Genomic DNA, 50,984 nt, shown 5'->3' with positions numbered 1-50,984 from the left:
GGAGAAGAAATAATTATAATCAAAGTAGCTAATGTAAATTTGGGTTAGTACAAACAAATAAATAATATATTGTTACCTGATCCGCTAAATTTTCCCCACTTCGAGGATTACTACTAGCTTATGCCAAGCCGTCTCTCCACATACTAAAAGATTGGCTAAGTATTTTCCAACGACTGGACATCAATTCTTTGTTTCTTTTCCCACCAATTTTCTCAAGATAATTGGTATGAATAAGACTCCACATTTCTTGCAACTGCATCTCATTACCCGTAATCGGATCATGAGTAACTTCAACCCAACTAGTATACAACGCAACATCTTCAATAAGCGTCCAATTCGTACCTGCATCATTAGTCATTTTGTCGGAAAAAAATTGGATTGAAACTTTGAGAGAAAGATAGGAATGTGGTTGAAAGTAGTTGAGAAAATATGAAATTGTGGTGTAAAGTAGAAGATAATGAGAAGGTATTTATAGAAAAGTAAAATCATTTTTTTTTTTCGGATTTTTATTAATATTTTACATTTTTTTTTAATTTTTATTCACATAATTAATCTCTGCCGTTGGATTAAAAAAAATTGAATTCCAACACTCTAGATTGTGCCATGTGGCACAACGGTAAGATTTTCAGAATCTTAAACTATTTTTTTTTATAAAGGCTCTTAACGTGGACCATTGATCTCAGATCCAGCAGCTGCAATTAAATAAGGTTTTAAATATATTATTACCGTGGGAAATCCAACGGTATAGAAAAAATTATCGTTGAAATCCAACGGACGCGGAGGCGCCACGTGGCCTCCCAACGGTAACATTTTCAGTAATGCGCTGCAGGCCCCATTTCTGCAATCATGTCGGACGACGAGCGCCAACGTGCGCTTGAACCTCATGCGCCTAACGCAAATCAGTTTCAAAACGTGGCTAACGTCAGCCTTGCCATCGGGCTCTAAGGCCGTCTACAATCGCCAGGCCTCTTGCTCAGGCCCCCTAGGGCTCAATCGCCCAGATGGGTTGAATGTGGTTGCTCGGGCTACTGCCCATTGTTTTGGGGCCTGTCGCTGGGGCTACTCCACACGGTGGAGTTACTCTTAAGGAAAATTCGTTAGATATGTGCAATTGTGCAAACATCATATTTTTGTTTGCTCGATTCACGGAAAAGTAATTGTGCAACATATGTATTGCAATCGCTCTGAGGTTTGAACTCAAGATGATCTCATTCAAAATTACAAACTTAGAAAAAGAAAAAAAAACCTATATAAAAAAGGCTAAACTATAAGGAAATGAACCAACAAAAAAAGTGGCGTTTTTCCTTTTTTCAATAAGAAACTGAGCGTGTTTATTTTTTCTATTTGTTACATTGAAAAGAGATGGCGTCGGGGCAAGCTATTAACTTTGAGAAATGTTGTGTGGCTTTTAGCAACAATCTTACGGCTTTTGACCAACAACTTTTGGCTGACTGTTTGGGTGTCTATAGAGTGGATTATCATGATACATACCTCCGGCTGCCGAGCTTTATTTGAAAGTCAAAGAAATAGACGTTTGCATATGTGAAATATCGATTTTGGAAAAATTGCAAGTGGAAGGCTGGATTACTAAGCAGTGAGCACTGCTAGGAGGAAAATTTTATTCAAAGCCGTGGCTCAATCCTTGTCTATGTACATATGCAAACTTTTCTTTTGCCTAAAACCCTTTGTGATGAATTAAACATAATGATTGCCAAGTTTTGGTGGAGTGGGGAGCCGGGGAAGAAGAAGGTACACTGGATTAATTGGCACATTTTATGTAAGGCTAAAAGGATGAAGGTTTGGGTTTTCGGGATTTATATGCTTTTAACCAACGTTCTAAAAATCGGCCTAGGTGCTGGACGGAGATTAACCACCACGATTAACTTGTAATCGGAGTCAAGCAGGCCTAGGTGGGCGTATGTTAAGTCGTCGGAGTCAAGAAAAATTTGTGAATCTAGAAATTATGTTGCAGGTTGTGAGGAAGAAGAAGATGGACAAGTGAGGACCACCATCTTCTTTTTCAAGTTAAATGGACGGGATGAGTTCTTTTGGTCCCACCATCCCTGTTTTGGTTACACACAATACACGGTTTCCTATCACTATTTTATATTCTTTTATTTCTTTTCTTTTGTCTCACCTAAATCAATCATTGTTTTTCATTTTCTTATCTATTTTTTGTATTATTTTATACTCTTTTACCTTTTTAAGACCACTTATATTAAAGGGAAATACCCCAAAATGGGACAATTTCTTAATCTTAAGATAGAAATAGGACAAACCAGCCATGCACACCATGCACACCATTCACAAAATCAAAATTACTAAAATACCCACATATAAATACTAAAAATCAGCAGCCCATTGCATCACTTTTCTCATTTGGAAGAGAGGGATGCCAAGAGAGCTCTGTGAGCTTTGGGTTTCTGGGTTGAGCTCCGATTTCGAAGAGAGGGAAGTCTAAAGAGAGGTGAGGATAGTGAGCAGGGTTCCGGGTTGACCTCATACATATTATTTCAAACAAAGGGATGGGAGAGAAATGTGAGAAAAGTGAGATGGGTTTTGTACCATATTTTTTGTTTAGGCCAAAAAGTTCCATTTTTTCTGGCGACTGAAGCTTCGGCAAGCATAGTAAGATAGGGTGTTTAATTCCAAGTTCCTTCATCGATGATTTATGGAATAAATGAGTTGTTTGTAAGATGAATTAATACTTAGAAGTTAAATTAAGGTTGGTGTTTCGTGTTGGGGCCTATGGGTTATGGAATAAATTTCAGGTTTTGACGTGCTACAAAAATGAGATGGAACAATTTCTGGTTCAAATGTTCAATTGCAGAAATTTGTGAAATTTTTTCTCTAATGTGCATATGGTGTGCATGGCTACATCTTAATATAAGAAGCTGGAATGTTCGCTAGTTATGATGCACGTAAGTTATGTCCCGAAATTAGCGAGTATGACCACAACCTAGTTGGCCTCGGCGAAAAACTAAATCAAGAAAAAGCTTAGAAGACGTTAAGGATCATGCTTGTCCATGAAATAACGACAACGAGTATCATGTTTTCCACCTGCACGGTTAAGCGGTGATTGATATATGTAACAAGACTTTTCAAACTGCTACTGTAACCTTATATACGTAACAATTATGTTTTAATTGTATCCACTATACCAATAGGTTACCGTTAAAGTTTCTTATTAATGCGAAAAGTAGCTCGTTACTCGATTTCCAGTTCTGTGCATCTCATGTGCATGTACTATACATAGGATGTGCATATGGTGTATATGGACAACTGATGATGTCATTTTTTTGATTTCGAAGAGAGAGCTATGCGTTCTGGGTTTTTGGGTTGGCTCAGATCTGTGAGCATATCATGTGCATGTTGTGTACATACAGTAAGCAAATCCTGAAAAATACATCCAACAAAACACCAGCATTTAATGATTGGGCTTTGTTCCCACCCTCGATGTGAGTCCAGTGGTGGTGGTCTCGAGCCTCAAATGTTTTCCATGTTGCCAGAAAATGGTCAGAAAACTCGTGGCCTGCTTGAGTTTCTATCCCAACAATTGGGGATGAGATTTGTGACAAGGCTAGGTGTTTTGGACCCGTGAGGACAAGATGAAATTGGTGGTGACTTCGAGTTGGACAGTGGTTGTCGGTACGACTGTGCATTGTGTGTGCACAGTGAGAATGGGAGAGAGAGTGTGTGAGAGAGAAAGTGAGAGAAAAGAGAGAAGGAGGGAGAGAGATAAATAAGAAAATGGGAGGAAATAACCCATTTATATACGAGGGTAATTAAGTCATTTCAAGGTGTAGAAAAAAAAATCCTATTTATGTCCCAAGATTAAGGAATTGTCCTATTTTTGGGTATTTCCCTATATTAAATACACTAACATAATAACATTATATATATATATATATATATTATTTTAAAAGAAAAACTTCTCATTTATATATTATAAAGTAAATTTAATCAATCCGCCTAGTCTGCCTGCCTAGGTCTTGCCTAACCACCTAGGCGCTAGGCCCTATCTCGCTGCCTGACTAGGTCAGCTCTATGTTAAGAGTCTATACTTGTTTTCAATGGAAAATTGAGGTCGTCTCTCTGTTAAGAGTCATGGCTTGTTTCCTTCTTGGTGACAAGCTAGTTGGCTTGCATGGGCCCAAACCTGGCCTGATATCATGTTGGATTTTTTGATCGGGCTTGTTTCCTTCTTGGTGACAAGCTTGTTGGCTTGCACGGGCCCGAACCTGGCTCTGATACCATGTTGTTTCCTTCTTGGTGACAAGCTCGTTGGCTTGCACGGGCCAGAACCTGGCTCTGATACCATGTTGGATTTTTGGATCGGGCTTGTTTCCTTCTTGGTGACAAGCTCATTGGCTTGCACAGGCCCGAACCTGACTCTGATACCATGTTGGATTTTTGGATAGGCGGGCTCACAGGGCCCCACTTTAACAACATCAATACTGTCTCCAACTTTATCACATGCCCAATCCGTCAGGTATGAGGTTTAGTGGGGTAATAATATTTAAACCCTATTGTTTTCTTTTCACCCACCGATGTGGGATTCCAACAGATATGTGTCTGGTATGTTCAGGGAGACCCGAAACAATTTAAAATATATTAAGGGATTGTCCCCTAGCTAATGCTGTGTGGTTTTCACAGCTGGGGTTGCGGGTTTTAGATTGCAGCAATGTTTGTACGAAGGATTGGGTGGCTCAGCTAGCCCAGGTTTCATCGAAGCAGACCTTTGAAATGGTACTCATGTTAATGTGGAGTATTTGGAGAGCATGGAACGATTTGTTGTGGAGTGGAACTCGGACGACACCAAGGGAGATAACTGTTAGGGATGAGGAGTGGTTGTCAGTGTATCATCGGTGGCATCTACCTTGTAAGGAGCCTCGGAACTTGATGAAACAACGTTGGTCAAAGCCTCCTGAGGGGTGGATTAAATGTAATTTTGATGAAGCTTGGGAGGATAGAACAACGAGTGGCGGTGTTGGGGTTATCATTCGCAGCAGCAATGGTGAATTTCTGGCTGCTTTGTCAGGGAAGGATGGGGTGGCAACCTCGCCATTACATGCTGAAATGGCTGCGGCGCGAAGAGCTGTGATGTTTGTAAAAGAACGATTTGCAGAAGGTATAAAGGTTCTTTTTGAAAGCAATTATTCAATAACTATGGCTGCTATGAAACACCAAGGGGAGGACACACATCACTGTTGGGGCCTATTATTAAAGATGTGCTATTTTTTTCTACACGAGTTCTCCTATTCTCAACTCAACCATGTTCGACGGGAAGCCAACCATGCTGCGCACAGACTTGCTCGAGCTGGGTTGGGTTGTCAAATGGAGATACAGTGGTGCGTGGTACCACCGGAGCTGATCAATAATATTTTAGTGGAGGATAGCTCCTCTTGATTATTTGCAGTTGATGTAATCTTGTTTTGAGGGTAGCCAACTTTCAAAGTTGTTTATGCAGGACACTCTTTTTTTGTTGGACCGGGTTGAAATTTTCGGCAAAGTTTTTATCAAGGCCCATTTATGGACCATATCCTCATTTTGTACGAATTCCTCTATTTTCAATGAATATCGTACTTGCTCTCTCAAAAAAAAAAAAAAAAACATCTTAATTTTACCGTTATAAGTTTTTGACAAAATAATAAGATTTATTTTTAGCTATGCTCTTTGAAACTCGATTTTAATTTTCTTTTACTTTTTGAAACTCAAAAGTCGTCACTTTACTCTCTGTAATTCGATTTTGATTCCACTTTACGCCATGAAACTTAAAAGTTGCCACTTTACTTCCTATAACTCGATTTTGATCCTACTTTACTCTTGGAAACTCAAAAGTCGTCATTTTACTCAAAAAAATCGAATATTCACTTCATTTTGACTTCTTTTTATCTATTCTGTTAAATTTACTTATGTGGTATATTTAGAGCTCACTTATGACTGACGTGGCACAAATATAAAGTTCACATATCCAATCAAATGATGCCACATAGATGAAACAAAAAAAAAAAATCAACAATTGTAAGGTATATAAAAAATAGTAAGAAAAATATCAAAAATATTTTAAGGGTTTCATCTCTCCGACCTGTCTACCCTTTCTTTTTCTAATCGTTGTCCATAGTTTCATCCTTTCTCCCTTCATCTCCAGTCACCTTATCATTAGTTCCATTGATTTCAATATTTCTTATGTTCTTAATGGATGTGGCCGGTGTAGAGAGAATATGGTTATTTTTGTTCTTTTTACTATTCATTAATTTCAGGGGAACTTTTGCATATTACCAATTATAAATTTTGAATGGATGAAATTATTCTTAAAATAGAAACAAGGCAATGTAAAGCGAATTTTGAATTTCAATAAGTAAAGTGGCCAATTTTGAGTTTCAAGGAGCAAAGTAAGATTAAAATCGAGTTTCAGAGAGTAAAGTTGTGACTTTTGAATTTCAAGGAGCAAAGTGGGATGAAAATCGAGTTTCAAAGAATATAGCTAAAAATTCATGTCTTTAGAAGTAAAATAATTTGACAAAGCTGTCAGATATTGTGTTTGTGTCTTTTTTTTTATTGGGCACAATATGTGATGCCCTTTATTGAATGGACACAGTTTCACTTTATCGGTGTTCAAAGAGACACAAACTCCTCATTTGTGTCTTAATATTATACCCAACGGCATTTTTTGGTAGTGAATTAAACTAGATAATACGATGGATTAATAGGAACTATATAATGATCAACGAATACCAACTAATTTAATTTATTATGCATGAATGTTAAGTCAGTGTTTAGGTAGCACTGTAATTTGTATAAATTTCCATTTTCTAGAAATCTGGTCACTTTCGACTTTGCCACTCCAATTCGCAGATGGTGAACTTCAGTTCTGTTTCACAAAAATTGCTTTCTCGTTAATATGATAGGATTCTCAGGAAAATTGTTGCTCTCTTAAGTAAGATGGAGATTAGTGCAGACAACAACTTGATTAATTTTTTGATAAGCTTTAATTTCAATCAGATAAGATAATCTACTAGTTCTTTCCCTCCATTAAATGCCCATCATACCCTCCATTTCTCCTTCCTCTCAGCTCTGGTCTCCATCATGTTGGATTTCTAGACTTCGTCGAATTTCTGGGTTGCAATGCAGTGATGCAAATCTGAGCCTCATCGGATTTCCGGGACATCAATGGCGGTATTTCAGGCAATGGTGGTAGTTCGTCAAATATGGGCTTCGCTGACCAGTGATCCTAAAAACCTTGGTCACAAAAGTAAGGCCTCCAGTGGCGCGATTGCCCTCGGCAATTCACTGAAGCAGACTCTTGATCTCATGTGGCGAGTACCCGATAGAACCTCTCGCTCCGATCAAGTAAAATCGCTGGAATTGGAAGCGCCAAATAGAGAAGAATGAAGAATTGAAAATTGGTGAGAGAGGGGGAAAATTGAGTACTTGTGCAGCCTCGTAGAGCTTGAATTTTTCGAGGAAGTAGGAGTTGGGGTCAGCGTCGAAGTCGATGGATGGGTGGACTTCGATGGTGGAACAAACGTATTCGGAAGAGCAATTAGGAAGATCAAATTTCTAATCCAAATTTTTAAACCAAATTTAGTAAATTAAATGATTTGGGCGTTGATAATTAGAATATTACATAAATATTGATTAACGTGTTTATTTTTTTTATTATTGACACATCATTTAATTTGTAAATTTAGTTTAAAAATAATCTCTCTAACATTATCCATTCGACAAAATTGGGATTTCACTTGTCAGGTTTTGACATTGGCAAAGAAAATGAGGGAGAGGAGAGAAAGTTTGGAAAGTGAGATCACAAATAAAAAATAAAACAGAATATTACATTACATCCAACTTCGCATTTTTAGTTTTTCAATATAGTCACAACATTTTTATATAAAAATTTATCAAACACCGAACACCTTTTTTTTTTTTGTTAAAGCACTTGTACAAAAAAGTTCACAAAACACCAGCTGCTTTATTTTACAAATGTTTATCTCACAGTATAACACAAGCATTTTAAAAACAAAGGCATAGCAATATCAAACTAGCCAAAGTTTTCCAACCCTTCTCAAATTTTCCCAGAAAAGACATTGATAACTTGCCATTGAATAATAGAGAATGACAGTCAAGCGGGATCCTATAACGGATGGAGAAGTTCAGAAGTCTCAGACGCACACGGACCAGATAAGACATGCGACACTACTCACAAACACAGCTGGATCCCCAGAATACGGTTCCTGCGAAGTTGGTTCCACTCGGGCGTGTCTGATGCCGTATGCAGCCTCCGCATGGAGCTCTAGCAGAACAAAGTTGAACTATTCTGTCCTACCAAAACCTACCAACATATATATACACCTTACCATACAAGCAACGAAATACTAACGAAGCCAAGCATTTGCATTTTGCTCTAATTTTCATTAGCAACATGAAGTAGAGAAACCATTAATACAAAAAACCAGACCCCTGAACCACACAGAAAAAGGAGTTGTGTTGTTAACGTTCTTCTGCGAGAAGGTTTTACCGTATTACCACAAATGACCTGAAAAAACATGAAAAATATGGATAAGATTTTTCTTTTAACTTGCTGAGTGAGTAAATAACAAACTTAACCCTAACATGGATCAACTTCATTTTATAAAAACGCCAACTAGTAGTTCAGCCATAAAGCCAACTAGTATATGCATGTATATTAGTGTACAACACGGAAGAAAAGAATATTCAAATACGAAAGGAAATAGTACCTCTGCCCAGTTTGTCGATCATCCTTTCTATCGCAATTCTCAAAGAAGTTCAATCAAGCATACTCTACAAGACTCCTAAGCTGGCACCCAACAAGAAGAAGCATACACTATTCGGCCCTTCCATCCTTGGAGCATCCAATCACTATCTTGATCAATTACAAAGTCTTTGTGGTACCATGCCTTCACCTTATCCTTGAAAATCTTCACTAGACCTTGGTCCAATGGCAGCAGCTGCAACCCAGCCCTCATGCATCGAACCTCCCACTGCTTGTATGTCTCAGGCCTCTCAACCCTCTCTACGCCCTCACATGCTATTACATTCATAGCTTCCCTGCCATAGAACTCACTCTCAAACATCAACCTCTCTTCATTGTCACGGGGTATATTAATATCAAATGCATCATACAAGGCAGAGTAGTGGAAGAGAGCCTCCCGAAATCGACTGACAAAGAAAGGGGCAGTGTAGGAACCATTGATAATAGAGTGCACAAAAATATCGGGCTTCATCCTTCTTATTAGTTTTAGAACAGCATCCCTTGGACAGTTCACTTCAACTGTCTCGTCAAGTAGGTTCTTGAACCGTAACATACAATTCACAGCAAGCACCTCGTTCCTTTCAGTCTTGAGGTCCTCCAGTTGGATGGATTCCCAGTTTTGTGAAGCTATCGCATTGTACTCAAAAGGCACATTAAAACGCTCACAATATCTTGCCAAGCGACGTCCAGTCTCACCAATCCACTCTGCTGGACGAAACCCAGGTTGGGGAACCTCTATCCCTGTAATGCGTAGCTTCGGAGGTCCACCAGCTCTCTTTGAAAGATGCTGGATGAGGATGGGCCACTGGAAACCATACAGGATACCAAAATCGACAATATGAAGGGTTGTTGCTTTCTCAGCCATCTTCAAAATCATCTTGTTTTTGAAGAAAATTGACATTCTCTTGAAGGGGCAAGCAGAAAGATGAACTTGGTAAGCTTTCAACATCTCAACAGCTGGTGTCCTTTTGGAAGCAAGGGATGTAAAAAATATTTGGGTTCCAGTGCCAGTACCAGCCATACGAGCCTCAAGACCATTTGCAAAGAAGTGAGCCAATCTTTGAGATCCATCACCGTTGGGAGAAGAGTGCTGCCTAACCTGCTTTAACAGTTCACTGATGCTTTTAAAATCATTGGTTGACACGGCTTGTGCGCATAAAATCAGGAGATTCCGCAAATCCACAGCTTCCTTCTTATCTCCTTGTTTCTTACCATGAGCCTTCCCACCATTACCATTAGATCCTTGTGCCAGTCCATTTGGCTGCAAGGTCTTGCTTGCTTCATTCTTGAAAGCAACATTGTCACACTGAGATTCATTATTTCCGCCAGTACAAAGCAACACCTTGTCAAACATCTCAGATAATTCACTCTCTTGAGTCCCTTCTAAATAAACTGCGGACTGCTTGCTACTCCTCCCTTCTTCGAGATCAACATCTTCCCGCTTGTGATTCTTTCTTCCCTTTGACCCATTAAGTGAGTTCTTCCTCTCACTCTTTTCTTTCTTGACAGTAACTATCGGCACATGTGCTTTCACTTCTGGAGACACTGTGTTGCTTTCCAGATCAACAAGCAACTGAGTGCTTTTCGGAAGGAATTTACTAGCTTCCTCTAACCCTCTCTGAAACTGAAAGATAGAATCACTATCTGTAAATATATTCTGAGCCACAAACTCTTCTACAGAAGAACCCTGCAGCACATCATCAACATGCTGCTCATCACCAACACGCAGCCCGTCGCCAACCCTAGTCACGCCATTTTCCAGAGGAACAGACAACTGCGAACTGGAATTTGAATTAAACTGGAAAGGGTAGTCATTGGGAAGGGAAGTTTGTGGAAAAGATGATTTTTGGTCTCCTAGATCGCCAACCCATTGAGGATCAATGGAATTGCTAGTACCAGAATTAGTACTACTACCACTACAATCAGTACAATTCCCAGAAATATTACCATCGGGACTCTCAACATTCGGATTGATATAAGGGGGCTGATTGGGTGAAAAGGGGTACTGTTGACCAAGAACATCGTAGAACGATTTCTCAGTCATACGAAGACCCAATGGATCATAGAACATGCAAGGCTTTTTATCTATATTCTCTTCCATAAGAATCTGGTTTACGTATTTGAAAACAGATTCGGAGAAATCATTGTCGTCGGAGGATGTGTCTCCTCCTCCAGGGCTCAAAGTATTAGGCAGTGAAAATGAGCCTTCATCTGGTGGACTCAAACTATTAGATGGAACAAAGGACTCTCCAATTGTGGTCACACTAACTTTAGGAACAACATTACCCTGTTCGAAATCGGGTGGAGTGAAAAAATGATTATCCACAAAGTTAAGATCCGGAGAGAGCTGGTTAAATTGGTATTCATTTATGAGATTTGGGAATTGAGTTGAATTGGGTGAGAAGGCTAGGTCATCAATACTAAAACCATTCATGTAATCAGGAACTCCATTGAAAGTTGGATGATCCATAACAATCACAGAAAAACACAATATCTGGGACAATTGTACTCTCTAAAACCCCTCTAAAACTTAGAGATCCAACACACAAAATGATGAAATTCAAAGATTTAATCTCACCGACAAATTCAGAAGGAACCCATCAAGGAATAGAGCATACTAACAAGAACAAATCAGAAGCAAAATAGAAAACCCTCAAAAACCCATCAGGGAAATTGAAAAACATCGATAACCCATCAGAGTTTTTGCAGATTTATTGCAGAGGAAGCAAAGGTTATCAAGTGGAAGGCTCTATGAACAAGCAAAGATCGAACCTTTACCGAATAGGACGACAGAGAACAAGATGAACAGAAAAGGACTGGCGTACCTTGAAGAAAAGCGTTGAGATTTGAGACAAGAAGCGGCGGTCAACCAAACTAAACATGTTTTTCTGATATTTATAAGCTGGTGGGCATGACCGGCGTCACGAACGTTCTTGGAACGCCGCTTTTATCTTAATGGGAGTCAGAGAGTCCTGAACTCTTTCCTGCGACGCACATCAGCACATATTTGACTCTGCAACCATGGATTTGGTCCCACTCGTCCCTTGTTTTCTCTCGATAATCTGTCTTTTTCTTTTGCTTTTCAATGTCACATAATTTGGAAATGGGACATGGAAAATGGAAGATTCTAAAATAATGTAGTAGTTTTTTATTTTTTTAATTTTTTTATTATATAAAAAATATTCATTATTAAGAGGAAGAGAAGGGTGAAGTTTCAAACTCGGAAAGCATAGTAGAAATTCAAGACTCTATTCATTAGGATATCGAATCACGTGAAACTATTACTTGATAGTTTATACTATAGAAGGTTACTTTCGACATAATCGGATTGTATTAATTTTACTTCAAAATTACTATCGAACTAATTACAATAAAATGATTCGGTTTAGTTTGCTTCAACTTTATATTTACAACAAAAAAAAAATTTAACTTAAACGTTTTTCATTTTTTAGGACCTCAAACTTTAAAATTTATTTGCAAAAAACAATAGGCTTTTCAACGCAACTGCAAAAAATATCCAACAAAAAGAATACATGATGCAAATAAGAGTAAACCTTCTCTAAGAACTAAGCATGCATAACCTTTTAGATGAATTTGAACACAAAGTTGACTTGAATTGGTGAGAATATGCACAACCAACAAATTAAAGATAAAAATCCTTACTTCGACACTAACATAACAATTATCACCTATATAGATCGTCAACAAATCAGAATAACATGACAGATCTATGCTAAAGGCACACATAATAAATTATGGTATAAACAATAGAACAATAGCCCTAGCCATAAGGCCAAGAACACCACTTGTTTTCATAAGGAGCAACCATCATTGTTAACAACGGGAGAGACATTTCCATTAAGGTAGAAATCACGACCAAGGTCAAAAGTAGCATCCTAGATACCACAATAACAGCCAAGTCGAATGTAAACTTGAAAGATTTGGAGGAAAGGGAATAGGGAAGGAATATGAGGGTTGCATGACTCATAAGACTTAAACTCATTCAAATGATAAAAACTTGCATGTAATATGTCTCGCATGTCCAAAATTCTATGAATAGTACACAACCACGATAGATGATACATTCAACGATTACGTACATATAAGTTTTTCTCTGATTGTGTTAACATTGGTTGACTTTTAATGAATATCGTGTATTATTATAAATCTAAGAGAATCTCCAAAAGACTACAAAACTAATAGAAAGCTAGTTTAAAGAACGAATCCATAAAAATCATCTCCAAGAGGCTATAAAAGACTATATAATGAATTAACATTTGCAATCCCCCTCTTGGGAGGATGATTTCATTCTCCCACTTGTCAATAATGTATGTGTACAATAGAAATTTCACAATCAAAATTGTTCAATATCTTAATCTTCATTTGAAGATCATTCTTACAAAATATCATCCAAATCTGAAATTGTTTAATTATTCAAATGTATTAATAAATGTACGATTCATCATTAATCTATTACTATATAAACTTAACGAGCTACTGTTCATTTTGCGATTATGAAGCCACTGCTCAAGGTTAAATGTTAAAAAAATAAATAAAATTCAAGAGTGGACCCGTGAGTTAAGAGGAAAGGAAGAGAGAGAAAGTGGTTTGTACTTCTAGAGAATGAATGAGTTGAATTTTTTTCGTTTTGAAATGATTATAATTTTTTTAGATATAATGAATTGTTAATAATAAAAACTTAAAGGTTTGTGAGAATAAAGAGTATAATTCAAGATGAAAAGATGAAAAATTAGCTAAAGTAGTCTTTTTAACACTATTCACGTGTTAAATTAGTAAAAATTTAACATAAATGTTGGAAAATTTAACAGATTATATATATTGTTGATACTCAATTTCACCTAAAGTCAACCAATATGAGTAATGGCACCAAAATTTTATTTTTCTATATATGTAACTTTGTTTTTGTGGACAAATTTTATGTAATTTTGTTGATACTCACACTTCCACCATATATAGCCGACAGAATGAGTTATTCCAGATACCTTCTCGAGAACCAAAGGCCAAAAAAAAGACAAATAAAAGGTTGATAAGCGCAAAACAAAGGGATCCAATCAAGCTCAATAAGCTTAGGCAAGTAACTACATCAATCACTTTTCTTTTTTTTGGTCAAATATGAAGCACTTTTCTTAGAGCAAAGTAAAAGTTCAACAACATATATAGGAAACGGCTCAAAATACAACCAAGAACTATTATATCGTACTCGGTTGTTCTAATACAAATCGATCAGAATGCGAGATGAGTTGAACACACATCCCACGAGTCCATATAAACACTTGTGGAATTTGAACATGATGTCACGTACAGTACAACATGATCAACTTATCCTACATTGATGAGAGGCAAAGGAGGAAAAAAAAAAAAAAAAAAAAAAAAGATGACTGTAGATACATTTCTATACTTTGCTTCCAACTTACTCAAATTCTTGTGCTTAAACTTTGTATTCATTACTCATTTGCAATGGTGAAGCTAGAATTTTAGATCAGGAGGGGTCTAAAAATCTCACATTAAAACACTATCCTAATTTAAAAAAAAAATAAGGATCTGCCTAAGTTACCGACCCTCATCTTTGTCCTCAACTCAAGCCCATGCCCAGTATGTATCATGACTCAGATTTAAAATAAAAGTCCTTTAAAAAAATAAGGATCTGCCTAAGCTACCGACCCTCTTTTGATCACCTTTGTCCCTCAAAACTCACAGTAACTGCATAAGAGCCACCAACCTCAAATCGAACAACAGTGAAGAAAAAAGGGAAAATATTCCAGTTGGGGACCCAATCCCCTAATATATATATATATATATATATATATATATATATATATATATATATATTGTTGGAAATCAAAGGTATAACTCTAGGTTTTTTTTTGTGTGAAAATAATATCAAGGTAGCCTTGAGCTGACTTGGTACGACTGGACTAAGTTTGTGTATCTAATTCACTCACTATCATGTGGTGTAAAAACAACTAGCGTGAAAGCAAGGGCGAAACCATGATTTTTTTCTTGCGTGGGCTAGCTAAAATTAGTACCATAAAATCATATGTTTATTTTTTTTTCTTATATAAAATTATAATCAATATCAAAAAAACAACAATAGAATATAAACAATTCTTGAAATCATAACCCTAACTGACAACTTCAAGGACCATATAAATAATTAACCTACTAAATAAATCAACGATAAGTAAATAGAGCAATTAAGAACATACCAAGGTTACATTTATTGGAAAATCGCAACGAAAAGTAAGGATTTGCAGATATAGGGATTTAATGTGAACTAAAAGAAAATTCTTTTTTTTTTTCTTGAGTAAAAAGTATAGAGGCTAAATCGCATAGGGTAAATGATATTTTTCTTTAACGAATAGGATAGAAGGGGGAGGGGAGATAGAACTAATTTATTAATTAATTATTGGGGAAACTTGCTATAAGTCCAATTTTTTGAGCCAATAGTAGGAATAGTCCAGTTTATTAAAATAAGTCCAATTTATTATATTTAATTATTTAATTATCAATAGTTATATGTTCAATGATAAGATTTATTATAAAAATCAAATTTCTGCCCAATTATCTCTTTGCTTATTTCTTTTTATTTATCTTTTTGTTATTTCTCGTTCTTCCTCCTACTTTAAACCCCATTTATAGATTTTATTTTTAATTTTTATAATCAACCTATATCACAGGTTAATTATATTTATCTACCTATATGACAGATTCTTTTTTTATAATCAACCTGTCACAGATTAATGTGTCTTACTTGTAGGTATGTTATGTTTTTTCTACATTTTAATTAGATTTCATATCTCACGTATAGGTATTATATACATTCATATATTTGTTACTTGAGTTAGGGTAGAATGTTTTATAGATAAATTTATGTTAGTATATTAGTATTTTTGTTATAAGATATTAAATATATTCTTTTGGAGTTGGAAAATGCATAATATTAGAAGATTTTAATTGATTTTTCATATTTTTAGAAAATATAAAATGAGTATAAAAGAAATAAAAACATATAATTAGATAACTGGACTCACTCCTAAAAACACTCTACATTTTTGGACCTGGATCTAAAAGCCCCTTTATTATTTTTAACATAAAAAGTATTATTTATTACCTATCCTCTACTAAATATGCATGAAATAATAACCTGTATTGGAATTGAGTTGACTATATAGGCTACATGCATTAACATAAGCCATTAAAGCACAAGTTTAAAAAAGAATAGTGTTATTCACACACCCTTATTGATTTTTTGTCATTCATCTTCATCAATTCATTCGATTTTAATGCCAAAAACTAAAAAGGATATGTGAGAAATAAAAATGGTTGTGTAGATAGCACTACACTTACAAAAAAAAAACCTCCCTGGGCTACAACCCACCTTAGCCTTGTGGGTGGCTCCGCCCGTGCGTGAAAGAGCTTGACTTTTAAAACTGTTGAAATCGAAAGTTATTAGTGATATGCCCCTTAGTTTCGGATTAGCCCAAGACAATTATGGCCCTTTGATGGTTGTGTAGATAGCATTATACTTACAAAAAAAAAAAACCTCCTTGGGCTACAACCCACCTTAGCCTTGTGGGTGGCTCCGCCAATGTGTGAAAGAGCTTGACTTTTAAAACTATTGAAATTGAAAGTTATTAATGATATGCCCCTCCCTTAGTTTCGGATTAGCCCAAGACCATTATGGCCCTTTCATGGCTTCGCCTCTGCTCATTTGAATAAAGTTTAGACTTGGGTATAAAAGAGTGAATGTCTGGTACAACTTTTAAACAATCCCCTTTATGTCGAAATTATCCTGTTAATAATGCTTAAATGGTCCTATTATTGGCAGGGAGTCTCGTCTAGTATTTCTTTTTTTAGACAACTTTGGTACTACTTAGGGGAAAAGAAAATGACATGTAATTTGTTTTGGTGCCTTAAGAGATGTGAAGTGATTTGGACCTCCATAGAGATTAGAGAGCCGACAGGCAATTTGCAATACTTGTAGTCTTCTAGACGTTCTAGTTTCTTCCACTCTCACTCTCTCGTCGCTCTCCTCCTCTCGTGTAAACGTGTTCATGCAGGCACATAACGATGTGAGGACGTGACAGAACCTCAACCACACAAACCATGATCGTGGATTAAGGCCTGATTTGGTACTGAAGTGATTCTGAAAAAAGCTGGTATCAAAAAAAGCTGGGAGCTATTTAGAGGGTGTCCTTCTAAACAAGGCCAATTCTAATGTTTGTAGAACCTAAACTCCCTAAACAACAACCCACAATTGAAAGGACCAAAATTAGGGACTAAAAATTGAATTGGGGTGTGGGTTTTGCAATTTGCACAATAAAATTTGATGGGTTTGTGGTGAAAATTCGAATGGAGGTGTAGAAAATGGGAAAAATTACAAATTTTAAAGGGGTTTGCATGTGAAACACAATATATACCTATTAAAATTTGGACCAAGAAAAACAAATAATGGATAATAGTGTTCAAATTTGAACAACTTAAAAAAATAAAAAAATAAAAAAAAAGAGTCATGTCCCGTTCCGCCCATAAAATTGTACCAAACAACAGCGGAACATGGGTATTTTAGTCATTTTAATCTTTTAGTTCCGTTCCGTCCATGTGCTACCAAACGCAGGACGGAACAACCGTCTTGTTCCGTCCTGCGCGTACCAAACATAACACAGAACATCTGTTCCGTCCCGTCCCGTCCCGTCTGCGTACCAAACGCTACCTAAGAGATGTGAAGTGATTTGGACCTCCATAGAGATTAGAGAGCCGACAGGCAATTTGCAATACTTGTAGTCTTCTAGACGTTCTAGTTTCTTCCACTCTCACTCTCTCGTCGCTCTCCTCCTCTCGAGTAAACGTGTTCATGCAGGCACATAACGATGTGAGGACGTGACAGAACCTCAACCACACAAACCATGATCGTAGATTAAGGCCTAGTTTGGTACTGAAGTGATTCTGAAAAAAGCTGGTATCAAAAAAAGTTGGGAGCTATTTTGGTAAACAATCAGTTTCAGCTTTTTTTCACAGTTTTGGGTGAAAAAAAACCAAAAACAAGAAGCTGCAAAACCCAGCTTTGAAAAACTGGTTTTTTTTCACATCTGATTTACATAAAAGTTTACCAAACACTATAATACTACTTCTTTTTTTTTCAAAAGCACTTTTACAAAAAAGTTTACCCAACACTCTGCTGCTTTATTTTACAGCTACTTATTCTCACAGCATATCAAAAGTAGCTTTTTTTTCAAAGCACAACAATACCAAACCAGCCCTAAAGCAACCTTTCGCCATCGTTATCTCCTCCCTTTTATTCTCAAATCAAAACCACAATGGCAAATACAATTAATGAACACCATCCAAAGTCGAAGCATTGTTTTTGTGGTTGACGAAAATTTAAGTCACCTTTTGAAAAATAAATATCACTCTCTGACCTGCCAACTTAGGCACTTCCGCGCGCGTCCAACTGACCTAGTTCGTTCAAGCGCATGTCTAATAAACTTTTTAATTTTTTAAATGGTTATGGACTAATGGAGGCAATGGTTAGCCATTTAGGTCGATTTTTAGAACACTGAATGTTGTATAGGGAGTCATTAAATTTACTCACCAATGCACCGGAGAAAAAATGATATCACATCAAGTGCGCATGGGATTCAACGGAATATAACCTTTAATGTGTGAGTTCCACAACCATCAAGAGTAGAGATATAATTCACGTGCTGGTATGCAACTAACGGTAACACAACTTATGCATGAAATGTACTGATATAGTATTTGATAGACAAATTGAATGACCCATATTTGGTGAGTTCCATGAATATAGAAACAAAAATAAAAAAGTTTACAAGGTACTAATTGTCGGCATGTTGCAAATTTTGCAGACGTATGGCGCATTGGAGAACATAGAGATATTTGTAGTGTCCTTATTTGAGATCCGTAAGATCTTACAAAGGATGGTCTGCTGATTGTTGACACGACCCGTCGTTGTGTATTGCTCAGTTTAGCTGTTCTGTTGTATTCACTATTCAGTGTGTCATCAGCTGCGTTCTTGTGTTGTATCTATTTTGTTTAATTACGCGCCCCTTTGATAGCCGCACAAGTTTTTAGTTTGCAGTTTTTCAAAGTAAAAGAGAAAAATCGAAGATAAAAAACGAAATGATCATCAAACAAACCTATACACCTGAATTCTGTGGTGCATGAACGGCCACGGTCACGCATGCGAGCGACTCACATGCTAGCTAGCATAACTCTTTAGGATATTATGATAAGGTGACCTAGTGAGATTGATCTCATCATTTTAGCTTTACTCACGTTGCAATCCAGAACAAGCATATTTTCTGCTCTATTGTTCACGTATCAGTCGGCTTCCTTGGAAACTACAAAGGGTTGCGTTCCTCATAAATTATCTATGCGTCTGAAACACGACCAATTTTACATCCCTTATCGTTTCAGTTCGAAAATTTTGAAGTACACCAATGAGTAGTATAAATTACTAAATTTAACAGCTAAATGTACGCTTAAGAATTCAAGAAAAGCTTAACAAAGCCAATTTTAACAAATGCATGGCACTGTTGTATAGCAGGACTCCTTTTTGTCTTTCCATCGTTCCTTTTTCCCTCTCTCTCTAGGTGTTACTTTTCAAGTTGATGAAGCTGAAATGGTACCTACTACTCTTACCTTTGCCACTTCGCATACGGGCTTCACTCTCTCTACGGTGTCAGCCATAAGTTTGATTACATCGCGCTTGGTTTGAGCTCGGCGATCAAAAGTTTGGATGAATGTGAAAGCGGTAACCAATCCTTCCCCGGCATTCCAAAAAAGTAAAAGTTGCTTTCATTTGGCAATTAGATTCAACTTAGACATACAAAAAGAAAACTACAATGTTCAACATTACAATAGTTCATCGTAAATCAACTTTCTAATACAAACTTAAGCAGTGCTAGCATGATATATATACAAGGGAAGGATTCAGAGTCCGGGCAAGTTCGAACAAAGCAGACTAGAATACTGATAAGCAACCAGTACAAAGTCACCAAGACAGGTTGGTGATGGCAAAATACAGCACTATCTATATATATGTAGAACTACAGAAGTTAATTTCAATGGTTAACTGCCTATTTGTGCAAGTCAATTCAGTTCTAACAAGCATGCATTTCAGGACCTAGACGGAACCCAACAGGAGGAACTATAGATAATCCTGCCCTTCCATCCATTGCAGCATCCAGTTTCCATCTTCATCAACCACGAAATCACGGTGGTACCCCAGTTTCACCTTAGACCTTAATTTGTTCATGAGTTCACGGTCCAATGGCAGCTGTTTGAACCCAGCCCTCGTGTTCCGAACCTGCCACTGCTTATATGTCTCAGGCCTCACAACTCTCTCAGAGCCCTCACAAGCTACTGTGTTCACAATCTCTCGCCCAAGGAACTCTTCCTCAAACATCAATCTCGTCGGATCCTCACGAGGTAAATTGGTATCACACATATCAAAAAATGCAGAGAAGTGGAGTAGAGCCTCCCTGAAGCGAGTGACGAAGAAGGGAGCATTGTAAGATCCATTAATAATACTGAGGATAAAAATTTCAGGATTCATACCCCTAATTAAATTTAGAACAGCATCCCTCGGGCTGTTTACCGTAACTGTCTCGTCAAGTAGGTTATAAAACCGGAACAGATTATTCACCGCAAGCACTTCATCTCTCTTGACTTTGAGTTCCTCGTATTGGATAGTTTCCCATTTCTTTACTATGCCATTGTACTCGAAAGGAACATTATACCGCTCACAATACTTTGCCAAACGATGACCCGTCTCTTGGACTCTTTCTTCAGGTCGAAAACCACTTCGGGGAAGCTCTATTCCCGTAATGCGTAGTTTTGGAGGCCCGCCAGGTCTTCTTGACAGGCAATGGATGAGAGCAGGCCATTGAAAACCATAAAGGATTCCAAAATCTATAATATGCAGTGTTTCTGCTTTCTCAGCTAATTTTGAAATTGTGTGGTTTGCAATGACTATCACGGCCTTCATGAATGGGCAGGCTTTAATATAAGTCTGATAAGCCTTCAGCATATCAGCATCTAACGTTCTTTTAGAAGATAGAGCAGTATATAACTGGGTTCCAGTGCCAGCCAACCGTGCTTCAAGGGCATATGCAAAGCAATGAGCCAACCTCTGAGAACCATCGCCAAATGGGGAAGAGTGCTGCCTAATCTGCTTTAGTAGCTCATTAGCAGTCCTACGATCATCAGCAGAAACAGCTTGTGCACATAAAATCAAGAGAGCTCTCAAATCAACCACTTCTTTCTTATCGCCATTTTTCTTGGCACGAGTCTTTCCGTTACTAGTTCCAACAGATTGCTCATTCTGCTGCATAGCCTTGTTTGCTTCATTCTGACAGAAGGAACCCATAAAGTTTGGATCCGGAGAGAGCTGGTTAAATTGGTATTCATTTATGAGATTTGGGAATTGAGTTGAATTGGGTGAGAAGGCTAGGTCACCAATACTAAAACCATTCATGTAATCAGGAACTCCATTGAAAGTTGGATGATCCATAACAATCACAGAAAAACACAATATCTGGGACAATTGTAATCTCTAAGACCCCTCTAAAACTTAGAGATCCAACACACGAAATGATGAAATTCAAAGATTTAATCTCACCGACAAATTTAGAAGGAACCCATCAAGGAATAAAGCATACTAACAAGAACAAATCAGAAGCAAAATAGAAAACCCTCAAAAACCCATCAGGGAAATTGAAAAACATCGATAACCCATCAGAGTTTTTGCAGATTTATTGCACAGGAAGCAAAGGGTATCAAGTGGAAGGCTTTATGAACAAGCAAAGATCGAACCTTTACCGAATAGGACGACAGAGAACAAGATGAACAGAAAAGGACTGGCGTACCTTGAAGAAAAGCATTGAGATTTGAGACAAGAAGCGGCGGTCAACCAAACCAAACATGTTTTTCTGATATTTATAAGCTGGTGGGCGTGACCGGCGTCAAGAACGTTCTTGGAACGCCGCTTTTATCTTAATGGGAGTCAGAGAGTCCTGAACTCTTTCCTGCGACGCACATCAGCACATATTTGACTCTGCAACCATGGATTTGGTCCCCACTCGTCCCTTGTTTTTCTCTCGATAATCTGTCTTTTTCTTTTGCTTTTCAATGTAACATAATTTGGAAATGGGACATGGAAAATGGAAGATTCTAAAATAATGTAGTAGTTTTTTTTTTTTTTATTATTATATAAAAAATATTCATTATTAAGAGGATGAGAAGGATGATGTTTCAAACTCAGAAAGCATAGTAGAAATTCAAGACCCTATTTATTAGGATATCAAATCACCTGAAATTATTACTTGATAGTTTATACTATAGAAGGTTACTTTCGACATAATTGGATTGTATTAATTTTACTTCAAAATTACTATTGAACTAATTACAATAAAATGATTCAGTTTAGTTCATTTCAACTTTATATTTACAACAAAAAAAAAATTAACTTAAATGTTTTTCATTTTTTAGGACATCAAACTTTAAAATTTATTTGCAAAAACATCAACTTAAATGCTTTTCAACGCAACTGCAAAAAAATATCCAACAAAAAGAATACATGATGCCAAATAAGAGTAAACCTTCTCTAAGAACTAAGCATGCATAACCTTTTAGATGAATTTGAACACAAAGTTGACTTGAATTGGTGAGAATATGCACAACCAACAAATTAAAGATAAAAATCATTACTTCGACACTAACATAACACTTATCACTTATATAGATCGTCAACAAATCAGAATAACATGACAGATCTACGCTAAAGGCACACATAATAAATTATGGTTGAAACAATAGAACAATAGCCCTAGCCATAAGGCCAAGAACACCACTTGTTTTCATAAGGAGCAACCATCATTGTTAACAACGGGAGAGACATTCCATGAAGGTAGAAATCACGACCAAGGTCAAAAGTAGCATCCTAGATACCGCAATAACAGCCAAGTCGAATGTAAACTTAAAAGATTTGGAGGAAAGGGAATAGGGAAGGAAGATGAGGGTTGCACTACTCATAAGACTTAAACTCATTCAAACGATAAAAACTTGCATGTAATATGTCTCGCATGTCCAAAATTCTATGAATAGTGCACAACCACGATAGATGATACATTCAACGATTACGTACATTTAAGTTTTTCTCTGATTGTGTTAACATTGGTTGACTTTTAATGAAGGTCGTGTATTATTATAAATCTAAAAGAATCTCCAAAAGACTATAAAACTAATAGAAAGCTAGTTTAAAGAACGAATCCATAAAAATCATCTCCAAGAGGCTATAAAAGACTCTATCTAATGAATAACATTTGCAATCCCCCTCTTGGGAGGATGATATCATTCCTCCACTTGCAAATAATATATCTGTACAATAGAAATTTCACAATCAAAATTGTTCAATGTCTCAATCTTTATTTGAGGATCATTCCTACAAAATATCATCCAAATCTGAAATCATTTAGTTATTCAAATGTATTAATAAATGTACGGTTGATATTAATCTGATACTATATAAACTTAACGAGCTACTGTTCATTTTGCGATTATGAAGCCACTTCTCAAGGTTAAATGTTAAAAAAATAAATAAAATTCAAGAGTGGACCCGTGAGTTAAGAGGAAAGGAAGAGAGAGAAAGTGGTTCTACTTCTAGAGAATGAATGAGTCGAATTTTTTTTCGTTTTGAAATGATTAATAATTTTTTAGATATAATGAATTGTTAATAATAAAAACTTAAAGGTTTGTGAGAATAAAGAGTATTATTCAAGATGAAAGAATGAAAAATTAGCTAAAGTAGTCTTTTTAACACTATTCACCTGTTAAATTAGTAAAAATTTAACAAAAATGTTGGAAAATTTAACAGATTATATATATATATATATATATATATATATATTGTTGATACTCAATTTCACCTAAAGTCAACCAATATGAGTAATGGCACCAAAATTTTATTTTTCTATATATGTAACTTTGTTTTTTTGGACAAATTTTATGTAACTTTGTTGATACTCACACTTCCACCATATATAGCCGACAGAATGAATTATTCCAAAGACCCTCTCGAGAACCAAAGGCCAACAAGAAGACACATAAAAGGTTGATAAGCGCAAAACAAAGGGATCCAATCAAGCTCAATAAGCTTAGGCAAGTAACTACATCAATCACTTTTCTTTTTTTCGGTCAAATATGAAGCACTTTTCTTAGAGCAAAGTAAAAGTTCAACAACATATATAGGAAACTGCTCAAAATACAACCAGAAACTATTATATCATACTCGGTCGTTCTACTACAAATCGATCAGAACGCGAGATAAGTTGAACACACATCCCACAAGTCCATATAAACACTTGTGGAATTTGGACATGATGTCACGTACAGTACAACATGATCAACTTATCCCACATTGATGAGAGGCAAAGGAGAAAAAAAAGAAAAAAAAAAAAAGAAAAAGAAAAGATGACTATAGATACATTTCTATACGTTTGCTTCCAACTTACTCAAATTCTTGTGCTTAAACTTTGTATTCATTACTCATTTGCAATGGCGAAGCTAGAATTTTAGATCAGAAGGGGTCCAAAAAGCTCACGTTAAAACGTTCTCCTAATTTAAAAAAAATAAGGATCTGCCTAAGCTAGCGACCCTCATCTTCGTCCTCAACTCAACCCCATGCCCAGTATGTATCATGACTCAGATTTAAAATAAAAGTCCTTTTAAAAAAAATAAGGATCTGCCTAAGCTACCGACCCTCTTTTGATCACCATTGTCCCTCAAAACTCACAGTAACTACATAAGAGCCAACCTCAAATCGAACAATAGTGAAGAAAAAAGGGAAAATGTTCTAGTTGGGGACCTAATCCCCTAATTTATATATATATATATATATATATATTTTTTTTTTTGGTTGGAAATAAAAGGTATAATTATAGGTTTTTTTGTGTGAAAATAATATCAGGGTAGCCTTGAGCTGATTTGGTACGACTGGACTAAGTTTGTGTATCTAATTCACTCACTATCATGTGGTGTAAAAACAGCTAGCGTGAAAGCAAGGGCGAAGCCATGATTTTTTTTCTTGGGTGGGCTAGCTGAAATTAGTATCATAAAATCATAAGTTTTTTTTTTTTTTTTGTTATATAAAATTATAATCAATATAAAAAAAACAACAATAGAATATAAACAATTCTTGAAATCATAACCCTAACTGACAACTTCAAGGACCATATACATAACTAACCTACTAAATAAATCAAAGATAAGTAAATAAAGCAATTAAGAACATACCAAGGTTACATTTATTGGAAAATCGCAATGAAAAGTAAGGATATGCAGAGATAGGGATTTAATTGTGAACTAAAATAAAATTCTTTTTCTTTTCTTGAGAAAGAAGTACAGAGGCTAAATCACATAGGGTAAATGATATTTTTCTTTAACGAATAGGATAGAAGGTGGACGGGAGATAAAACTAATTTATTATTTTTAACATAAAAAGTATTATTTATTACCTATCCTCTACTAAATATGCATGAAATAATAACCTGTATTGGAATATAGGCTACATGCATTAACATAAGCCATTAAAGCACAAGTTTAAAAAAGAATAGTGTTATTCACAAACCCTTATTGATTTTTTTTCATTCATCTTCATCAATTCATTCGATCTGAATGCCAAAAACTAAAAGGGATATGTGAGAAATAAAAATGGTTGTGTAGATAATACTACACTTACAAAAAAAAACCTCCCTGGGCTACAACCCACCTTAGCCTTGTGGGTGGCACCGCCCATGCGTGAATGAGCTTGACTTTTAAAACCGTTGAAATCGAAAGTTATTAGTGATATGCCCCTCCCTTAGTTTCGGATTAGCCCAAGACCATTATGGCCCTTTCATGGTTGTGTAGATAGCACTATACTTCCAAAAAAAAAAACCTCATTGGGCTACAGCCCACCTTAGCCTTGTGGGTGGCTCCGCCCGTGCGTGAAAGAGCTTGACTTTTAAAACTATTGAAATTGAAAGTTATTAGTGATATGTCCCTCCCTTAGTTTCAGATTAGCCCAAGACCATTATGGCCCTTTCATGGCTTCACCTCTGCTCATTTGAATAAAGTTTAGACTTCGGCATAAAAGAGTGAATGTCTGGTACAACTTTTAAACAATCCCCTTTATGTCGAAATTATCCTGTTAATAATGCTTAAATGGTCCTATCATTGGAAGGGAGTCTCGTCTAGTATTTCTTTAGTTAGACAACTTTGGTACTACTTAGGGGAAAAGAAAATGACATGCAATTTGTTTTGGTACCTTATGAGATGTGAAGTGATTTGGACCTCCATAGAGATTAGAGAGCCGACATGCAATTTGCAATACTTGTAGTCTTCTAGACGTTCTAGTTTCTTCCTTCTCACTCTCACTCTCACGTCGCTCTCCTCCTCTCGTGTAAACGTGTTCATGCAGGCACATAACGATGTGAGGACGTGACAGGACCTCAACCACACAAACCATGACCGTCGACTAAAGCACCATTTCGCCACCGTTATCTCCTCCCTTTTATTCCCAAATCAAAACCACAATTGCAAATACAATTAATGAACACCATTCAAAGTCGAAGCATTGTTTTTGTGGTTGACGAAAATTGAAGTCACCTTTTGAAAAATAAATATCACTCTCTGACCTGCCTGCTTAGGTACCTCCGTGTGCGCCCAATTGACCTAGTTCGTTAAGGCGCTTGTCTAATAAACTTTTTAATTTTTTAAATGGTTATGGATTAATGGAGGCAATGGTTAGCCATTTAGGTCGATTTTTAGAACACTGAATGTTATATAGGGAGTCATTAAATTTACTCACCAATGCGTCGAAGAAAAAATGATATCACATCAAGTGCGCATGGGATTCAACGGAATATAACCTTTAATGTGTGAGTTCCACAGCCATCAAGAGTAGAGATATAATTCACGTGTTGGTATGCAGCTGACGGTAACATAACTTATGCATGAAATGTACTGACATATTATTTGATAGACAAATTGAATGACCCATATTTGGTGAGTTCCATGAATATAGAAACAAAAATAAAAAAGTTTACAAGGTACTAATTGTTGGCATGTTGCAAATTTTGCATACGTATGGCGCATTGGAGAACATAGAGATATTTGTGGTGTCCTTATTTGAGATCCGTAAGATCTTACAAAGGATGGTCTGCTGATTGTTGACACGACCCGTCGTTTTGTATTGCTAGCTGTTTCTGTTGTATTCACTATTCAGTGTGTCATCAGCTGCGTTGTTGTGTTTAGGCCTGGCAATTTCTGACACGACCCGATAACCCGACACGACACGACACGAAATTAACAGGTGTTTGGGTCGACACGATAACGAATCGGGTCGTTATCGGGTAACCCGATAAGCACCTGTTAAGATAACGGGTTAGTTCGGGTATACACGTGGGTAACACGATACACGATAAGCAGAATATTATTTTTATAATTTTATAACCCTAAAAAAATACTATAATAATTATATACATTAATTTTACAATTTTATACCCCTAAAAATTATAATAAATATATATATATATATATATATATATATTAAATTAACTATAAAATTTATAATAATTATAATAATTATATATACTATAATAATTATACCCCCAAAATATTAAGTCTATCTATAATAATTATATATATATATATATTAAATTTTATAAAAACTATAATAATTATTAATTAATAATTTAATATGCATGATGCATTGCATGATTTTGCATCCATTGAAATTTGATATGATTTCTTTCCATTCAAATTTCAATAATCAATTTCTTGCCGTTGCCAACTTGCCGCCCTTTTTGAAAAGAAAAATGGAGGGAAAATGAAAATGTTAAGAAAAGTTGAAAATGAAACAAAAAAGTGAGGGAATTAGGGAAAGATGTTGGAGGGAAAAGTGAAAATGATAAGAAAAAGTTGAAAAGGAAACAAAAAAGAGAGGGAAAAATGAAAATTAATAGAAGTGGTGAGAAATTTTTTTTTTTTTTTTTAAGTTATTAACTTTTTATCACACACATGACTGTCATGACATATCTCACTATTTTTATAATGACACACGTGACACATGATGTATGTACTATTCCGTGTACCAGTCAATTATAATTTATACGTACAAAATAAATAGATTTAAATCTACTTAATAAATATATATACACACACACACACACACACGGAACTTGATTGATGGCATACGAATTCTCCAAAACTAATTTCAACGATCCAAACCGTCAAAATTGTTTGTATATGCTTGGAGATCACATTAGCAAAAAATCACAAAAAAAAAACATTCAGAGATCAAGTAACGGGACAAAGCTTTTCAACGGTTATAAACGAAAAATCACGATTTAACGGTTATTTTAACTCCGATTTTGATGATTTTTTATAACTACACTCCTTGACCCTACATGAATACAATGAATGAATTCGATCTTCAATTTAAAATATTTACACAAGTGGATACCACAAAATCTTATGTTATACTTAATGAAAGTATAAATAAACTCTAAGTGTTAGTCAATCTATCGTTTTACGAATTCTCCAAAACTAATTTCAACGATCCAAACCGTCAAAATTGTTTGTATATGCTTGGAGATCACATCAGCAAAAAATCACAAAAAAAAACATTCAGAGATCAAGTAACGGGACAAAGCTTTTCAACGGTTATAAACGAAAAATCACGATTTAACGGTTATTTTAACTCCGATTTTGATGATTTTTTATAACTACACTCCTTGACCCTATATGAATACAATGAATGAATTCGATCTTCAATTTAAAATATTTACACAAGTGGATACCACAAAATCTTATGTTATACTTAATAAAAGAATAAATAAACTCTAAGTATTAGTCAATCTATCGTTTTACGAATTCTCGAAAACTAATTTCAACGATCCAAACCGTCAAAATTGTTTGTATATGCTTGGAGATCACATCAGCAAAAAATCACAAAAAAAAAAACATTCAGAGATCAAGTAACGGGACAAAGCTTTTCAACGGTTATAAACGAAAAATCACGATTTAACGGTTATTTTAACTCCGATTTTGATGATTTTTTATAACTACACTCCTTGACCCTATATGAATACAATGAATGAATTCGATCTTCAATTTAAAATATTTACACAAGTGGATACCACAAAATCTTATGTTATACTTAATGAAAGTATAAATAAACTCTAAGTGTTAGTCAATCTATCGTTTTACGAATTCTCCAAAACTAATTTCAACGATCCAAACCGTCAAAATTGTTTGTATATGCTTGGAGATCACATCAGCAAAAAATCACAAAAAAAAACATTCAGAGATCAAGTAACGGGACAAAGCTTTTCAACGGTTATAAACGAAAAATCACGATTTAACGGTTATTTTAACTCCGATTTTGATGATTTTTTATAACTACACTCCTTGACCCTATATGAATACAATGAATGAATTCGATCTTCAATTTAAAATATTTACACAAGTGGATACCACAAAATCTTATGTTATACTTAATAAAAGAATAAATAAACTCTAAGTATTAGTCAATCTATCGTTTTACGAATTCTCGAAAACTAATTTCAACGATCCAAACCGTCAAAATTGTTTGTATATGCTTGGAGATCACATCAGCAAAAAATCACAAAAAAAAAAACATTCAGAGATCAAGTAACGGGACAAAGCTTTTCAACGGTTATAAACGAAAAATCACGATTTAACGGTTATTTTAACTCTGATTTTGATGATTTTTTATAACTACACTCCTTGACCCTATATGAATACAATGAATGAATTCGATCTTCAATTTAAAATATTTACACAAGTGGATACCACAAAATCTTATGTTATACTTAATGAAAGTATAAATAAACTCTAAGTGTTAGTCAATCTATCGTTTTACGAATTCTCCAAAACTAATTTCAACGATCCAAACCGTCAAAATTGTTTGTATATGCTTGGAGATCACATCAGCAAAAAATCACAAAAAAAAAACATTCAGAGATCAAGTAACGGGACAAAGCTTTTCAACGGTTATAAACGAAAAATCACGATTTAACGGTTATTTTAACTCCGATTTTGATGATTTTTTATAACTACACTCCTTGACCCTATATGAATACAATGAATGAATTCGATCTTCAATTTAAAATATTTACACAAGTGGATATCACAAAATCTTATGTTATACTTAATAAAAGTATAAATAAACTCTAAGTGTTAGTCAATCTATCGTTTTACGAATTCTCCAAAACTAATTTCAACGATCCAAACCGTCAAAATTGTTTGTATATGCTTGGAGATCACATCAGCAAAAAATCACAAAAAAAAAAAAAAACATTCAGAGATCAAGTAACGGGACAAAGCTTTTCAACGGTTATAAACGAAAAATCACGATTTAACGGTTATTTTAACTCCGATTTTGATGATTTTTTATAACTACACTCCTTGACCCTATATGAATACAATGAATGAATTCGATCTTCAATTTAAAATATTTACACAAGTGGATACCACAAATCTTATGTTATACTTAATGAAAGTATAAATAAACTCTAAGTGTTAGTCAATCTATCGCTTTACGAATTCTCGAAAACTAATTTCAACGATTCAAACCGTCAAAATTGTTTGTATATGCTTGGAGATCACATCAGCAAAAAATCACAAAAAAAAAAACATTCAGAGATCAAGTAACGGGACAAAGCTTTTCGACGGTTATAAACGAAAAATCAAGATTTAACGGTTATTTTAACTCTGATTTTGATGAATTTTTACAACTACACTCCTTGACCCTATATGAATACAAAGAATGAATTTGATCTTCAATTTAAAATATTTACACTAGTGGATGTCGATATCACAAAATCTTATGTTATAATTTATATACTTAATAAAAGTATGAATCAACTATAATATTAATAATTATATACATTAATTTAATAATTTTATATCCCTACAAAGTAAAAACTATAATAATTATATAGATGTAGGTGTAAATTGAATACAATTTCATGATAATCGATGTAAATTGAAGATTTTGTAAATGGAGGTGTAAACTTTTGAGAAAGACTTACAATCTTAAAAACAAAAACTCTTTGCACATTGAATATTTGTAATATATTAGTAGTGTATGTATTTTTTTTTTTATTAGGCTTTTATTTCGAGTGTAGATATAGTACTTGAACGAGAAATGTTTTAATGTTTTGAAGTAATATTTATGTGGCAATGTGTGGTATTGTGCAAATTTAAAAAACATATATTTTGTTCTTAACGCGGTCAAACGGGTCCTTAACAGGTCGGGTCACTTTACCCGTTGGGTAAAGTGACACGACCTGTAAGGACCAGTTAAGATAACGGGTGTGACACGACACGACCCGTTAAGATAACAGGTGTTACACCGAAAACGACCCGAACACGATAGACACGACCGTTTGCCAGGCCTGTTGTGTTGCATCTATTTGTTTAATTACGCGCCCCCTTTGATAGCCCGCACAAGTTTTTAGTTTGCCAGTCTTCAAGGTAAAGAAAAATATCAAAGATAAAAAACGAAATGGTCATCAAACAAACTTATACACCTGAATTTTGTGGCGCATGAACGGCCATAGTCACGCATGCGAGCTGGCATAACTCTTTAGGATATTATGATAAGGTGACCTAGTGAGATTGATCTCATCATTTTAGCTTTACTCTCATGCACGTTGCAATCCAAAACAAGCATATTTTCTGCTCTATTGTTCATGTATCAGTCGGCTTCCTTGGAAACTACAAGGGGTTGCGTTCCTCATAAATTATCTATGCGTCTGAAACACGACCAATTTTGCATCCCTCATCTTTTCAGTTCGAAAATTTTTAAGTACATCAATGAGTGGTATAAATTACTGAATTTAACAGTTAAATGTGCGCTTAAGAATTCAAGAAAATCTTAACAAAACCAATTTTAACAAATGCATGGCACTGTTGTATAGCAGGACTCCTTTTTGTCCTTCCATCGTTCCTTTTTCCCTCTCTCGCTAGGTGTTACTTTTCAAGTTGATGAAGCTGAAATGGTACCTACTACTCTAACCTTTGCCACTTCGCATACGGGCTTCACTCTCTCTACGGTGTCAGCCATAAGTTCGATTAAATCGCGCTTGGTTTGAGCTCGGCGATCAAAAGTTTGGATGAATGTGAAAGCGGTAACCAATCCTTCCCCGGCATTTCAAAAAAGTAAAAGTTGCTTTCATTTGGCAATTAGATTCAACTTAGACATACAAAAAGAAAACTACAATGTTCAATATTACAATAGTTCACCGTAAATCAACTTTCTAGTACAAACTTAAGCAGTGCTAGCATGATATATATACAAGGGAAGGATTCAGAGTCCGGGAAAGTTCGAACAAAGCAGACTAGAATACTGATAAGCAACCAGTACAAAGTCACCAAGACAGGTTGGTGATTGCAAAATACAGCACTACCATATATATGTAGAACTACAGAAGTTAATTTCAATGGTTACCTGCCTATTTATGCAAGTCAATTCAGTTCTAACAAGCATGCATTTCAGGACCTAGACGGAACCCAACAGGAGGAACTATAGATAATCCTGCCCTTCCATCCTTGCAGCATCCAGTTTCCATCTTCATCAACCACGAAATCACGGTGGTACCCCAGTTTCACCTTAGACCTTAATTTGTTCATGAGTTCACGGTCCAATGGCAGCTGTTTGAACCCAGCCCTCGTGTTCCGAACCTGCCACTGCTTATATGTCTCAGGCCTCACAACTCTCTCAGAGCCCTCACAAGCTACTGTGTTCACAATCTCTCGCCCAAGGAACTCTTCCTCAAACATCAATCTCGTTGGATCCTCACGAGGTAAATTGGTATCACACATATCAAAAAATGCAGAGAAGTGGAATAGAGCCTCCCTGAAGCGAGTGACGAAGAAGGGGGCATTGTAAGATCCATTAACAATACTGAGGATAAAAATATCAGGATTCATGCCCCTGATTAAATTTAGAACAGCATCCCTCGGGCTGTTTACCGCAACTGTCTCGTCAAGTAGGTTAGAAAACCGGAACAGACTATTCACTGCAAGCACTTCATCTCTCTTGACTTTGAGTTCCTCGTACTGGATAGTTTCCCATTTCTTTGCTATGCCATTGTACTCGAAAGGAACATTATACCGCTCACAATACTTTGCCAAACGATGACCCGTCTCTTGGACTCTTTCTTCAGGTCGAAAACCACTTTGGGGAAGCTCTATTCCCGTAATGCGTAGTTTTGGAGGCCCCCCAGCTCTTCTTGAGAGGCAATGGATGAGAGCAGGCCATTGAAAACCATAAAGGATTCCAAAATCTATAACATGCAGTGTTTCTGCTTTCTCAGCTAATTTTGAAATTGTGCGGTTTGCAAAGACTATCACGGCCTTCATGAATGGGCAGGCTTTAATATAAGTCTGATAAGCCTTCAGCATATCAGCAGCTGACGTTCTTTTAGAAGATAGAGCAGTATATAATTGAGTTCCAGTGCCAGCCAACCGTGCTTCAAGGCCATTGGCAAAGCAATGAGCCAACCTCTGAGAACCATCGCCAAATGGGGAAGAGTGCTGCCTAATCTGCTTTAGTAGCTCACTAGCAGTCCTACGATCATCAGCAGAAACAGCTTGTGCACATAAAATCAGGAGAGCTCTCAAATCAACCACTTCTTTCTTATCGCCATTTTTCTTGGCACGAGTCCTTCCGTTACTAGTTCCAACAGATTGCTCATTCTGCTGCAGAGCCTTGTTTGCTTCATCCTGACAGACTTGTTCACCTTTACACCCAATAGCGTCGGGTTTTCCCTCACTGCAGATTAGCACCTTATCAAAAATCTCCGACAGATCAGCCATATCCTCATAAACCGCTGATTGCTTGGTACTCCTCCCATCCTCCAAATCTGTATCCTCCCTCTCATGACTCTTCTTTCCTCTCAAACTAGAAGAAAAATACTCGCTTTCATCCTTCTCCATCTTAACCACCACAGTTTCAGCCTTTCTATCAGCCATTGTGTAAGGCTTGTTATTCTCCAAATCAACAATCAATTGGCCTTTGGGGAGAAACTTACTAGCCTCCTCTACCCCTCTGTTAAACTGCAACACCATTTCACTCTCACTGAACAAATTAGAAAGCATACGCTCACTCACATAAGAACCCACCAAGCCGTCCCCTTTCGACGAAAACTGAGACTTGGGCATTGAATTGGACTGGAAAACAAAGTTTTCAGGAATTGGGTTTTGCAAAATAGAGGGCTTATGTTCAATAACATCAACACTACTACACCATGAATCGACCGAATGGCTAGTGGTAGGGTTAGAACTAGAACTAGAACTAGTCTTGCCACTATAATCACTGAAAGTTGCAGAAGAACAACCATCCGGGCTCTCTACATTAACCGGGTGTTGATCCGGAGAAGCCGGAAACTTCCCACCAAGAACCTCATACAGAGTCTTCTCAGCGGCTTGGACAGCCAAAGGGTCATGAAACATACAGGGCTTTGTCTCCATATCCTCCTCCAGTAACACCTGGTTTATGTACTTGAGCACACTGTCAGAGTAGTCACTGTCATCTCCCTCGGGGCTCAGGCTCGGCGACAGAGTAGAGTTGCTAGGGTTTTGGTCCACAAAGCTAAGATCTACAAAGGGGTCGCTACTTGGGTACTCATTGAAATTGGGGGAAAGTGTATGGTCGATGAAATTGGAATTGGAATTGGGCAATTGATACGAACTTGGATCCATGTCAATCAAAATTTTGAGAAAATTGATGAAAACCCAGTTCGAATTTAGTGAAAGTTGAGGAAATTAAGACTGAAAGACTGAAACTTTGGGATTTGAGGTGAAGAATCTGCTTACCTGGGAGAGAATAGAGAAACCCTAAGCCATTACTGGGTTGAGGTCTGGCCAGAGAACCGTGTGGCGTAGGAGAGACGAAGATGAAAGTGGGGAGAGTAGGCGAGCGAAGGATGTGGAAGTCAAGAAGCGAGAGACGTCACACGGCGTGGTTTCATGGCATTTCTTGCAGAGAGATTACGCAGCTCATCCAATTGGTAAAGCTGTGGAAGTCTTCTGTTGACCAATGGATTTTAACCTACTGCACCTTTTCTTTTGTTGTTTTCTTCAGCGGCGAATTATTTTTAATCTATTTAGTACTACGGTTTAATGATATTCACGTTATTTGTAAGATCTTAAGTTCGATTCTTAATAAATACGAATTTGAAACATATTATTCCAGCTGATTGTGAGACTTAGTCAACTCTCTCACCCCTTTAGTGTGATAATATTGTTTGCTAAATATAAAAAAAAAGAGGTGTGGATTGCGAATTTGATGTTAAATTAGGTTGCTCATTGTGTAACTTAACCGAACTCTCCCTCCTTTTAGTATAAAATATGTCATTGTACCAAATACACACACAGTGTCTTTAATCAGTGGCAACTTTTTGGAAAAAAAAAAAAAAAAAAAGTAATGTGTCATTAATAATAAATAAGTACGTTAATAAATATTTAATTAATAAATTATTGAACATCCATATCAGATTATATTAAATATGTATTATTGTATTATTATTCTATAACTATAATAATAACTATATAAGTTAAAAAAATAAAATGAAATTTTATTTATTTATTTTATTATATATAAAATAAAATATATAATTTATAAAATATTATAAATTCCCTTCCCGTATCCTAGTCTATTAATAACAAAACTTGTTTTTCCAATGTATAAAATTAAAATTCCAATGGTTTTTGCTACTATGACCTTACCGATATAATTTAAAATTTAATTTTTCTAGTATTACTTAAAAAATTAAACTTCAAAGGGTTGGTCTCGTTTCAAATCCTAACTCGAATTTGAAATCTCATGGATGCATTTTTTCTAAACTCACCGACTTTTCTTTCACGTACATTTTCATGAGAGCCAAAACTATACTGGCAGCAAATGAGAGTTGTTGTAGCCTACAATGCCCTTGTCACTCTAGAATGTTTCAAGAAGCGAAACTTTGATTGCCAACATTCGATTGGAGGTTTTTAATTAAATATTAATTTTTTAATTTTGTTTTGTAAAACGTAATTAAAATTAAGTGAAATAACACGTTACAGATAATTAAATATATAATAAATATATACTAATTTATGGTGATGAGAAAAATACTCCCAAATATATTTGTAGATCCAAAATTTAGTCGGTGCCAAAGGTTTCTCGAAAGTTGTATATTGAAGGTGATTCTAAATGTCTGATTTGACTTCATTTGCGAAGAAATGGCATGCCTCCTCCAGAAACTTGAAAATGTTGATTTGGAAGTTTCTAGTCTTATCCATTTTGAAAATACGCACGTGAAGCCAGCAGATGTCATCATGTGTGGCTGACTAGTAACACCACATCATCAGTCACGTAATGGTAGTGCATGCACAATAGTTTTTCTATATCCAATGCTCTAGTGAAAACCTTGCTGATCTAAATCTCATATGATTTGTAAATTTAGTCTAAACAATTAGACTATCCAGTATTATTTGTTTTTGTAAATCTCCTAGATTTTGCTTGGCATATGCAATATGTCGAAAGTTGAGCCAATCTTATTGGTATTCTCAATCAAAAACAAACAATATGATGTATGTACTCTTTGGTCTTGAGGTTTAGAAAACACTGAAAATAGGGGCAAATAATAGACATTTTGCCCTGAAGATAAATTTATGTTCCAATACAGTGATCAGAGTTAATCGACACTTGTTTCTTAAGATACAGTGACCACGTCTTTGTAATATGATACTCTAAATCACAAGGTTTCAGTGAACCACGATTATATTAAAACTCTCACATATACACTCAATAACACTCTCTAATATCTAGTGTACTATATGTATGATTAAAAGTGATTCCTGACTACAATGGGACTTGCCTATTTATAGTAGAGATGCTTCCTTTTGAAAGCATGTGACTCTTTCAAAGTATGATTCTCTATTACCTTACAGTTTAGCATTAATTTTCATACCAACATTACAATATATTGTGCCGAAACATGAGCCGACAAAGAGCCCTGAAAAGTCCCACTTTTGAAAATCTTCTTAGCATTTTTCTTCATAAAAAATTAAAAGTTACAACTCTGTATTAAATTTCATATTTAAAGAGACGTATTTCCACTAAAAGGCACCGCTATTAATTTTCATTCAACCAAAAAATTCAATATCATAACCATAAAATTAAACTTCCATCATCATCTGTCAATCAAAACAAACAATGTACATTAAATATGAACTGTGACTTTTTCCAAGTAGTAAACTACCAGGAATAACCCTATAATGTCAAAATATATATAGGGGTGTGCTATTCACACATGTTTTTTTACTTCTTACACATCATTTGTTAATATATGTCGGTTGATCTTCTTCAATTCATTTGATCCGATGGCTTAAAATTAGAAGAGTGTGTGAGAAGTAAAAAAATGTGTATGAATATCACAGCCCTATATATATATGCGCACCTGTTTTCCACTACCTGTGATCAAGAATTAGTTTAGCTTATCTTAACGGGTCGAGTTTTGTCTTCGGCACCATAATTTTCTGTTTAATATTTGATTTGGGATTAAATAATATAACTCGTACAATATTTTTATTGTTTTAATGAGAAACTATCAAAGAGAAATGTTAAAGTAACTCTCTTAAAAGTGAAACTCTTAATAAATCCTCTTACACTTCATGTTTGATGTTTTATAACGTTGGCACGAAAACTGATGTTAAACCATGAGGTGTCAGAGAATTTATAGAGAGTCTCACTTTGAGAGTCTCCATAACATTTCTCAATATAAAAAAGAGTAATGTTATTCTTACCACAATTTTATACCACATTTCTTTACTATCTTAGATGGTAGATGAGTTAGACAAGTTACATCATTTAATTTCAATCTTTTTATTAATTAAAACACTTAAAAAATCTTAAGTAGAAGAATCAAACTCCTCGCATGTCCACAATCATCATTTAATTAACAATCTTTTTATTAATTAGTGATTAACATTTTGAAATTAAATGCTAATTAATTTAGATGATGTGGCTGTCCACATCAGATTCACCTAAGGTGGTATACAATTGTGATACAAAAATATGATAAGAATAGCATTACTGTATAAAAATATTATTCTGATTACCTAGTAATTAGTAATACATGTTCAACGGGGTGGGATCATGATCCTCTCCTAAGCAAATGGTGAGGATCCTCCTGATCAGGCCCATCGGACCCGTTCGAATTTTATCCAATGGCTACAAACAGGGGACCCCTCTAAAAATTATAATAATTGTAGCCGTTGGATAAAATTTAAACGGCCCGATGGGTATGATCAAGAGGATCCTCACCATTTACTTAGGAGAGGATCCTAATTCAACGGGGTGGACCTCTAATGTTAATCACTATTAATAATATAATCTTTAGTCACCAAGAAAACTAGAGTCGAATAAATATATGAATATTACTTTACTTACCAGTTAAGCGTTCTTCGTTAGTCTTTTTGTTTATTAATAGACAGATTTGCATATTCAAGTTCAAACTTCAAAGCCAGCTAAAGACGGATTGATGGAGATGGTCAGCCGCTGAGGAATCTTGAAGATAATTTCGTCCCATGCGTAGTTAGTATGCAGCAGAAACAGAAGATATGGCAAATCAATAAGCAAACAAATTAATGATCTCAGAAGCTGTTGTATGCTTTTGCTAGCTAGGCTTGGTGGATAAGTCATATAAAATACCAGTACTTTAGCACTGTTATATAAGATCAACGTGCATGCATCAGCAATATCATCTCATGGTGGGTTAGGTCCGCATGGTTTGAAAATGGATCGCAATATCTAATCTCGTAGTTTTTTTTATACAACGATATTGAAAATGAAATATAGACAAACAAATCGTCAATGAAAGAGATCAAATTTGTGCTCTTTTTGATAAACTTTATAAACGCATGTAGGTTCCTTAATCAATATTATTAATATTATTCCAGCTTAACTATCGAGATTTTTTATGATAAAACTAATATCAAGTAATAGGTGTTGAGACAATATGAGTAACATTGGTGGCAAACTTGCATAGGCGCATAAAATTTATCACGCTTCTCTCCCGCCATTAGTTCTAGATCTCTTTAGAATTACCGTCATACCTCTACGGTCTTCATGTTCAAACTGAAATGACATACTCGACTCAATTACCACACTTATATTTGAAGGTCAATAGAGACAAAAATGAATTGAATTGCATGGTCCCTGGTTCAACTCCCCACCCACTTCTAACTTCATGCTGCAGTTTCTTGACTTGACTGCCGATGGCAACTTATATAAAACAAGTTCATTATTACATAATATCTGGATCCAATATATATATATATATATATAACGTTATTTTAATTCTTGATAAAGATGATTTTTAGATTAAAATCATGAGTAAGATCAAAATTTAATTTTAGTCTCTTGATACATTAATAACCTCATTTATTAATTATATTTTGATTTTTTAATTATTTCTCTTTTCTTCCTAATTTTTAATGTATTAATTTTATTTCATTTTCATTTTCATTTCATTTACCATAATATATTTTGTTGTAACTTGTAAACATTTAAATAAACTAATTTTTGTTATACAATATATTTCGATGTACTTTGTCTTCTTCATTTAGGTACATTAAATTCATTATAATACATTTCGATACATACATTTAAGTACACATATTTCGGTATATACATTTTGATACAAATATTTAGGTACATTAATTCAATATAATACATTTCGGTACACACATTTAGGTACATTAATTTAATACAATACATTTCAATACATATATTTCGATACATACATTTTGGTACTAACAGTTAAATACATTAGTTCAACATAATACATTTCGGTACATACATTTAGGTACATTAATTGAGTCTTTCAAATTGAAGAATGTTAAATAAAATTAATAAACTCTTTTTTGTCAAAAAAAAAAAATTAAAATTTGTATATGAATAAATTTAAATATTTAATGGGGAGACATTAAATAAAATGCACATTAATTATTTTGAATTAAGGATACATCAAGGGATTATAATCAATATATAATATAACACCAGGTTTATTTTAAATTTATTAAAGTTAAAAAAACCCCTAACATATAATATGTGTTCAAACATTACATATGTCAGTTTTATTGAAACGAGATACCGCGATAACAATGAACCAGTTCCATATAAGTCATTATATTAAAACTCAATTAGAAATTGAAAGTTACATAGACCCAACCCAATCCAATAATCCTCACAATTCCTCTTTTGTCATCTTTATTTTTCAAAGGCAGGGTACCTTATACCCCACTTGTAGCAACATCCATTGAATGTTATCAAAATTGAGCCGTTGGTGTCACTATTAGCATCGTTGTCTTTGTTCAGTGACATTCTGGGACCTCATTATTTCGAGTCACATTTTTTTCTTCATTCCTAAGTTTGATTTTTTTAACTTATTCCTTTTCCTTCTTTTGGAGGTTTATCTCTGCGTTCATAGCCATACTACCAAATAGTCAAAAAGACTAGTCATCGTGCGGGATCTGGTTTCTCTATGCTTCTAGTTCCCATACACTTACATCTCTTCCTATTTGTGCGGTCATGATTAAGTCACGTCAACATTTTATATCATTATTATTTTTTGTCTTATTATTTTTATAAAAAAAATCAATATAAAATATTGACATGACTTAATCGTAATCGCACAAAACAGAAAGGAAAGAAAGTGTACAAGAACTGGAAGGGCAAAAAGCCGGGTCCCATCATGCGTGCTCCTAAAGAAACGAAAGCAGAATGCAACCGTGAATATCGGAATCTCTGTAGCATGTATATTGTCGCTTTCGCTTCAAATTAAGCACGAGGCGACTTAATTCCAGGCTTGTAAGAAGTAATCTCAGTTTATGTAATTAGGCCGACCAACTAATGCTTTTTCTTATCCACTTTTTGTGCCTAAGCAATTAGCAAAGTGTTTGTTTTGACTTTTCTTTTAAGATATTCGAAAAAACCAACGTCTTTTCTACGAAAACAAGAAGATGAATGCGTGCTAATGGAATGGACTTTTGCGTGATACTATTTTCTACATGGTCAAAGAAGCCTTAGCCCTTGAATTAAAGTACGGGAGTATTTTCGCTCATTATTATAAATTATGGTGTATGCTCATCATACACCTCATCACTTGCCACATGCCCTTTTAACCAACTCTGGTTTTCATATTCAATGTTTATTTCCCAATTTGAAAAAAATTAACTAGAGTTAAGTGTAAGTACACGTTGACAGATGATGAGGTACATGATAAGCATTGATCATAATTCTGGTGGTGAGCAAATGCTCTCTCAAAGTACTTGTTGGATTGGGCTATAGCCTATAGGCCTTGAGACTTTGGGTGATGCTTGTATTTACTCGGCTTTACTGAGCATAAAAGTTGGAAGTTAAATCGGGCTCTTAAGTTTGAACTGCTGCCAATGCACCCTGTATAGACAAAGGAAGGCCCAGGTTACTTGGGTTTCCTGAGGCCCATATGTACAAGCCCCTTAGGCAAATGTGCACAAATTGGGAACTCAAGTCACGGTTTGGTTTTGCAAATGCGAGTTATGGCAGTTGGTTAAGCAGTGTGCCAATGATTTTTTCAAACCATTGTGAACCTAGTAAGACCCATCATCTCGTCCATTGGCTCCATATACCTTGCATGACGTACTTCACACCACAATGGACCTTTGCAACTCAATTCGACTCTACACTCTAACTTTTGTAAGCAACTAATGTCTTTGTCTATGTTGGGGTGATGACGGCCTAACCCATAAGGACCGGAGTGCTCATGTCCCGGCCCCTATCAGATAGGCAATCATGTCTACCCACATGTTAAGTTTTAAGAAAACCAAAAATCTAAAATTATTATTCACCTTTTATAGCAAGGATAGTCTTATACCCCCTTTAATAGTAAATGAGAATATTTGGTAAAGTACTACGAACTCGTAATCACTTGATATTTCATCTCATGCCATGAAATTCACTAAAATACTAAAGCACAAATTTCTGATATTTTTGTATGATATACGTTAAAAAATAAACCTAATTAAAATATAAAAAAATCAAATTTTCAATACAATTATAGTTTTTTAAGTCTAAATACGCACTTCTTTGTATGATATAAAATAAACTTACTTAAATACGCCTAGGCCCTATTTAGGCACAAAGGCAGAAAACCCCAGCCTGCCACCCGACTAGCACCTAGCATACCTTGATTAGGACCACCCGATGTTAGAATCTTGGAACCACTACTGGTCTTATTTACATACATGTTTTATGGTCCTTGTAAATGAGAATTGTGGCAGAAAAAGACACCCCAATTATTAGTAACCACAAATCCACTCCTATCTAGACTATCCACATAGAATTAATAGACATTACACGAAGGAGATAGATATATAGATATAGAGATATATAGGCATGGACGTATTAGTGACAATTTGACAAAATTGTGGGTGGGGTGGGGTGGAGGGACCATTCCAATTTGCCCAACATTTTTGGTTTTGAATGACAAAAGATGTGAAGTAACATGAGGTTTGTCCAAACAACTTGAAGGAGGATCAAGTTCAAGTATATATCCACTCAATTATTCACATGCCGTTCGCATATTCTCCTATTCTTCTTCCCTACCTTGCCCCCATATCTCTTCACTTTTTATTCTATCTTTAGGTTTCTACAAGGAAAACCATACACCATAAAAAAATTGGCACATAATCATTTGGTTTAGTGGCATTCAGTCTTTATTTCGTTGGAAATTTTATGTCCTACTTACATCGATGCAATGACGATTCATATGTAGTGCCTTCGATCTAATACTGTCTCATAGGAATCCGTTAAAAGCAACATACTCAATTTTTCAAAAATTGGATTGAGTCTTCAAACTGCCAAAAGATATGATCATCTAATAGTATTTCTGTTTATTTGTAAGTAAGATATCTCAAATTCAAATAAAATAAATGGCTAGGACATATAAAATTTATGTTGACATCACTTGGTTATGACTAACTCTAGCTAATTTTTTGTTTTTAAATAAAGTATCGTTGTATAAAATTTAAAAATAATAATAATAATAAATAATTAAAAAAAACTTTCAAAAAAATAATGAAATAATATTGATGAAAGGGTGTGGGATTCTGATTTTATTTTTGTATCCTAAAGGCTAAAGGGGTCCATATACTCGTCACAATTCACTTGCACAACCCACCACCCCCAAAGAAAACAAAAAATTAAATAAATTAGTTCCACCTTAAAATATAGGGGAAAAAAGAATATTATTTAAATAAAATGTGATGAACCTGATCGGTACAAAGTGGACTGAGAGAAACCTCATGTCACAAAATGTTCGATCCAAATTAAAAATTCAGGACTTTTAAACTTGTCCTACAGAAAATTAGACTCCAATTTCATTTTTTAAGGACTCATCACTACATTTTAGCCTCTTTTTTATCAAGATCATGTGACTTTCTAGCATCAGAAACTAAACACAGAATAAATTATATAAAATATATATTTAGAATCGCCCCAACCACTGGACCACCATGTGGTGGTTTCAAATTAGACTCCAACCTCAAACCTATAATTTTAATTCAAACCACACCATTTATGCATCATTATCCTCAGTTTGATTCCAATCTGACTACCAATTGAAAGTCCCTCAATGACAAATGTATTGCTCAAGTCATTACCCTCTTCATATCACTACTTTACATGTGGATCTCTTCCTTTAATACTTTCTGGCATTTCGAGCGTAACACTGATACAAATTCGATGCAACGAGAATGTCATTGTAACAGTAAGTATTGTGCAAGGATACATATGAAAAAGTTGAAACTCATATCAGTACACAATTGGCTTACAAAACAACCAATGAAATATCCGTTAAAATATAGAGATATCTCAAACCAAGCGTGCTGAGACATGAGAAAGTTAAAACTCATAGTAATGATGTAAGTTGGCCTTGAGATTTTGTTATCTATTTGCAACTGAAAAGCAGGAGAATGGAAGATTACAAGAATTGCATTAGCATCAATGCTCAATTAAACTAACATTACATTAACTAATACCTTCACAATCACCCAAAAAATAATCAGGAAACACCAACCAACAACTTGGGTTTCAAAAGAATTCAGTTAGCCATCTCTCTTCTTATTTTGTCATCCATTTACAAGGGCCGGCGGCCTCTCCGGTCAGGGAAAGGGAGCCATGGCAAAAGCGACGACGGACCTGACTGATATTACATAAACAAGTCATAAACATTCTTCAACTTGTACTTTGTCATACTTTTTTTACATCATTAACAAAAATACAAAAAAAAAAAAAAATTGATCAGACATCTAGACATACCCTTTTCCTAAATCCAACCATTCGATTTTCGTTCAACATGTGCTGCCGCTTTTCGTTCAGACGAGAACGCAAGTCTCGGGCTGTTTGAGCTGTTGTTTGGCTTGCTGCTGGGACCAGTACGCATGAGCTGTTAGGACCCTGTCCAAGAGCTCTTGGGGGACAGGCTCTCCCCGCCTCTGTTGAGGAGATATTCTCGCCGTGTGCACTAAGGTTTTCCACTTATCCTACACAACCCGTAAAAACGACACAATCACAACCAAACCCACATCACATGCCTCACTTTTTAAGCAGTTTTCAAACAGAAAACCAAAAAGCAGAGCAAGCAACAGTAATTAACAGACAAAGTCAGATGTAGGAGATGCGTGTAAGAACAGAATATAAGAGATTCCTTGAGACAGTTGTGTTTGACAGATAAAGTTATGCAGATTAACAAAGCCATATAAAGACTGCCTCATTTGCCTCTAATTCAAGCAAGCTGTTTGACAGAGTGACCAGATCAAACTACGTACCTCGAGTGGGCCCAAGCCACGAAAAAGGATTCATAAATAGTAAAAAGTAACATATGATATGAAATTTAAATTTGAAATTTTTTAATGGGGCTCGATTAGGTAACCAGAAAACCAAGAAGGCCAATGCAATGATGAGTAAACTTCTCGTAAAGTTAGGAAAATTTGAAAGAAACAATGCTTGTATTCAAATTTCATCATTGGCAAATAGACTCCTTACCTTTAAATCCACATATGTTCGATGCTTAGCGCTGTCGAAAGCTCGTAGTTTAACATCACGCCACCTGTAAATAAGCAAAACCATTAAAAGCTCCAAACTGCAGCAGGAAGAGCTGTTTTTTTTTTTTTTTTTTTTTTTTCAATCTAAATCGAAAGCTCGCAGTTTACTCTTTTGAGGCCATGGGCCTGAAAAATTATGAGTAAAATTTTAGATTGTCATGTGGACAAAATCAATTTTCTCGAATGTTAAAATGAGAACTTATGCTCGTATATCATTTATACCTTCCAGTACCAAGTTTCTCAACCGCTTGGACAAGTGCTTCCACTTCCGTAACAGAGAAAGGTCGACGAATTCGGCGCTGTCCAATATCAAACCGCCTTGATTTCCTGTTCCCAGGGACCACGGCTAGTGCATCTACACTTATATCTGGAACAGCAACCAGTGCTTTAGAATCTGTTGTGCTTTTTTCAGCTGACATCTCTGTTGGAGAGGGTGCTGAATCATGATCGCTTTCCATGAAGATCCCAAAACTGGCCATATGAGGTTCATGTATGGGTTCGCTAGTAGGACCCGGTTGGTACCTGGTGCAAAATCATTATTAGCTAAATAGCAACCATCTATTCTTCGTCTGAAAGCAATCCTAGGAGACTGAGCTTGCATAGCTACTAGACACGACTATTATGTACAACCTAACGGCTAACATTGTAAAAAAGTTTTGAAATCATCCTAGCTTTCAATTGGAAAAAGCAAAAAATGAACACAGAAAAGAAGCCCCACCATCTGTAATCAATTAGCACGCAGGGAGATAAACAAAAAACTGAACCAGGTGCAAAACTGACGAGGCCAGAACATATTTGCATTACCTTATTAAAGGCTTTAATTCATCACAGGGAAGCATACAGGGAGAATCATCAGAACATAAAGGAGGGGAGTTTCGGGAAGGGTTGGGTTCCAAGGAAAATCCCACAGAATCTATATGGTCATCTTGAGGAATTCCTGTTTGCAGTAAAGTTTTATTGTCATCTCTCACTTTCTTTCCTCGAAGAAGTACACCAACACATAATCCACCTCCAAGGACAGCTGACACTGCTTCCATAACTGTTTTCTGCAGAATAATCACACATCATCAGGGGATGAACTAAGACCGTGGGAAAGAACTGTATGTATAGACATTCACACAAATCCACTAAACTTCAACGCTAAACGAGGACGATAAAGACAATCAAAATAGTCCCAAAATACCTTTAATGAACCAACAGTTGCCGTCTCCGGGATCTCAATAAATAGTTCTGGAATCCTGAACGACTTGATCCTGAGCTTCACTGTATAAGAAAAACACCTCGTAAGAAGCTCTTGCAATGTTAAGACAACGATTAAATTAAAAGCATACATATCAAGCGCACATGAAAGCTTCTCATACCATGAGAATTTCTTGATTGGAAAGATGGGTGCTGACCTGCTACCGAAGAAGACGTCCCAGTGGCTGCATAAATTTTTCAAACTACTTGGTAAAAAGATTCATACATCTCAAAACACTTTAAAATAATCACACTTCAGATTGAATAGAATCTGGTTTTGAAAATGACCTTGCATCCTTGAACACGAAGCAGAAGCATTGATTCCCTTCTCACGTAAGTCAAAGAATCCCTCTCTACTAATACCTTCATCAGGATTTGGAACCGTGCTATGGTCAAAAAGCCTCCTTTTCTTGAAAGGCATATTCATTTGAGATCTTTGACGTTTGTAGCAATTCTTCCTATTGTGGTAATTTGGTTTCATATCCCGATCTAAAGATTCCGAAAAAGATAATAGTTATTAGAAAACAGATCAGCAAAACCATACAGCATTACCAATAAACTTTAGAAGGAAGCTCGAGAAACTCACAAAATTTTTTAGTACGAGGCGGCCACTTACAGGAATTAGAATGTGTCTCATCCTTCATCTTTGGAGCTACTTTCCAATATTTTGAAGCCAATATTTTTCGTATTCTTTGGTCTCCAATCCGCGACGGAGCTGGCCTTGAATACTTCATTGCGGTACTAGGGTGTGTACACCCAGAGGAATTTTCGTCATCATCTCTACTAACTAAATTTACATCATCCCGGCTAGCGGGGAAAGATCGTTGAGGAATATGGTCTACATACATAGGCACCTTGGTGCTACTATCTGAACTAGCTAGTGGAGGAGGCTTCCCTTCCCAGACAACCGGATCCTCTAAACTGCACATATCATCCCCGGTACCAGTTAGCACCTCCCCACTCTTAGTCTCATCATTTACTAATATTTTAACTTCACCATCTAATTTACAATCACCAGACTCCCTGTTTCCAGAATAGCCAGCTTCTAATTTGCCAGTAAGACTTCCCATCTCATTCTTGCATTTTCCACTCACCAACATATCAGAAACAAACCTCTCCGAACAATTAGAAGTTGTCATAACAGAATGACATTCATTCTGATGAACTGGAGATGCCTTGGAGCGCGAACTTAGATTCCGATCTTGCGAGATATGATCAGATACCAAAGGTATACTTTCACAGCTGCCTTGATCACAAGGTTCCACTTTCAATGGTTTATCTCCGTCCAGGCAATGTTCCTTACTACCTGCACATTGATCTTTTCCGATTGATGTATGACTGGATGCGGGAGAACTCTCTCCCTCAATCAATAACTTGCCAGCTACGGTGGCCAACAAGTCAAATGCACCCATTGCATTGTCTTCAACTACCTTACGAACCGCACGTCGCTTCTGAAAATCGTTACGAAACTTAAGCATATGGATTCTTTTGATAAAACATAAAGCATATAAATTGCAAACGTAAAATGTAAATCATAAGGAGTCGTTGGATATGCATACCCTTGCTGATCTAGAAGCTTTAGGAGTGGGAGGCACCTGATAGCCATTGAATCCGTAATCCAACCTCTTCTGCAACACCATGTCTTAAAAATCATAACACGAAAATTTACATCCAACTACGAAGCACCAGGACCCAGAATAATCCTTTCAACTAATATACACGTTGCGAGCAACCACTAATCAAAATCCAAAAGCTAGAGTTCCTGAAAACAGATGAATGCAAGCAATGAGTTTCGCAGAAACAAACTAATTGTTAGGATCACAGAAAATAATCTCGGATAATTCACTCGATCATGCAACATATAATCGAGGAGCATATCAATAGAATCCCGGGAGATATCCGGAACATTATTACCCAACATCGATTGCATTTGGGTTCAAAGAAACCAAAATTAGCATAAGAAACTCCAAAAACGTACAAGTATATATCAAATTACAAACAAGCAGCATAATTTCATGTCCGAAACTCCGATCAGATCCACATGATCTGACTACAAAAACATATACATAGAAACCCAGAAGAACAAGAAACATAAGGAAAGGGGGAAAACTAAGAATTAACAGGAAACAACAATTGACAATCGAGCCCATCATACAAAATCCTCAACAGTTTCTGTCGGGAGAACAAAAATTCGCCATTTTTGACGGAGTAAATGAGAAGCGGGAAAAAAGAAAAAGTCCTTAAACCACGGCAAAACCCAAAAGGCAGATCTAAATACAAAATCCAGCAATGAAACAACCAAAATTCTGAAGAAAAAAAATCCCTTAATTCTCAGGGAATTGTCCGAAAATCTGGAAAAATAAAGAGGTCTAAAACGCTCGGCCGGGATCGACCTTCAAGAACACACAATTCAGATTGGGTCTCCACAACAGACAAAAACAAACAGAGAATCTTCATTTCTCGAGTTTCTGAGTGAAATTTTTTTATTTCGGATAAAAGTTGGGATGGAAATTATGATTTCCACCGGGAAACCCAGATCGAATCCATCAAACCCTTGGAACAAATCAGATCGTCCATAAAATCACCGGAAAAAAAAAATATCATTTTTTAAGACCCGTTTGTTTGCTCAGAATTTCCGAGCAGAAAATCCCATAATTCCGAGCCAAAAAAGGCTTTCCCGGTCGAATTCCGCGTCAAATACCAAACACCTTTCTCCCCTTTCCCGCACTTTCTCGGCAACCAAACACACTGTTCGGGAAAGGCTCATCGAAACCGTAAAAAACCCACCAAAAAACGCAAGCTTTAACAATTTTCGCCAAAAAATCACAACATGCTCACCTCTAGCCAGGGAATTTTAGCTCAAATCTCAAACTGCGCCGAGAAATCGAAAATCTCGAAAACTTTCCGGCAATGTAAGATCGGAGAATTCAAATAAACAAACACAGAAATTCACACCTTTTTCTCACCCATTTTCTCTCTCTCTAATATTTTCCAGGAATATATAGATCTTTTTCTTCCCATTCAAACAGCACCCATTTTTCTCTCTCTTTAAAACCAAAAACACTCGTCTCTCTCCCTCCGATCGCCAAAACCCTCCGAAAACCACGAACCATTGCTTAAACCCCCGCAGCTTATACCATTGACCCCTCTCACCGGACCTATCGGTAATTCCCCCGGGGCTTACCGGCTATACCAGGTGTGTGGAAACCACGTAAAGGACCGGTTCTTCGCTATTAAGTGAACCCCACTTTTCAAGAGCCGTGTGATCGTGACACGTGGTGTTATGCTATCATGTGGCTGCTTGTGGTCCGCCGGATCGAGAAAAATGATGGGTCACAAAGAATTTATTGTATTTTTTATTGGTTATCATTTCTGCGGGACGTGGAGTTATTTCTTATTTGTGGTTAATCGCACATGAAAAATGAACGGATAGCGTTTGGTTGCCAAGAAAAAGATAGAAAAATGGTGTTCAAATTTTGCTATTGTAATTTTTGTTATCATAAAAAATAAAATTTGCTATTGTAATTTTTTTTTCCAAATGGGTTAACCACTTGCAAATTTGGCAATGTTGTGAAAATTAAATTGTTTTAATTTCTCAAAGTATGGAAAGGGTTTTCGCAAGTAACAAAATAACGTTATGTTTCTTGTAAATGTTAGGTTTAATTGCAGGGTTTTGAGAAGAAATTCACTAGGAATAAGATCATGTTCATTCAATGTTTAATATCAAGTAGCATTCTATTACCTCTAATTGTTTGTCTCAAGTGTCACATTAAAGGAGAAATCAGTTGAGTTTTTCGAATAACTGAAAGCGAAGCGTTTTATGCGCCTCCCAGCCATCGGGGGTCGAGGGGCAGGGTGTGTAGCTTAACTTAAGTCTCGATGCTACTCTCATTACTATGAATGAATGATTTGTTTGATTGCATGATTTTGGGAGAGATTTGTACAAAATCATGTTGACCCTATTATTTAACATCAAAGGGAAACTCTAGTTCTCAATTGGATTCCACAAGCATCGCATTGGTGTGTGTTGGAAATGTGCCCTAAAACCAATCATATGATGATACTTTACGGACATTTCAAACTAATGTAGTTTAAAGGGCAAACATTATTGTTTGAGCCGTCTCATATAAATGTTATATGCTTAAACGATAAGTCCAAGGAATATGTGATTGGAAGAATGCGATCTAAAGAAGTTAGATTCATGAGACCATTCTTTCGTTGACACATCCTAAACGTTCCTGATCATAGGATTGTCAATTGGGCATTGACAGTCCGTTAAGATCAGTACGTGCTATGTCTTCTCTCAGGGAGAGTGACTAGTCTCGAGTCATTGGTGTGTGTGACATCAAGACAAGTACGTAGGTGCTCAATAGAGAATGAGTTCACTGAACACGATCAACGAAGAGTTCTCATATTCATGTCACATGAGAACTCATGGTTGGGATAATGCAAATTAGTCTTTTGACCTGAGGCATCACAGTTGTCTTGTGGTTAGGTCCTTAATCTTTGATTATGTCAACGTCACTCTATCAGGGTGTCCACGGCATCGTTGGGGTTAAGCCACTTAGCCATGGAGGCAAGTGAATGCGCAACAAGGGATCTCTAACCTTCAAACTGTTTGAGGGAGAATACTCTATGATATGATTTAGAATCTCTGGCCAGAGTATGAATGAAATGTTGGAATGCGTTCCAGATCACATTCAAGGTAATCATATAAGCACAAGATTCA

General features: G+C 35.9%; 4 protein-coding genes across 7 annotated transcripts; all 4 read right to left on the bottom strand.

Annotated features, from left to right (window-relative positions):
• Positions 1-7,952: 7,952 nt before the first annotated feature.
• LOC103954291 (scarecrow-like protein 14) lies at positions 7,953-11,805 on the bottom strand. 2 transcript variants are annotated; one of them, XM_009366102.3, is made up of 3 exons: positions 8,739-11,805; positions 8,459-8,536; positions 7,953-8,332 (listed from the first exon to the last, which is right to left on the bottom strand). In XM_009366102.3, exon 1 carries the CDS (start codon positions 11,241-11,243, stop codon positions 8,814-8,816), a length of 2,430 nt encoding a protein of 809 aa, XP_009364377.2. In that variant the 5' UTR covers positions 11,244-11,805; the 3' UTR covers positions 7,953-8,332; positions 8,459-8,536; positions 8,739-8,813. The 2 variants fall into 2 exon arrangements, with proteins under 2 accessions (XP_009364377.2, XP_009364376.2); XM_009366101.3 differs by having other exon boundaries at positions 7,953-8,536.
• A 7,784-nt stretch (positions 11,806-19,589) lies between these two features.
• On the bottom strand, positions 19,590-21,900 carry LOC103954327 (scarecrow-like protein 14). Its single transcript, XM_009366144.3, has one exon. It carries the CDS (start codon positions 21,327-21,329, stop codon positions 19,965-19,967), a length of 1,365 nt encoding a protein of 454 aa, XP_009364419.3. The 5' UTR covers positions 21,330-21,900; the 3' UTR covers positions 19,590-19,964.
• Positions 21,901-32,037: 10,137 nt separating this feature from the next.
• On the bottom strand, positions 32,038-34,913 carry LOC103954290 (scarecrow-like protein 14). The gene has a single exon (XM_009366100.3). It carries the CDS (start codon positions 34,586-34,588, stop codon positions 32,378-32,380), a length of 2,211 nt encoding a protein of 736 aa, XP_009364375.2. The 5' UTR covers positions 34,589-34,913; the 3' UTR covers positions 32,038-32,377.
• Positions 34,914-44,001: 9,088 nt separating this feature from the next.
• On the bottom strand, positions 44,002-49,368 carry LOC103954293 (telomere repeat-binding protein 5). 3 transcript variants are annotated; one of them, XR_007252586.1, is made up of 11 exons: positions 49,094-49,368; positions 47,815-48,017; positions 46,842-47,706; positions 46,544-46,744; positions 46,378-46,440; positions 46,200-46,279; positions 45,821-46,062; positions 45,239-45,538; positions 44,958-45,021; positions 44,232-44,455; positions 44,002-44,115 (listed from the first exon to the last, which is right to left on the bottom strand). XR_007252586.1 is itself a non-coding variant. In XM_009366103.3 (10 exons), exons 2-10 carry the CDS (start codon positions 47,893-47,895, stop codon positions 44,288-44,290), a joined length of 2,064 nt encoding a protein of 687 aa, XP_009364378.2. In that variant the 5' UTR covers positions 47,896-48,017; positions 49,094-49,367; the 3' UTR covers positions 44,002-44,287. The 3 variants fall into 3 exon arrangements, 2 of the variants coding, with proteins under 2 accessions (XP_009364378.2, XP_009364379.2); XM_009366103.3 differs by having other exon boundaries at positions 44,002-44,455; positions 49,094-49,367; XM_009366104.3 differs by having other exon boundaries at positions 44,002-44,455; positions 46,872-47,706; positions 49,094-49,367.
• Positions 49,369-50,984: the final 1,616 nt, after the last annotated feature.

The sequence above is a fragment of a genome, unplaced genomic scaffold (genome assembly GCF_019419815.1).
Source record: "Pyrus x bretschneideri cultivar Hongxiangsu unplaced genomic scaffold, Pyrus_bretschneideri_v1 Contig5, whole genome shotgun sequence".
Taxonomy (NCBI): domain Eukaryota; kingdom Viridiplantae; phylum Streptophyta; class Magnoliopsida; order Rosales; family Rosaceae; genus Pyrus; species Pyrus x bretschneideri.
The sequence above is the reverse complement of the archived record's forward strand: the minus strand, read 5'-3'. Positions and strand labels throughout refer to the sequence as shown.

Excerpts from the sequence above, each read along its gene's own strand:
- LOC103954293 (XM_009366103.3), bottom strand. The coding sequence starts at position 47,895 with ATGGTGTTGCAGAAGAGGTTGGATTACGGATTCAATGGCTATCAGGTG. Across the intron at positions 46,745-46,841 it reads GCCTCGTACTAAAAAATTTT|ATCGGGATATGAAACCAAAT; the intron begins GTGAGTTTCTCG and ends CGGAATCTTTAG. Across the intron at positions 44,456-44,957 it reads GAACATATGTGGATTTAAAG|GATAAGTGGAAAACCTTAGT; the intron begins GTAAGGAGTCTA and ends CGGGTTGTGTAG.
- LOC103954327 (XM_009366144.3), bottom strand. The coding sequence starts at position 21,329 with ATGGATCATCCAACTTTCAATGGAGTTCCTGATTACATGAATGGTTTT.
- LOC103954290 (XM_009366100.3), bottom strand. The coding sequence starts at position 34,588 with ATGGATCCAAGTTCGTATCAATTGCCCAATTCCAATTCCAATTTCATC.
- LOC103954291 (XM_009366101.3), bottom strand. The coding sequence starts at position 11,243 with ATGGATCATCCAACTTTCAATGGAGTTCCTGATTACATGAATGGTTTT.